The sequence below is a fragment of the Dryobates pubescens genome, chromosome 34 (genome assembly GCF_014839835.1).
Source record: "Dryobates pubescens isolate bDryPub1 chromosome 34, bDryPub1.pri, whole genome shotgun sequence".
NCBI lineage: Eukaryota > Metazoa > Chordata > Aves > Piciformes > Picidae > Dryobates > Dryobates pubescens.
The window spans coordinates 2,652,684-2,713,631 of NC_071645.1; the positions used below are offsets into that span (position 1 = coordinate 2,652,684).

The 60,948-nt window shown below is 50.4% G+C and overlaps 2 protein-coding genes across 2 annotated transcripts in view; both read left to right on the forward strand.

The window, feature by feature from the left end:
* The window catches only part of OAF (out at first homolog), a 10,074-nt gene extending 6,025 nt beyond the window's left edge, over positions 1 to 4,049 (forward strand). The window contains exons 2-4 of the mRNA XM_054176121.1: positions 1,552 to 1,686; positions 2,512 to 2,692; positions 3,127 to 4,049. Of these exons, the coding sequence (XP_054032096.1) occupies positions 1,552 to 1,686; positions 2,512 to 2,692; positions 3,127 to 3,401 (591 nt within the window). The 3' untranslated portion in view covers positions 3,402 to 4,049. The remainder of the gene's footprint in view (positions 1 to 1,551; positions 1,687 to 2,511; positions 2,693 to 3,126) is intronic.
* Positions 4,050 to 9,860: 5,811 nt separating this feature from the next.
* On the forward strand, positions 9,861 to 59,687 carry POU2F3 (POU class 2 homeobox 3). Its single transcript, XM_054176139.1, has 14 exons — positions 9,861 to 10,146; positions 15,190 to 15,243; positions 15,907 to 15,975; positions 29,568 to 29,602; positions 45,569 to 45,673; positions 46,342 to 46,444; positions 51,108 to 51,190; positions 51,345 to 51,527; positions 52,463 to 52,604; positions 53,730 to 53,866; positions 54,825 to 54,986; positions 57,681 to 57,747; positions 58,281 to 58,413; positions 59,648 to 59,687. The coding sequence occupies exons 1-14, from the start codon at positions 9,861 to 9,863 to the stop codon at positions 59,685 to 59,687; spliced, it is 1,599 nt and encodes a 532-aa protein (XP_054032114.1).
* The last annotated feature ends 1,261 nt before the right edge of the window (positions 59,688 to 60,948 follow it).

A 60,948-nucleotide genomic window follows, 5' to 3' on the forward strand; every position in this document is an offset into this window, starting at 1 on the left:
TGTACAAAGTGAACTGAAATGAAATCCACAGGCGAAGAATATGCCAGGGTCAGCTGCTGGGTTTAGCCTGCTCATCCTTGGGCATTGCACGGGGTGGGAGCTCACAGCAGGAGAGCTCAGCTAGGCTAAACGTGGGTGGGAACAAGGTTGTTCCAGTGGGACCAGGGTCTCAGTGGGAATTCTCCCCATTAAAGCTGTAAAAACCCAAGGATTCCATTGTCATCTCACAAGCATTTTTGCTCTCTTTTTCTTTCCAAACCTCCTGCATGCCTTGCTTGTGTGAATTTTCAGGCAGCAAATGCACCAAGCAAAATCCCTTCTCCTGTCCTGGGAGGGAAAGGCATGCCAGGCTGCAGCTGTTCTTTCAGCTGCCCAGATGTGCACTGAACTGCACACACCCTTCTCTGAGCGTGGAAGAGAAGGCAGGGAATAAATGGTGGGCTGCAGAAGCTAGTCTGCAGAAAACCCCAGCATGGACACTGCTTAGCTTGAGGGGAGAGAGAGAGGGGCTTCCTTCTTGGCACTGAAAGGTTTGGAAGAAGCTGAGTTTGAGCCATACAGGAGGAATAGCTCAGGAGGCCAGGAGGAGAGCGGTGATCTTAGCAGCTTGGCGTAGCTTCTGCTTGCTGGTCCCTAGCCACCGATCTGTGTCCAGTTCTCTGTGGAGATGCCTCTCTGAAGAAGGATGGCTGAGGTGGTGCCAAATGGCAGTAACTGCCCTTCAGCTGAGGAGGAGGCACCTTTCTAATCCAACTGCTTAGCCCTTGTAGCAGCATGCTCTGACACCAAGATGGGATGGCAGGCTGTCACTCGGTGTACCAGAAGCCAGCTGAATTGATACCTGCATAGAAAGCAGTGATGATTTGTGCCAGCACAGGATGTGGGGAGCTTTTGCTTTTGAACAGGATATTCTGTGGAGATGACACTGAACTCAGTTCCAAGCTGGCTTTGGAGATGTCCTACAATCCATGTCAGAAGCTCTCTAAGTAATAATGCCAAAAATACTGACCTGGGCAGAAAAGGTCAGCTGCAGCTAATCATGATAGTTCCTTCTGGCCTTAACAACTTGATTTGCCTTTCTGTCCTACAGGCCACTGGGTTCATAAATGAGTAATTTCTTCTCCAGAATGCCAGTTGCTCAGAAGTGAGGGAAAGCAGAGGCAACTTGGGGCTGCCCACCCTAAGTAAAGCCTGTGTGATGTCTGTGTAACAAACCAAAATGAGCCTTCTTGGAGGCTTGGTAAAGGACAGAAACCTCCAGCTGTTGTTTGAGGAAGCCATGGATATGGAATGTGACCTGGCAGTAACTTCTCTTTGCCCCAGTGGGATTGCAAAACCCTTCCTCCTTTACAGGCACCAGTTGGTATGCTGCAAGCTTTTGGGTGGGATTCCACCTGGGACTCCACCCCTGTGCCCAGCCAGCAGAAGTATGAGACCTTTGGCTTTGTTCTTTTGACTGCAGCCTTTCTCTTTGACCCCCAGCTTCTGGGTTCACCCTTCTGATGCCAAACATCTGTGACTCAAACTCTTGTTTATTTATCTCTTTGTCAGGAGGTGAAGATTTTCCGTGCCTTAATCCTAGGGGAGCTGGAGAGGGGCCAGAGCCAGTTCCAGGCTCTGTGCTTCGTCACGAGGCTTCACCGCAACGAGATCATCCCCAGCGAGTCCATGGCGAAGCTGCGGCAGGTGAGAGGCTCCCTGCAGCTGGCTTCAGGGCCAGCTCTGTCCTCCAGGCCATCCAGGGTTTTATACAGCTGTCTGGACACTCTTCCCAGGCAGCTGCCCAGTTGTTCAGCTGTTAGACCCTCCTTTGACCACCCCTCCTGCTCGAGAGGCTTGGTATTAAATGGAGTTCATCAATAGTGACCACAGATGGCATTGGGTTGGAAGGGACCCTCCAAGGGTGTCTTGTCCAACCCTGCTGCAGGCAGCCCCAGGGCCCCCCCCAGCGAGGGCAGGCAGCTCAGGGACACATTGAGTCTCATCTTGAATGTCTACAGGGATGGGGCCTCAACCACATCCCTGGGCAGCCTGTCCCTGTATCTCACCACTCTTCATTGTGCAGAACTTCCTCCTGAGGTCCAACCTAAATCTCCCCTGCTGCAGTTGCAAACCATTGCTCATCACTTGAAGCCTTTCTGAACAGTCCCTCTCCAGCCTTCCTGTAGGTCCCCTTCAGGTATTCTAGAAGGGGATGTGGTTTAGTTCCTCCTAGTTGTATCAAAGGGTAGTAGATGGCTGGAGCAGTCACCATGCAGCTTCCTGCCCCACAGTTCCCAGTGAGGGAACGACTGAGTTGGGGGCAAAGCACTAAGAAATGATCCCAGGCAAATCAGGACATCAGCTTTAGCATGAGGAAGTGCCTTCCAGCCTTCCATCCAGACAGGATGCAGGGGAGTTTGCAGAGGATCATCCATTTGCACATCTTATGTTGGCATGAAACCATGACATGATACAAGGGAAGATTTGTTGGAACCAGGACTGAAGCTTTCCTCATTTCATCCCCTGCAGAAAAATCCCAGGACAGTGAGGCAGGCGGAGGAGGTGCGGGGCCTGGAGCACCTCAGCATGGATGTAGCTGTCAACTTCAGCAAGGGAGCACAGCTGAGCTCTCACATCCACAACGTCTGTGCAGAGGCCAAAGAAGCAATTTATACCCGAGAGGAAGATGTCAAATTTTGGCTGGAGAAAGGTAAGTTTCTCTCAGTTTCCTTGGAACTGCTCCTGTCAGCGGGTTGGCACTGCTGGGATGGCTCCTGCCAGGTTCCTGGTGATGGCAGAGATAATTTTGGCTTCTCTTTCACTGTGCTTGCAATGGATAAGGCTGTGCATAGCTTCTTGCACCTCATCCAGCCTGGCCTTGAATGCCTTCAGGGGACATCCACAACCTCCCTGGGCAACCTGTGCCAGTGTCTCACTGTAAAGAATTTTTCCTTAATCTCCAGTCTAAATCTGCCCTCCTCAAGCTTCAGTCTATTGCCTCTCATCCTGTCATGAGACACTGCCTAACCTCACTCTCCTCAGCTGCCCTGGAGACTCTGCACTCTGCTCACTTGGGTGGCTCTCTCCTTTGGCTTTGCCTCTCGGCAGTGCCCTAAGCTACGTCTCTCTTGCTCTCCCCTGCAGGAGTGGATGGCTCCATGTTCGAGGTCCTGCCGCAGACTTCTGACCTCCCTGACCTGCAGCGCTGCAAGCTGTGCTCAGACCTCTGGAAGCCCTGCATCTGCAGCTACTCCCTGAGCATCGAGTGGTATCCCTGCATGCTGAAGTACTGCCGCAGTCGGGATGCTGGGGGCAAGGTTTCCTCTTACAAGTGCGGCATCCGCAGCTGCCAGAAGGGCTACACCTTCGATTACTACGTGCCACAGAAGCAGCTCTGTCTCTGGGATGAGGAGACCTAGCAGAGCCAGGCCAGACCTCTCCAAGGGGCAGCTCATCTGCCTCCTGCCACTGTTGGTGATGCTAAGGGCCTGCTGGAGCTGGCTGCTGCTCCAAAGAAGGAATAAGGTTCCCGGCGATGCCTTGTGCCAGGAGAGCTCTGTGTGTGTGCCTTTCCTCCTGGCCCCCTCTGTGACTCCCTCCCCACCTGACAACTGCCTCATGCTGTGACAAGTGGGCTCGGTTCACGGTGTGTTGATGCTCTCCTGCCAGCTGCCAGGAGCTGCAGCTTCCTGGGGGAAGCAGGAGGTGCAGGTTTCTGGGGTGCAGCACCGGGAGGGCTGTGTTTTGCCTGGCTCTGGAGTTGCTAGCTGTGAAGGGAGGGCAGCTCTGGTCAGTTAGCAGCCCTGGGCATCCTGGTGAATGGTTGGGGCAGGGAGAGAAATGGTCTTGATGCTCTGGGTTGTCAGACATCTCTGCCACTGAAGAAGCCACATCGCTGCCTTCACCTCCTGGTGACACAGCAGCGTTTCCCAGTGGGAAAACAGCTGACTGATGGGACCACATACCCTGAACAAGGAAGGTACAAAGCCTACCCAAAGCAAGAGCCTGCCTCTATCTTTTTCTAACTGGCTGTTACATCCTGCCTGTGGCTAGAAGATAACATGGAGGGGGGGGGGGGATGATACATCCCAGCAATAACTTCTGCCCCTAAAGGGCTGGTAATTAGGGCTCTAGTTAATCCCTGGTTAGAGTAGTGAAGGCCCAACTTTTTGTGTTGGTCCTGTGACTCTCCCACTAAGGAACAAAATAGGCAATCCAACATCTAGAGACTTGTGGCTCCCATGATAACAACATGGCTGCAAGGGGGGAGGAGGATCCCAGGTGGGTTCTCACTGTTGTTTTGAAGAAAACATTCTACATCTCTGTCCAGTTTTATGTCCTGCTCTGCCACCTATCCACAAGAAGCTCTTAGCTAGTTCTACTGCTATGCTGTGCCTTGGTTTCACCTGTCTGTAAAGCAGGGACAACCCTGAAGCTGACCTTGGCCCTGATATGTATCTAGAGGGCATCAGAGGGGGGGGGGAAAAAAAACCACTGCAGGAGGTTCTTGTGTCCTCTTCCACTCGAGTGGAAGGACAAGCAGGGAGGGGAGAGAGGTGGTTGGGGGTCACTGTGAACTCCTGTACCTCCTGGGGGGTGGGGAAAGCCTTTACAATGTGCCTTTTTTTGCCTAAAATACAGGAAATTTTTCTGACAGAATTTGGTCACAATTATTTTTGTATTGCTCACTTAAAGGGGGGGGGGGGGGGAGAAAGGAAAGGTATTTTAATACTGCAACATGAAGTAAAACACACTTGAAATGATTTTTTTTAATAAATAATAATAATTTATCATTTGTAAGGTAAAATAAACTGATTTTTGGTGGTCTTCTTTTTTTTTAAAGCAGCCCTGGCCTTTAAGCTTCTCTGTGCATGATTCACTTGTTTGGGTTCTTGGTGAAGTGGTGCTCTGCTCCTCTGTGGGTCAGCCTCCAGCCTGCACCTAGGACACTGAAGACCTATGGCTGGGGTGGGAACAGCAGCCCCACCTCCATGTTTGTTGATGGAATAGAATAGAATTCACCAGGTTGGAAGAGACCTTCAAGATCATCAAGTCCAACCTATCACCCAGCACCACCTCATCATCTAAACCATGGCACCAAGTGCCTCTTCCTAAACACCTCTAGTGATGGTGACTCCACCACCTCCCTGGGCAGCACATTCCAATGGCTAACAACTCTCTCTCTGAAGAATTTCTTCCTCACCTCAAGCCTAAACCTCCCCTGGCACAGCTTGAGACTGTGTCCTCTTGTTCTGGTGCTGCTTGCCTGGGAGAAGAGACCAACCCCCACCAGGCTACAAGCTCCCTTCAGGTAGTTGTAGAGAGCAAGAAGGTCTCCCCTGAGCCTCCTCTTCTGCAGGCTAAGCAACCCCAGCTCCCTCAGCCTCTCCTCGTGGGGCTTGTGCTCGTGGTCCTGCCTCTCAAGCACAGCATCCACCCAGCTCTCAACAGGGAGGCACTTTTGACTCATCACAGTCAACTGTGGAAGCTTCAAGCCTGAGCTCTGGTGAAGTAAAAGATGAGCAGTAGAGGCAGGTCCTGGGTGCCTGCTCTTCTCTCTGGGCAGTGGTGGGGGTCCCATGAAGGGCTATTGTGCAGAGGTGGCTGGAGGCTTGTCTGGGTCCAGCAGCCTCAATAAAGGATTCTTTGTCTATTCCTCTGCAGCTACAGCAGGGGGGAGATGAGGGTGGCAGAATTTTGGGCCAGCTCAGAGCTCTTGGCTGAGCAGCTGCTGGAGGGAGAAATGTGGAGTGCTGATTCCCCCTAGTGTGGTGAATGCAGAGATGGGACAAGGACTCTGCAGCTCCAGCAGCTTGCCCTCTTGCTGTGACTTCTAGCGAAGCTGAAACTGCTTCCTTTTCACTTCCATGGTCACCACTTACAGGGCTCTGCTCTCTGCCACTTCAGCTACTGCTGCAGCGGGACACTGGGGTTTGCCCTTGTAGGCAGAGTTAAATCCAGCTGTGAGGCAAGGTGGAGCATGGACAGAGAGGGAGAGGACTGCAGGACAGCTGTGTGCTTGCAGCTAGGAGCCCTGTGCAGCCCATTTCTGTTGTTGCCTCTTCTACAAGGCTGCTGGAACATGACTTCAGCTTGCTCTGGGAGCACTGGGTCGTACCTCAGCAAGCTTGAATGTGTTCATCTTGTAGCACTGAGGCTCTGGATCATACAGGCAGCTTAGCCCTCCCCTGGTTCAGCAGCACCAAGCTAAGGCCACCTTGGGAAAGCAGCATGGGGCACAGCAGCACCGAACCATTGTGTTGGCTCTGGGGTGACAGAGAAACCTGGTAGCAGCTGGACAGGGGTGGGAGGGCAGGATGAAGGATGTTCTGAGCTTGTGTGTGCAGCAGAGCTAGTGCTGTGTTGTGGAAGCTCCAGGAGTGGGGGATAAGTGAGGACATGGCCTCCAGTGTGAGCAGCGGACACTGAGCTCACCTTGGTGGTCATTCCTGGATTTGAGGGTGCTCTAGTGGAGCTGGGCTTTGAGGGGAGGTGAGCATCTGGGGTGTGTCATGGAATAGTTTAAGTTGGAAGAGCCCTCTTAAAGGCCATCTAGTCCAACCCCCTGCAGGCAGCAAAATCACAGAATGGGTTGGGTTGGGAGGGACCCTCGAAGGTCATCTTGTTCAGCCTCGAGAAGAGAAGGCTTAGGGGAGGCCTTGTTGCCGTGGAGGACCAGTACATAAAGGGTGGCTGTTGGGAGGATGGAGACTCCCTTTTGACAAGGTATCCCATGGAAAAGACAAGGAGTGATGGGGACAAGTTCCTGCTGGGGAGATTCTCATAGGACTCCAGAAGATGATTTTTCCCATTGAAATTGGAATCATCTCCCAAGGGAAGCAGTGGATTCCCTTGCATTGGACAGTTTCAAGGCTCAGCTTTCCTGGGTGCTGGGCCAGCCTATTTCAACTCCACTCTCACCTAGAAAGGTTGGAGCAGATGATCCTTGGGGTCCCTTCCAACCTGGCATTCTGTGATCTTGTCCCTTGGCTGTGCCGCAACCCTCCCGCTGCCCAGCGTGTGGGAGGGAGGTGGTGCCTCGGCTTTCCCGGCGCCCACTGCCCACGCCGAGGCTCCCGGGGGTCCCGTCCTGCCCGGGCAGCCCTGCAGGCACAGCTTGCGGTGCATGTTTCCAGGCCTCCACCAGTGGGTGCTGGCGGAGCGCGGCTCAGCCCCGCGCAGCCGGGAGGGTGCCCGGGCAGGGGGCCGGAGCGGGCAGGGATGCGTGCGGCCCCCGGCCCACCTCGCAGCCTCACATCTTGGTCCCTGCAGCATCTCGCTGGCTCCCCAGCCTTGCTAGAGGAGAACTGCACTGCAATGCGTTTGCCTTTCCAAAGAAAAATCCTCCTTCTCCATGCGCCTCAGCAACACCCTGCAGAAGCAGCTGTGGCAGGTGGAGACAGGAGACCTTCCTGGCACGGAGAGAAGGTGCAGCTGGCCGGGAACAGTGGTATAAATCCTTGCTGCTAGCAGTGGGGGATTTTGCAACACCTTTCTGCAGTTCATGCTTCCAGGCCCGTCCAAAGGCCATACTCCATAAATCAAGTGCTAGCTGCAGAGCTTCTCTTCCTCCGAGAAGGGAAAGAACGTTGGCAGCAGGCGGGGAGGAGCTCATGGGTACGGTGAGGATGGGAGCAGATGAATCACTCAGTGATGGCCATGGTAAAAGAAGAGCTGCACATCTGCTGGAAGCCAGGAGTGATCACCTCAGGGCAGAGCCTGGAGCGGGTGGTCTTGTTCCCCCAGCAGGAAGGAGTGATGATGCTGTGCTGCTTCCCCTCCTTTTTCTCTCTGGGCAGCAGAGCTGTTTCAGGCAGTGTAATCTTTTCTCTGCAATGCCACAACACTGATGCCAAGGGCACCCAGGTGAAGGGCTTTGCTCCCACAGTTCTCTGAGGGAGAAAAGTACCTAAATATTATTTTTTTCCCTCCTGTTCTTCTACTGACCACAAAATAATGAGCAGGAAAAAAGACCCACAAGTCCCACCAGCTGCAGCTGGGACTGCGGTGGATGCCTGGCTGTGTATGCCAGGGCCAGGAGAGGGCACTGCGGTCCTGCCCGTGGCCGGGCCAGCATCCCCGGCCACAGGATGCCCGGGATGCTGCCCGGTTCGAGGTGCCACCGGGCACGACCTGCCTCCACTGGGCTCTGGGACAGGCTACTCGGTTCTGGAGCAAGGGCAAAATACCAGGAAGCAGGGAGTAAAGATCGGCACCAAGTGAAAATGCTAACTGTGGTACAAAAGGTGCTCTGATGTTGGAGGGAGGAGAGGTCTCCTGATCTTCAGCTTTTTCAGGACCTTTCTCTCACGTCCCAAAGGCTCTTCAAGCTGGCTGGAAGCCACCGTGTTTGACTCAGTGAAGACACCTGATCCCATCAGCCTTCAAGGTGGGGAAACCCCAGACCTGGGGGTAGTGCAGGAAACACCCAGCAGCTGCCCAGGTACACCCTGAGAACTAGGGCCTGAGTGGCTGGGGTTCCACCACAGGCTTGGGATCAGTGTGGCAGGGGTCCAGCCCCTCCAGCAGCTCCAAACGCACTGCCTGTGCAAACCACCCTGGGTCACCTCTCTGCTTCCTGGAGCAGCACCAAGCACACTGCTCAGGATTCCTCCCTCGCCCCCCAGCCTGCAAAACGTTCGTCTGCCCCGGGAACTTCCCCTCCACCCTGCCTTCCCCCTTCCATCTCTCCACACCGTCCTTTGGTTCAGCACATCCCCCCTTTCCTCCCAGCGCCTTGTCCCCTCCCGAGGATGTCCTCTCTGACCACACAAGCCCGAACTGGGCTGGAGGTGAGGCTGGGGAGCCTGCTCGCCCGCCCACCCATCTCTTCCGAGAAACCTGTCTTTCCAGGGAGGGAGAGCAGCATGTGGGAAAGCCGAGAGCCCTGGAACGTGAATGAGCCAGGGAGAGATGAATGTGTGATAGCTTGTACCTGGCAGCTAACAATCGAGCCTGTTAACGCTTTCAGGAGGGGGCTGAGCAGCGCTGCAGCTCGGATGTTCTGCTGCCCTAAGCCGCGCCAGGGGTCATCAAGGTGATGCAAGGCAGGGACAGGGAACAACCCCAGTCCCTGGGTCCATCAGGGTGGCTGTTGGTCCCCATCAAAGCACAGAGCCTAGCATGTGGATCTGGACTCTGGAAGCTTCCTACCAAAACAAAAAAGCCAACATTGGGAGTTTTGCTCCCTGGCTTCTCTGCAAGTCAGTTAAACAACATGGGAAAGGAGGAAGAGCTGTCCACCACTTCTCTCCTCTTCTTGGGGGACTGATGTGCTGCAGAGAGCAAAAGTCAGGCAAAGGGAGTCTCCATGTGCTGACCCTATCCCTATCCTCTGTCTTTAGCCAAGCCAGGTTACCTTTGTGCTCTTAGCTTTCCTTTTCCTGCTGACTGTTTCACATGGCATCATCCAGGGTCTGCCCTCACCTGGGGGATGCAGGGCTCAGCCACACAGGCTGCTCTCACAGCTGGCTCTGAGCAGGCACAGGATTTATCAGAGTGGCCAGAATGGAAGTGAAAGGGCTGCTGGAAGGGCTGTTCCTGCAGCTTGGACACCTTCCCTTCTGGGCGCTAGTGGCTGCTGCCCAGCCTGGCTCGATGCCTTGGCCTCTCCTACCTGTGCACAGCAATGGGTAGAGCCAAGAGCCTACCCACGAGGGATCACCTGGGATCTGGGGGGTTAGGGGGGTTGCCACCAAAGCCCCTGCAGTCCCCCCCTCTGGCAGGCCAGCGGGCAGGTGCTGTGGGGTGTATCTGCGCAGCCGAGGGCGGGCAAACCACCTTCCTTCCTGCCTCCTTCCCACCCCACCCCACGCCCTGGTAGCGCTGCAGGGACTCATCCATTCCCGAGTTACTAATATGCAAATGGAGGCTTTTGCATGGGCCGGGCGCCAGGCTGCTGGGTGTCAGGGCACCCGAGGGAGCCGGAGGTGGGGCGAGGCGTGGCACGGCGCTGCATGCTCACCTGGCCCTGCATGGCAACAGGCAATGGAGCTCTAGGTCCCTTCGGCAGCGGACCCACGCCCGGTTCGAGAGGCAGCGGGTGGCAGAGGAGCGAGGGCAAACTGGCAGCCCCTGGCAACCTGGGGCTGGCGGCAGGAGGCTGGGCACACCGTGGATTTCCCTCCAGCAGCAGGATGGTGAACCTGGAGTCTGTGCACGCAGGTAAAGGGCATTGGAGGGAGGATCGGGTTGGAGCTCACCAGGTAGCTGGGACCGCGGGCTTGGGCAGAACCTGGGATTGCTCCGATTCCTGGGATCGCTCTGATTCCTGTAACCCTTCCTCTCTCCTTTCCCTCTGCTTCTCTCTCTCTGGAGTCAGCTATCACAGCCTGGTTAAGTGCCCACATTCCCAAGTGGGGATGGATGCTGCCCTGAGCCTATGCTGGTCACTGCCAAGCTGTGCCCATACTGTGGGTGCGCTGCACACGCCGACAGCTCTAATGTGGGTTGTGGAGCAGGGCACAGTGGTCTCTTGGGTACCTGGGAAATGGGCATTTAGTGCCAGACATGTGGGTCCAGCCATTGGGACAATGCTGGGAGGAGTGAGAGAGGATAAATTCACAGAGGGGTGCAGCAAGGGTGGAGGAGCCTGCGTGTGCACGAGCGCAGGGTGGGATGTGGGTTGGAAGGAGAAAAGTTGATAACAAAGCGGGAAATGGACAGAGAAATGAGTGAGGATGGAGCTGTAGGAGGCTGGGTTGAGCGAAGAATGAATGAACAGGGAGAATCAGAAAGAGGGAGACTCCTTCCAGGGAGCCTGGTCCAGATGTACAGCCTAGGGAGTCTCACATCCTCCCCGAGCAGAGCTCCCCTCTGCAGTCATTTGGGGAACAAGAGCAATCCCTGCCAAATCCTTTGGAGCTGTGCTGAGCTGAAGGGGGGATTCTAGCTTCTGCCCCCAGCTCAAGCCCCCATGCTCCAGGGGAAGGACTGTGTCCCTGGGCATGCTACAGCTGAGGGTGACACCGAGAGAGGAGTAGAACAGTGGCAGCAATGAAGGCCAGATCCTGACAACCCCTTCTGTGGCACTAGCAGGCAACAGGGTGCTGGGGACATGGGAACTGTGTGCCCTGCTCATAACCTGTGTCCAGTGCTTTGTGCAGCACAGAACACTGTGTTGTCCCAGGGAGGGAGTGGATACCTCCATCAAGGTGCCCCAGGCTCATTCCCTTTGCATGTCTGTTGGCACACTGCACTGAACCTCAGGGGTCTGGTGGTCCTGCTGTGTGAAGGGGACCCTGGGGTCCATGTCTGGTGCTTCTAACCCCTCTACAAGCTCACAGGCAGGCCTGCAGTCAAAGACAGATGCTGAGGCAATGCCACTGGGCCAGCAGAGATGGCCAAAGCCTCTGCTCCATGCCTGCATTGGCAGGCTCTGGGATGCCAGCAGCCCCTTCACGGCTGGTTGGCATCCCCAGAGCAGGTTGGCTCCCGTGCCAGCCACAGGGAGGGCAGCTGGGGAGCCCCCAGCATTGCGGCCAGCCGCAGGGAGAGGCTGTGGGGAGCAGGAGGCTCCTGGTCTTGGCTCAGCCTGAGCCTGACTAGTCTGAGCACCTGCACTGGGTGTGCTTCTGTGTGGTGTCTCTTGGGGACGCAGCCCCCGCAGGCTCCTATCCACCCAGCTGCTTTGCTTGTGGGCGACTCCTTCTTCATGAGAAGATTCCCCAGATCGATACTGTGCCCTGTGTCAGAGCCGGTGGCATCAGGCCCAGCCTGCAGCTGGCCAGGTGCAGGCTGAACTTCCACGCTCAGATCGTCCTTCCCTGCCGCCTCTCGAGGGGCCTGAGCTTTACACAGCTGTTTTGCAGGGAGGGAGGCCAGCCTGGCCCCCACCACTGCCACATGCCAGAGCCCAGCGCTGGAGGGAGGAGGTTTCCCCAGCCTCATTCAGTACGCTGAGCCCCGCAGAGCTGCTTGCAGAGGTGTGCTCTGTTCCTTGCCTGGCTGTGCAGGGAAGGTGCAGGGAAGATGCAGTGTGCAGGGTGAAGGTGGCTGCTCGGGCTCCTGCCTCTCTGCTGAGAGGGTTTCCCTGCAGCACCGTGTTCCCTGCCAGGTACCACTGCCTCCTCCCCAGGCATCTGGATATTTCACCTTCCTGCAGCCTCCAGAGGGGCTCTGGCACCTAAAGCACAATAAATTCAATAGGCTCCAGCTAATGGGCTCAGCCAAGCTGAGTTCCCACCACCATCACCACCACCACCTTTGAAAGTCCTCAGGGTGGTTTACCCTCGTGCCCATGTCTGAACAACTACAAGGAATAAGGGCTTGGGAAAGTTTTATTTGCTGACACCGTTTGTCTCAGCAAAACCAGAGCTGCAGATACATCCAGCAGAAGTGGAGAAATGTCTGCACTGGGCTGGGTGAACAAACCAGACTGCCCCTGCTCCAGGTATGTTTGCTAGCTGAGGTCTAGCAGCACCTTTTTAATATGGCCCAGGCCCCAGTGGCGGCTCCTAATAGGGCTGTGGTTAGGAGCTGGGTAGTCCTAAGTGCATTATTTTCCCCAGAGATTGTTTTACAACCTGCTCATCCTCCACACAGAGCTCAGCCTTGCAGAGCTGCGTGGCAGGAGCCTGCATTTAGCTGGACTCAGAAGCCTCCCAGCCTGCCTTTTCTTGAGCTGTTTTGCCCGATGGGGTGGGGTGTCAAACCCAGATGCATCACTCCAGCCTGGTTTATGGTGGAAGGCTCTTGGGTGTCTGTGTAAAGGTGTTGCCTTTATCTTGGCCACACTTATAGCACATTTAGAAGTCATTCCTCTGCATGTCTGTTCCTTGTTCTCAAGGAGTGAAGGGTGAGAGACCCTTCTGTGCTGAAGGGTCTGGAGAACAGCAGCTGAGGGAACTGAGCTTGTTTGGTCTGGAGAAGAGGCAGCTGAGGGGAGAGCTGCTTGTTCTCTACAGCTTCCTGAAAGGAGGTTGGAGTGAGGTGGGGCTCAGTCTCTTCTCCTTAGTATCAGGTGATAGGATGAGAGGAAATGGCCTAAAATTGTGCCAGGGGAGGGTTAGGTTGCAGATGAGGAAAAATTTCGTTATGGAAAGAGGGATCAGGGATTGGCACAGGCTGCCCAGGGAGGTGGTGGAGTCCCCATCCCTGCAAGGGTTCAAGAAATGTGTGGCCATGGCACTTGGGGCCATGGTTTGATGGCCATGGTGGGGTTGGGTTGATGACTCAATGACCTTACAGGGCTTTTCCAGGCAAAATGATTCTATGATTCAAAGTTTCCCTGGAAGATGACTGGTACTACACCAGGTGTGCACAGGTCTACGAAATGTGGCCAGCCCCAGACCCCTCAGAGCAGTAGATTTTGATCTAAGAGCTTCCCTTGGCTTTTATTCTGTTTTCTTTTCCCCCTCCACCAGATACTTGAGCTGTAGTAACTTGTGTACATTTCTGATGGGAATTTGAATCTTTGTGACAATAACATTGTCCTGCTGTGTGTCAGAGAGAGCCAGTGGGTGCCTCATTCTCTCCTGACTGCAGAAGGAGGGATGGAGAGCATGTGAGAGGTCATCAAGTTACAGCAGCAACCCCTCCTTTCCTCCCCACCCACCCCAGGTTAAATGGCAGAGGGGCTGAGAGCTCACTCCTGGGAGAGTGAAAGAGGCTTTTGCACCTTTCCATCTTCTGCAACCCTAAAGAGCTCCTTGGTCTCAGGGCTTAGCTAATTTTCTTCCTCCACCATGCATTTTGGGCTTGATGATCTTTGAGGTCTCTTCCAACCTCGGTGAGCCTGTGATTCATTTGTTATTTGTGTGCTCACCACGAAACCTGCATGACTTTGTTTTGCTAACCTGCAGACTTCATCATTAGGGCAAGCACCAAACTTCTGGGCACAGCTTGTGATTCCTCCCCCCCCCCTTTCCTCTATTCCATGAGAACTTTGTCATTTTTTTTATTCTTAATTTTTTTTTTTGAAAGATACTTTTTGGCAGCAAGCAAAACTTTGTGCTTTGTAGATTGCTTAAGTTAGGGTCCCTTGGCAGTATTACAAGACAAGGAGATGTTTATAGCTGATGATAATTACTCTTCCTGCAGTAGAAATGCTTAGAAGCCCCACTAAATGTTCATGTTTTAATTGCAGTGGATTGACTTGAAGGGGAAAAGAAATCCCACAACTTTCCCCCCCCCTCCCCCTTCCTCTCTCTCTTTTTTCCCCTCTCATTCCTTAATAAAACTTAAAGAAAGGAACTTTCTGAAGTCTGTGGATGCTTCTGCAACCCATCTCCAGCTAAAAACTATTAAATCTTGTCAGGTTTGGGGTCTTTTTTTTCCTTCCTTCCCCCCCCCCCCCCCCCCCGGTTTTATCTACTTATTCTTTCTTCCTTTTCTTGTTGCTGAACAAACAGCTTAATAGAATAATAGAATAAACCAGGTTGGAATAGACCTTCAAGATCATCAAGTCCAACCTATCATCCAACACCACCTAATCAACTAAACCATGGCACCAAGCACCCTCTCAAGTCTCCTCCTAAACACCTCCAATGATGGGGACTCCACCACCTCCCCGGGCAGCACATTCCAACGGGCAATCACTCTCTCTGTGTAGAACTTCTTCTTAACATCCTCCTTCGAACTTTAGCCTAAACAAAGCTATCTACTGTTGTCCAAACAGCAAATCATTTGCCATTTCCCCCCTGCAAGTTTGGAGAGGGGCAAAGAAAACCTGCACACCATAGAAGGGCTGCCTGCTTTGGTGTGAGGGAGAGGGCAGTAGGTGTAAAACCCAAACCTGTAGGCTTCCTCTCACTCTTTTGGCCGCTTGGACACAAGACAGGGCACCTATAGGAGAGAGAGGAAAAGGTTTGCATGATGCCTTCCACCTGCCTTTTCTACCCCAGCTAAAACCACAGCAAACAGTAGCCCAACTTCCATTCTGTTGTTATTAACCCATGCAAATGGGATGACTCCTGTGGCCAGGATTGGCTGCAGGGAGCTCATGCAAATCAGTTGGTTCTTTGTGGAAAAAAAACCACCCAAATAATTATTACACGCATCTAGTTATTTATTTATTTGTCCATTTCTTTCCCCAACTAGCCTGGAAAGAGTTAAAATTCCCCTGCAAAAGGTAGAAGAGGGCGAGGGGGGTGTCCGTCTGAATTTGAATAGATGTTCTTCCTCCTTTCACTGGCTCCTGCTTTGGCTCTTTGCAGGAGGAGATGAACAACCCAGAGGAAAGTTAACTGTTGCCACCTTTTCTTTCAGCTGTCCCCGAAGGAGAACGTGGCCCCGGGTGTGGTGGCAGCCATCACTTCAAGGGTAAATGGCAAGTTTATTGGCATTGCTAAGGAGAGAGGGGGAGGGGGGCCTCTTCTCGCTCCTGGGCTCGGAGCTGTTGAGAGAAACAAGTTGAGTTTGCAAGGGAGCATGAGAAGAGAGCCTCTGCTTCCCTCTCTGGAAGCATCTTGCTCTGTGGGTGGCTCGCCGAGGGCAGCTTCATACAGCACCAAGCACCAGCGTGGCTGAGCCAGCTCCAGGGACGAGGGAAGGATGTGGAAGCTTGGAGGGATCCTCTTCCTCCTCCACAGGTGTGGTGGAGGACAGCGTCAAACTGTGAGCCGCAGCAGCTTGGTCAGGAAGGCTGCATAAAGCTCAGAGGAGAGGCCACTGAGGCCGGGAGGGTTCCTGGTAAAACAACTCTTTCATCCTCTGGGCTGGAGAGGAGTGATGCAGGAGGTGAGAAGACAGCAGCAAACTGGGGAGAGGGAAAGAAATGAGGGGGATGCAAAGAGCAACAGGAGGGAAAGTGCATCCTCGGAGCTGATGAATATTCTAGTGACTGTATGTTGAGGAATCAGAAATTTGAAAGTCTGATGGTTTATTATAATTACACATTCATTTGTGCTGTTTAGTGGAAGCCACATATGCCTGTTGCCTGGGACTGTGACCTGTCATTAAAATCAGTTGTGCCTCCTCTTGCAGAGATGAAGATGAGCGGTGATGCGGCAGATTCCACAGACACCCGGCACGAACCCGACCAGGTGGAGCCAGGTAAGGAGGGTCCAGGATGTGGGGGGCAGGCAAAGGAACCTGAGGAAGGAGGCAAAAGAAAAGAAAAGGGGATGTGGGTGCTGGAAGTTTCTGTCCATGCTGTGCTTGACTCCTGTTGCTGCTACGCTGTGCTCCTCCAAGCAGCCTGGGAGTTGATCAGGAATGCGCTCTGGGCTAGGGTCGTGTTCCTGCCTTGCTCAGCGTGCAAGATCCTTCTGTACCAGCAGTGAAGCAGTCTGTGTCTCACTAATGTCCTCCGTGGCTTCAGCATGGAAATGCTCTCCCATCTTGCCAGCGGCATAATGGCCCTGGAATGGTCTCACTCAGCTCAGTTCAGCACAAACAGCTCTGCCTTTCACGCAGGGTTCCTGTCGGGAACATTTCCTCAGAGAAACCTCCCTGGGGACTAAGCCTTTTTTTGGCTTAGTAGAAAAATGGGAGGGACTTTGGGAATAGTCAAATCCAGCTAGGTAGCTCCAGCAATAATTTCTCACTGCTCATCCTGAAGCTTGATTGGTTTTCTCATCTCCACTACTCCCACCTGAGGGCTGCTCAGGCTCTCTGCCACTCCGCGGCTGGATGCCTCAGTTTTCCTGGAATGTGGAAGACTGCAGAACCCCTCTTTGATCCTTTCAAGGTGATAGGGGTGGTGTTAGCACCGATTTTTTCTTTTTTTTTTTTGCCTGGCTACCCATCAGATTCAGCAGCAAAAGATCAGGTTTGTGTCTTCTGCCATCACTCCTGATGGCCACCGCCTGCAGAGGGCTTCCAAGGCGAGGCCTGGGGTCTGCGCTTTCACCGTGGCTCATGGGCAGGTTCCCTCTTAGGCAAACAAACAACGATGAGAGATATCTTCAGTCCCCAGTGGGTATAGCAAACCAAGATTGCTAGCAACCATGAGACTCATCTGGAGGCTTGGAAATAAACACCTTTGACACCCCAGAGTGCTAGAGACAGCATAGAAGAATCATTGTTCTCCGGGTAATGAAGACCTCTAAGCTTGGAGGAGCTGGGGGGGGGTGGGGGGGGAAAAAGCAGAATAAAACTTCACATGGAATGATTTTATTATTTCTTTTCTGGGGGAACACAGTGGGAGGGGGAAGAGAGATCTTGGTAAAGCCAGAGAACTCTAGGCAGGTTTTAATGGGGCTAGAACTACCCAGTTTTAAATGCTGAGGGACTAGAAATCCTCTGTGCTTTCTTCTAGTGTGGCGGTTTGGTCCCTCTGACCCTTTTCTGTCCCTTTGGCCTGATCTGCCTTGTGGCTCAGGAGCAGGACAGAAGGGAAGAGGAATCAGTTTACATAATGCAAGATTAAATAAAATGAATAAACCCAGGAAAAAAAAAATAAACAAACCCAGGGGAAAAATAATTAAATAAACCCATTAAAAAAAAAGTTAAATAGACCCAGGAAAAAAAAAATTCAATAAACCCAAATTAATAAACCCAAATTAATGAAATAAACCCATTAAAAAAAATTAAATAACCCAGGAAAAAAATTAAATAACCTCAGGAAAAAAAAAAAAACAACCCAGAAAAAATAATAAATCCAGAAAAAAAAATAAATAAACCCAGAAGGAAAAAAAAAAAAAAAGAGAGAAAAAAATTAAATAAACCTAGGAAAAAAAATTAAATAAGCCCAGAAAAAAAAAAAAAAAAAAACCAGAGAAAAATAAATAAGCCCAGAGGGAAAAAAGAAAATAAATCCAGAAAAAAAAGACCTGGGGGAAAATAAATAAATAAATAAATAAATAAACCCAGGGGAAAAAAAAAATTGAATAAACCCAGGGAAAAAAAACCCAGAAAAATTAAATAAAACAAAAAATAAACCCAGAATAAATAAAATAAACCCAGAGGGAAAAAAAAAATTACAACAATCCAGAATAAAATAAAATAACCCCAGAAACAAGCAGGGAAATAAAAAGGAGAAAGGTTTCCTAATAGCAAAAGTGTCCTGAGCTTTCCAAGCCCTTTCAGAACAAACCGACCCTGGTAGCTGTTGCAGGGGCTGCAGTTCGGTACCAGAGCCTCCCAAAGCGCTTTGTGTGCCTTGGCACACCGAGCTGAAGGTTGGCAGCACCGACCCAAGGTGAGGGAAGGCTGCACTATGGTGAGCTGGCTGGCTGGTTTTGGGGCTGACTGTAGTGGGAGGCTCTGGCTGCTGCTGTTGTAGTCAATAGTGGCAAACATTGAGGACGCTTGAATGTGTTCAGAGAAGGGCAAGGAGGTTGGGGAGAGGCCTCGAGCACAAGCCCTACGAGGAGGGGCTGAGGGAGCTGGGGTTGTTTAGCCTGGAGAAGAGGAGGCTCAGGGGAGACCTCCTTGCTCTCTACAACTACCTGAAGGGAGGTTGTAGCAAGGAGGGGCTTGGTCTCTTCTCCCAGGCAACCAGCACCAGAACGAGAGGACACAGTCTCAAGTTGTGCTAGGGGAAGTTCTTCACTGAGAGAGTTGTTAGCCATTGGGATGTGCTGCCCAGGGAGGTGGTGGAGTCACCATCTCTGGAGGTGTTCAAGAGGGGAATGGATGTGGCACTGGGTGCCACGGTATAGTCATGGGGTCTGTGGTGACAGGTTGCACTTGATGACCTTTGAGGTCTCTTCCAACCTTGGTGATTCTGTGAAACAGGCGAGAAGCTGGCACACAGCTGATGGAATAAAACCTGGTTTTCAGCTTGAGCCTCCCAGCCAGCCATCAGTGTGAGCTGTAGCACCTCTTTCTGGTGCTAATGGAGAAAAGAAAGCAGAGAAGTGAGGTCAATTTGTTTTAAAACAACAACAAAATGTTTGCAGCAGCATTAGCCCTGCTCTAGGAGCCTTCAAATCAAGCAGGGAAATCAGGACGAGTAAATCTCCTTCATTTGCAAGAGTGACACTTCCCTGAGGACTGATAGAAGGAACCTGTTGCAATTATTCTTCTTTCTAATGCAGTCCTCGTGACTGGCTGAGCTGTTCAGGACCTTCAGAGATCACCTCCTCAGACTTTCAGCTGTGATGAGAGACACTGCAAGGGGTTAGGAGCTTCTCCAGCAAGCAACCACAACCTGATCAGCCCCTTGCAGGGCTCCCAGAGAAGAGGGTGGCCAGGGCAGGACACACATTATTGCTCAGCTGTGTATCGTAGAATGGTTTAGGTTGGAAGGGACTTTAAAGATCATTCAGTTCCAACCCCCTGCCATAGGCAGGGACACCTCCCTCTAGCCCAGGTTGCTCAAGGCCTCATCCTACCTGGACTTGAACACCTCCAGGCATCCCCAACCTCCCTGGGCATCCTGTTCCAGTCTCTCACCATCTTCACTGGAAAGATTTCTTCTCAATCTCCAGTCTCAGTCTGCCCTCCTCCAACATAAATCCATTCCCTCCTGTTCTATCACTACAAGCCCTTGTAAAAAGCCTATGTGATGGAACCTGGCACATCAGCCCCAAGCCCACAGAGGCTCTGCCTCAATGCTTTCCCTGCCTCCACATCCCTGCCAGTTCCTTGGGTTGGGTGCTATTTTTCCCCCCTCCTCTTTCCAACCATTCTGTTTACAAACAGCAAAGCTCTTTGTACTGAACTTCCCTGGAAGTTTTTATTTTCCCTTCTGCACCTTGTTAAGAGGACTATTTACTGCAGCACCTAATAATGTTTTGGTTTCTAGCTTCATGTGGGAAAAAATCTGTTTCCCAATGACTCCTTAATTGAAGACCCATTTCCTAATGAATGGAACCAACCCACCGCAGCTGCCCAGGGGATTCTTGTCACCCCCAAAGAGAAGAGGGCAGCTACCAACCACCCTGACAGTATCACAGCTTGCAAAGAATGGAAATCCTTCTGGGTGCAGATTTCCAAAAGCCTTCCATCACCCAAAGAGAGGCAGAGTGGTCTCAAAAAAGAAGAATTAAAAGGAAAGAAAACAAAATGCTGGAGGGAGCTGGGTGCCAAAATGCTTTTGTAAACCAAGCCCTTGATCTAAAACTGAGGCCTAAAGATCTGATGGGAAGTGTCAGTAGCAGGAGCCATAATCTCACCCTTTCATATCTCTGCCAGTTTTAGGCTTGGAAGGGGGAGGAAAAGGGAAAAGAAAGAAAGGGGGAGAAAAAGGTAATTTGGCTCATTGTTGCACTTTGAAAGTGTTTTAAATAATTGTGGGGCTTTTTCTTTTCTTTTAATTTCGCTCTTTTTTTTTTTTCTTCTTTCTTTTCTTCTTCTCCTTTCTCTCCCCTGCTTTCTTCTCCTTTCTCTCCCCTGATTTCCTCTCCTTTCTCTCCCCTGCTTTCTTCTCCTTTCTCTCCCCTGCTTTCTTCTCCTTTCTCTCCCCTGATTTCCTCTCCTTTCTCTCCCCTGCTTTCTTCTCCTTTCTCTCCCCTGCTTTCTTCTTTTTTTTTTTCTTGAGAAAATGCTCAAAATTGTTCAGCTCTCACTGCAGTTGAGGAAAGTTGACCTTCCCCCCCCCCTTCTTCTCTATTTGTTTGTCATCCACACCAATGTCAGAGAAAATGCTTCAAAGCTTTGTCCAACCCCCCCTTCCCCCCCCAATATTTTTTCTTTATTTATCCCACCCCTCCAAGCCCAATGGTTGTGGTGAATTTTCGCCTCCCCTTGCCCAGTCCTGCGAATCTTAAGCTCTCCTTTACTTTAGCTCTGCATTTCCACTCCCTCAGAATGTGTGTGAAGGGGAAAAGAGGGGAGGGAACAAGCACAAGTTTCTCCCATGAGGGCTGGGGGGTGGTGGGGGTGTTGAACTGCCTTCCCCCATCGCCCAGGAGCTGTGTGGGTCAGCCCTAGTCCAAGCACTGCGTCACCTCTGCACTTCGGGGGTCCTCTTCACCCTTGCTTTAACGCCTGGCATGGGGTGGCTGCGGCTGGGCTCGCAGGCAGCGCCGCTGACTCCATGGGGGGTAATGACAAGCGTGAGCTTTATGCCCTGGCTGCAAGCTCTTTTCATCTTTTTAAACTGATGAAAGCCATGCCAGCAAGTTCTGGGCTGATTTTTTTTATGGGAACTGTGGGGGCTTGGCACTGCAGAGTGTCGCCCCTGGTCTTCCAGCCGAGGGGCAGAGATCTCCCCCTTCTTGTGGTTTATCTAAGCCCTCTCTATCTGATGCAACAAAATGCTGAGGTGGGACTTGCCTCTGTCTGTCTGTTTGTTTGTGTCAGACACTTGTTCCCCGTTTATCTGTTTGATCAAAACAGGTTACACCAAGCAAAGCTACTTCCCTTTGATTTCATCTGTTGAGGCTATGGGGGGGAAGCCAAAGCTTTAACAAAAGGGCGATAGGGAAGCTCTTCAAACGCAACCATCGGTAACTGAATAGCTGCAGGCGCTCCGAACATCTTCCCTCCCCGCCCTGCAACCCGGGGAACTGGCCAGCCTGCCAGGAGCCCAGGGCGGGGTGTGCAATGGGCAGCCCAGCACCCCGGGAGAGGAGCTGGGGTGTGGATGTGTGGGTGCAATAAAGGACAGCCCCACGGCATTGCCCCTGCCCCCTGCAGCAGCTGCTCTTGCTCCCTGGGGTGACCCTGCAGCTTCACCCAGCTGTGTTTGGTTCAGTTTTGGGTCCCTCATTACAAGTAGGACATTGAAATGCTGGAGCGTGGCCAGAGAGGGGCAACAAAGCTGGGGAAGGGTCTGGAGAACAGGGCTGGGGAGGAGCAGCTGAGGGACCTGGGGGTGTTTAGTGTGGAGAAGAGGAGGCTGAGGGGAGACCTCATTGCTCTTTGCAATTCCATGAGGCAGGTTGCAGTGAGGTAGGGGCTGGTCTCTTCTCCCTAGTATCAGGTGGTAGGATGGGCAGCAATGGCCTGAAATTGTGCCAGGGGAAGTTTAGGTTGGAGATGAGGACAAATTTCATTATGAAAGAGTGATCAGGGATTGGCACAGGCTGCCCAGGGAGGTGGTGGAGTCAGCCTCACTGGAGGTGTTGAAGAAACCTGTGGATGTGGTACTTTGGGACATGGTTTAGTGGCCATGGTGGTGCTGGGCACAATCATCTTAGAGGACTTTTCCAACCCAAACAATTCTGTGATTCTCTCTGCTGGCTTCATGGGGAGGGCACACACAGCCAGAAAGCTGAGTTCTTGGCCTGCTTTTGATTCTGCTGGCCATGGTAGCTGTGATGGTAACCCTCCCAGCTTGGGTAACCTGAGTGCATTAGGAGGCGATAAAGCAGGTATCCTCTCTCTCAGGGTAAGAAAGACCCTTTCCTTTAAACCCCAAGAAAATGCAAGTGGTAAGGAGCTGTGATGCATCTGCTCCTATGGTCTTGCAGAGTGTCCCTTTTGAGGGGTTGCTCTTCTGAATGTCATTCTCCTCCCCTTCTGTCCTGAAATTCAGCCAGCTTGCACCTGTGAAAGGATGTCAGCACAAGACACTTTCCTCCACTGCTGCCACAAGACTCCTAAGGCAGAGCAGGAGAGAAAACAAAGGCAGCTCTGAAACTGGACACCAAAACTTCCACTTGAGCAAAGAAAAACCCCTCCCAGTGCCCTGGCTCCTGGATCAGTGCATTTTGCATGAAATCCATGTTGGGTAGGTGGGAAAACTGAGCCCCTGTCTCAGTCTGCCTCTCTGCCACAGGCTACCTGAGCAAGCTTAGTTAAGTCTCTCTGTGTCCCTCAGCTGTGAGTGAGGATCCTGATCTTGTCTGGAGACCTTCAAGACCCAATCTGGATGCATTCCTGTGTGATCTGCCCTAGGTGATCCTGCTTTGGCAGGGGGCTGGACTCCATCTCCAGAGGTCCCTTCCAACTCCTAACATTCTCTGACCCTACGATGCTATGATTCTGTGATCTCCTCTCCCCCTTTTTGCCAGGGTGTAAGCTCTTGGGTGCTGATGCTGCTCTCTCCAGCTCTGGGCAGAATGCAGCCCTGATCTCTGCTGGGCTCTCAGAAAGCCATTTCAATTGCAGGTGTCAGGGTAGGATCTGGCTCATGCTGGGACAGGCTCTGACCTCTGTGCACAAGCAAGGGCTGTCAGGCTGAGTAGTGCAGTGCCCGGTGCAAGGGGTGGGTGGGTGCTCAGCTCATGCAGGGGGCCCTCCTTGTTGAGCTCAGCAGGCCAGCTAGGGGCTGCCCACTCTGAACATTCCTTCTTCTGCCTCCTGTTGTCACCTTTTCACATCAAGCTGGAAACAGATTGCCAGGCCAAAGTCTTTGGAGGAAACGCCCTGGCCCCACGCTGAGCCTGGCCCTCGGCTGCGCCTTTGCTCTCCAAGGCTTAGCTGTCCCTCGTGAAACTTTCCTCAAAGCCTCCAGGATTCCTCTTGTCTCTTCCCCCCTGCAGCCATGCACAGCCCCAGGACAAGTCCCAAAGAAATGAAAGCAGCAGCAGCAGGGCTGGCAACAGCTGGTTGCTATGGCAATTGGGCCTGCTCGGGATTTGCATAAGGCTGATGATTTTCATAGCACAGCCACATTTAAGGCAAGCAGGAGAAATTTCCATATTCCCAGCTCTGAGTCAGTTGGGGCGTGGGGGAGGCCAGGAGGGGGATATTTGAAATTCAAATGAAGGTGATTAGGGTTTGAGGTTAGGTTTTTTTTTTTTTTTCTTTTCTTTATTTTTTCACTCTCTCTCTTTTTTTTTTTTTTTTTTGTTTCCCTTAAACATCCCATTATGGAAGAGGATAAAAAAGGATGGGGAGGGGGGGAAGGGGAACAAAAGGCTGGTTTGACTTGAATTAGAGGGGCAAAGGAAGAGCTGGTCTGATCTGCCTCTTGCCTCTGGTCTAAGAGAAGAGACTTGCCCTCTCCCAGCACCTGCAGGTGAAATGTTTTCCGTGGGAACAACTCTTGCCCTCGGGTTTCCTTCTGGAAGGTGCCTGAGTCTCCCACACTCGCTGTCCTGCTTTATCCCCCCTGCTCCCAGCCCCACGTGAAGGCTATATTGCACCCAGCTGCAGGACCAGAGGATGGGATTTCTTTGAGGCATTGCTGCCTAAGGAAAGGCATCTTTATAACCCAGGGATTTCCACCCAGATGAAACACTCAGGTCTTCAGTGAAAGCTTCCCCTCAAGTCTGTAGCCATCTGAGTCAGCACAGATTCACTTTTCTTGCTAACAAGCCATAACTTTCCCATGGAGATGCTCTGATGCCTCGGTGTGGTCTGTTTAGGTCTTTAGAGCAAACAGTTAGCATGAGAACTGCAGCCCTGACTTGCCCTGGCCTCCCAAATTCCTCATCCTGTTCACACTTTCCCCTGTTCCTTCTTAAAGTAAGTCTTGGGAACAACAAGCATCACAGCAGGGCATGGAAGGACCCAGGGAGCTGACTGGTGCCTGCTCAGCTTCAGTTTCTGCTCCTCAGTGCCACTGGACACAGCTGGAAGGACTCAGGTTTAGCCACGAAAGGGATAGAAGCTGCTTTGGGTGAGCTCCTACCACCCAGGGCTTTTTTCTACTGGTTCTGGAAAAGTCACTCCTCTGGCTGCTGGCACCAGCAGTGTGAGGGCTATGACTTGGTGTTTGCTTGAGTCTCCAGAATGAGTTGAAACCCTGAAGGGTGCATTTGATGCTGACAATCTTTTTTTGCTTTAATAGAACCACATCCTTCTGAGGGCAGGTGAGCGTTTTGCTTCGTTCACAGCAAGTGGGGCAGGGATTGTTTATGGTTGTAGTAATTGTTGCCACTCTTTTCTTCACCTGCTCTTGAGTAATCTCTCCTTGACTTCACACCTTGTTTGAGGTGAGAGATTTGATTCTTGTCTCGGTTAATGTGAACAAATTAATAGCTCAGCTTCTGGAAAATCCACATTGAAAGGCGCTCTGCACCTGGCCTCCTCTGTCGGTCCCTAGTGCCATTGCGCTCTATCAGCTGCAGTGCTGAAATCTTCAGGATAGGTGAGATTAATCTTCACTTTAGAGATTCAATACTTTGAGGCTGAAGCCTGACCTCTTCACCCCGGGGTCCTTGTACAGTCAATGATGACAATAGGTATCTCCAGGAGGTGATTCATCTCCCTGCTGCCTATCTTGGGGGCGAGAGGAATTGTCCTCTGGAAGCATACAGCTTCCTCTCCATGGCTGTAAAGGGAGCCTAGAGCAATTGGCTCAGAATTAGACACCTAAAAGTTAGACATCTAAGCCCAGGCAGCTGAATCCCCTGCCTGGCACTGTTCCTCCATCGCTGTTCAGCTGTTCTGAATTTCCCTCCCAAGTGCATGCGGCAGAAAACTGATTCCCTGTGGGAATTCCCCAACACCTGTTAAAGATTGAAATCACTTTCTCATTCCCTGTCCCAGATCAAACTGTGAGGTGAATTAAGTGTGTAGCTAGGTGGGAAGGGGGAGAAGGTTAACCTGGTTGCAGCCCTGTTGTCACTGGCTGGGAAGCCACAGGTGGCTGTCACCCGCCCCCCGTAGGTGGCACCTGCATGTGTCTGCCTTGTGCAGGTGCAGGCACACTGCAGGCTTGATTTCACTTCTCTCCCTTTTATCCTCAAGTGCTGGACTGGCTAGGTGACTTCTAGTGGGAATCCTGTTGGTTCTGATCAAGCATTTCTTTCTCTCTGGTTTTCACAGCAAAAGCTGCGTTGCAGGCAGGGGGAACAGCAGCGGGTGGGGGGAAGCCGTCCGGAACTGCTCTGCAGCTCCCATCCCCAGAGAAAGCTCCCCAGGCAAACTCGCACCAGATTTGATGCCAGTGCTATGCAAAACAGCTGCCAGGTGAACCAAGGAGAGCAGCACAGTCCTTGTCTGCAGCCCTGCAGGGAACCAGCTGAGCTTATCGCTGCTGCTTTCCCTCTGTCCAGAACACCCATAAAGAGAGCAAGGAAGGCTTGTTTGATGGGGAAGCTCCCCAGAACCGTAGAGCAAGGGGCTTAGAACAATCTTTCCCCATTTAAATCCCAGGGCTTTCCCAATTTGATGCAATTTAAGGAGGGGAGGGCTGCCTCTAGCAGTTGCTGGAGCCTTTGGATACCATTGTGTCTGGCTGGTGTAGCAAGAGGCAAGTTGTTGGCTGGTGTGAAGCTCCATTAAAATGAGCGGAGTCCTGGCAGCTCACAGCAGCAGAGAATCTGCTGCCACCTTTTATTTTCCCTTCTTTTTATCTCCTGCAGCTAGAAAAGATTAAATCTTAAGTGCAGCTCCCTGTTGTTTGAACTAGACCGTTCCTTTAAGGAGAGAACTGAGTGCTTTGGTGTGAATCCTGATGTTGGCAGAAACGGGGAGCAAATGAGTCCACTTCCAAAAACCAAGCTACTGATTCAACTGAGAGAGGAGAGCTGTTTATCCCTATCCCACCCAAATCTTGGCTTTGCAGCTGGAATTGGTTTGGTTTTACTCAAAAGCAAGGTTTAGCTGAAAGAGAAAAGGACAGGGTTTGTCTGCAAACCAATCAGTGCACCAAGCACTCGCTGGTCCTGCTGCAGCCTTTGGAGAGATTTGTGTATCCTGCTCCCATTTACATAACCACTGGGAGCAGAAATCACCTCACCCACTTTTAAATATCTCACTGTTGGACATCTAAGCCTGAACTAGTTGCCCCTGGGTCCCTTTGTAGTCAATACAGAGAAATAGTCATCTCCAGAGGGCCATTCATCTCCACTTAAGATAGGCATCTAAGATAGGTCAGATGAATGGCCTCTGGAGGTGCCTATTTCTTCTCACTGTCTACCAAGACAGCCTGGGGCAGTTCTGTCAGACTTAGACACCCAAGATAGACTGAGTTAATGTCAATCTCCATGCATATGTGCAGTGTGCTCCACTGTCACAAAACACCTGGCTGAGGTGCTCCCAAACACCCCTGCTGATCTGCAGCGGGATGAGCCTGGGAACAGAGTGTGTGACTTGGTGTGTGGCTGTTTGGCCTTGCAGGGGAGGAAAGGAAGAAGAAAGGCAGGAGTTTGCCAGCTGCACGTGCTTGTGAAGGGAGGAAGAAGTAAGGGATGGGAAGCTGGGAGGAGGAGGAGAGAATATGCTGCAAAACTTGAGCCTGGTGGCAGTGATGTGGATTGCAGCTCTTCCAGCTGTGTGTCTCCGGTTCCAAGTTTTTGGGGTGTAAGATGGTGACTCAGAGCCATCATCACTGGGACCTAGGGATTTCCCTCAAGGCCTTTGAATCTTGCCTCGTCAACACGCTGCATCTGAACAGGAGCAGAACTCTTGCATCCAAGAAACCAGAAATTACCTTTTCCTTCCCAGTCTGTTTCAGCAACTGGGAACTGTATTTCCTCCTCCTCTCCTCCTGGCTTTTCTTCCCTTCAGCTACTGTACCTTTAGATTGCATCAACCCCCTGTGGGTTTCAAAGGTAGGCTCTGCAGGCCTTGAAGATCCTCACCCAGTGCTGCTCAGGTGTGTGGATACTGATTGCAATCATCTATTAAGACTATCAGCATTCCCATCGTTAGATGTGCAGTTGTTGGCTCGTGGGGTGTAGAGCTGGAACGCAATGAATGAACAAATTCCTCAGGCAGGAGCAGCTGGAGCGAGGTGGTCAGGGAGCAGAGAGCTGCAGCGAGAGGCAGGGGAGCATGGAAGCACCTGGCAAGTTGGAGGTTGTAGCAGAGGAGGAATTACCTGCAGGAAGATCCAAGACCTGAGTCTGGGAAAAGAAAGAGCTTGGAGAAGCAGGTCAGGAGGAAGGGGGGAAGTGAGAGCAGGCTCTGGCACCACAGAGATGCAGACAGGCTTGGGGAGAAGGTGCAGAGCTGGATCTAGGTTGAGAGTTCACCTGGAGTAATGTGTCCCCCTACACAAGAGGGATGTGGACCTGCTGGAGCAGGCCCAGAGGAGGCCACAAAGGTGATCAAAGGGCTGGAACACCTCTCCTACAAAGACAGGCTGAAAGAACTGGGACTGCTCAGCCTGCAGAGGAGAAGGCTTCAGGGACAGCTTAGAGCTGCATTTCAATATATGAAGGGAACCTACAGGAATGCTGGGGAGGGACTCTTTAGAAGGACTTGGAGTGATAGGATGAGGAGCAATGGTTTGAAACTGGAGCAGGGGAGATTAAGGTTGGACATCAGGAGGAAGCTCTGCACAATGAGAGTGGTGATACGTTGGAACAGGTTGCCCATGGATGTGATTGAGGCTCCATCCTTGGAGACATTCAAGATCAGCCTTGATGTGGCCCTGGGCATCCTGGTCTAGCTGGAGGTGTCCCTCCTGCCTGCAGGGGGTTGGACAAGATAATCTTTGAGGGTCCCTTCCAACTCAATGCAATCTGTGAAGGCAATTTACATCTGGTGAGAAGATAGAGGAGGCTTCAGAGGGAGGGGGCCAGCAGCTTGTTCTGCAGTGGAAGATGCTCTGCTGTTGTTTGATAGTGAACACCTATAGCTCAGCCCAACAAGAGCAACACAAGCAGCTTGGTTTCCACAGTCAGTGCTGCTAACATGCCGCAGATTACATCTCCAGAGCTGTTTCTAGACAGCAGAGAACAGAGTGCCATGAAATTGTTATCATTGACTCTCTCAAGTATTTTTGCCACCTATGAATAATTGAACCAAGCACACTCCCCACTGAGGAGCTCAAAGGCCCATGCTGATTCACCTGGGAGTATCACGTGCGTGGTGCAAGCTGGAAAGCTGTGTGCTAGGTCAGGCTGGAGGCTCGCTCACTCGAAGGCAAGGACTCGGTGGGAGAGTTGGACCTGCACTCCTAGCCTGCACAGCCTCTCTTTACTGCTTTCCAACCTTCTTTTTTTGTTGTTTGCAAGAGAAACATGAAGTGCTGGAGAACTGATGTGTTGAAGCTTGATCAGATCTCAGGGCATGGTCTGTGCTTTCTGGGGAACGTTATCCTGGAAAGAAAACAGGAGGAGGAGGCCCCTGGGGGCTTGAGCCGGTGGGATGTGAACAATTTAAGGCTGTTTATCACAAACTCACTTGGACTGGAAGGGAATAACTTAGGGAATGGGTTGCAAAGGGAAGGGGTTTCTTGGGGTTGCCTTTGCAACCAAAGAGGCTTCGTGGAATCCCTTAAAGCATTCATATCTGTGGAGCACACAACCTCTCCTCTGTGATGTTCTTGATGAATTTGGCAGGTGTGATGGTAGGGGGGGGGGGGAATGTTTATCATCAAAGGGGAATGAGTGAGGGCCTGTGCAGTACCTTCAGGCTGAAACCTGTCTGATTTTTTCCCCCTGTGCCTGCCAATCTCTTTTGGAATCAAGGAGACGCCTCTTGAGCACAACCCCACGGCACCCTCCGTTCCCTTAGATATCCCATAATTACTCAGTGCCACATGGGATCCTTAAGGTCCCTGGTTAGCAGCCTTGGCCACAGCAGTGCTGGCCTCTCCCACAGTCAGTTCTTGCTTCTTATGCACAGTGCCTTGGTCCTGGGTTTCCCTGGAGATTTGTAACCTCCTCCAGCTTGCATCTGCTGGAATCTCCCTTGCACTCAATGAGCTTTCCCCCACCCTTGCTGCCTGGCCAGGTATTCCCCAGGCAGCAGCACTCCTGCTGTGCTTCAGCAAAGGCTGATACCACCAAATATTGCAAAAGCTGCTGTGTTCACATGGACTCCACCTTTCTCCTCCTCTCCTTGTTCTTACAGTAAGCTGAGCTGGGCCAGCAGTGTGTACGTGTGTGTGTGCTAGGTGATGGAAAGTTTCCATCCATGCTGACTGTCATTAACACTGAGATGTTCTTCTCTTTGTTTCATTGTAGGAAATGAACAGAATGGGCTGGACTTTAACAGGCAGGTAAGAAGCTCCCTGGGTTACCAGGTATTCTCCTGCTTCCTTGAATGATTGCTTTTTAATTGCTCACCTTGCTGAGTCTCAGGCAGCTAATTCTAAGAGATAAAAAAACTCCCAGGTCAGAAGCTACCATTAAACAGACCACAGAAGTTCTTTCCAATTCCCTTTGTGGGATAGAATGACAGATTAAAGTTCTGGTTTCCAGGCCTCCCTATTTCAGAGAAGTTCAGCTAATTATAGAGTTTCTTTAAATCATTTGCTTGAGGCTTTTTAATTTCTCTCCCCCCCCAATCATTGTCATTTAGAAACAAGAGGGACCTCAGTTACACTGGAAAATGTGCAAACCCTGCCCCAAAGCCTCATGCAGTTCTCCTGCTTGTGACACTGGTGCTGAAAGCAGTGTGGTATGCAAGCCCAAGAGCACCAGGCTGACTCACAGACATATCAGTAAGGGCTGAAGATGAGAGGTGGTTTGAGGTCTTGGAGTGCGTAGGTCAAGACCAGACCTGCCTGCAACAGCAGATTCCTCTGTGCAAGACAGCAGAGAAAGGGACAGCAGGTAAAAGCAAACCCTAACTGTGAATGGATGTGTGAGGGACTGTTGGTTTTGCTGGGTCTGCTCTCATCCTCCTGCTTCGTACAGCTAAAAGCAGCTCCTGCCTCACTGAGTGCCTGGAGATGTTCCCATCTGTCTCTGAGAAGCCCCTGAACCTCACACCAGAATTGCAAGGGGAGGAAGGGGACAGCGCTCCAGAAGCATTATGGATCTTGGGTCCGTGCAGACACACTCTCTGAGTCCAGAGCTAAGGATTCCTGTGACCATCAGTGGAGCTGGACTCTGAAAAAGAGCAGCTTTAGAAAGCTAACCCACTGCTGAGTGCAGGACTCTGGGGGCTGCCTAGGGAGCTAGGGTGGGGAAAGCAAAAGTGGCTGTAACTCCAGGGGCAGTCACCAGCATTTGGAGCTGATGCCAGCACTCCTAACAGTACAGCAACCTACCTGCTCCCAGCCATGCACCCCCTCAGTTCAAGGGTTGCAATCAGGCTTCCTGCTAGCAGCAGGTGGACAGCTGAAATGACTTTCCTGTCCTTCAAGCTGACCTTGGTGGCTCTTGTCTGACAGATGTCAGCAAGCTGCTGGTTGCTTGTTTGGTTTGGCTGCGGTGTGGGGTTTGGGTGGGTCGTAACTTCCTATCAAAGGTGTCTTAACACGCTCAGCCATCTTCCAGGTTTTTGGAATACTCAGGTGGAAACAAAAAGCCTTGTGTCTCCAGCTCTGTGCATTGCAGAGCCCAAAGCACAGGCTTTCTGCAAGCCAAGAGAAGGATCTAATCTGCTTTATAAGGAGTGATAAAAGAAAACTCCCTCAAGATAGAAATGAGCTGTGAGAGGACAAGAGCCTTACATGCTGCAAACTTTTCTGATGGCAACACCACAGAGGGGTTAGAACTAGAAGCAGGGCTGAGGTTAATCAAGGAAACATCATTGACTGTGGTGAAACTGTGCTCTCCTTTACACCCACTGAGCGTCTGACCTGACCTTTAAGGTCCCGGTGCCCTGCACATCACTGAATGGGCAGCTGCTGGTTGAGTTGTGGGGGCAGGCAGCTTTGCAGTCAGTTAAGTCTGAGCCAGAGTCTGCTTGATTAAAAACATCCTCTTCCCAAACAGAGACTGTGGGTTTGTGCCAACCTTTCCTACCAGTTGCTTCCCACTCCTGGTTTTCCCCTTCCACCAAAAGGCTACAGCAAAATCCCTCTCATTTGTACCAGCTGAGTAACTGAGTAGCAAACCAGACTGGACACTTGTCACAGAAGCATAGAATTGTTCTGTTTGGAAAAGACCTCTAAGATCATCAAATCCAACTGTCAACATTAGACCACCATGGCCATGAAACCATGTCCTGAAAAGCTTAATAAGCAAAAGCCTGTGAGCAAAGTAATCTTAGAGTGGTTTCTAGAGTCATTTTAGAGTGTTTTGGTGAAAATCATTCAATTCGGCTTGAGGAGGGGAGATTGAGACTGGAGATTAGAGAGTTGTTCTTGAGAGTGAGGGTGGGGAGACACTGGAACAGGTTTGCCCAGGGAGGTCATGGATGCCCCTTCCCTGGTGGTGTTCAAGGCCAGGCTGGATGAGGCTTTGAGTAACGTGGGCTGGTGGGAGGTGTCCCTGCCCATGGCAGGGGCGTTTGAACTGGATGATCTTTAAGGTCCCTTCCAAGCCAACCCATTCATGACTCCCCCAAACAGAGACAGTGTCTGCAGAAGGAGCTCTGCAGTGGTGCCACTTGGCATGTCCACGAGAGTGGACACAGGCATGTGCAAATGGCTCTTTGTCTCCCTCTCTTGGTCCTCCCCAGGCCCTCTGTAGGCTTCAGCCATCATCTTTATCCCAAATGAGCATGAGCCCAAACACCCACAGCTTGCACACAGCTTGCACACAGCTTGCACACAGCTTGCACACTCACATCTCAGGCTGACCTCAGCTATTGGTGACTTCACCCTCAGCTCAGCAAAGAGATTGCAAACGACCAGCCAAAGGAAGAGGGGAGATAGGGGAATATCAAAGTGTTTTCATGTAAAATCAGGTGCTGAGCTCTTTTCATTATGGATGGAGGTTGGTGGGGGTTTAATTTGGTTTTGGGGTTTGAGGTTGATTTTGGGTGGCTTTTTTTTTTTATCCTTCTTCTTCTCCTCCTCTCTCTCTCTCTCTTTTTTTTAAACCTTGCAATTCAAGTTTTCAAACTGAAGCCAGAGAAGTTTGGTTTGAAACCCAACTCCAAACCAAATGCAAGAGCTGCTGAGCTCTCTTTGACTTTATTTGGAGTGCTGGGTGCTAATCACTTTGAAGATCATAAATCTCACATCATTTAAGCCTCTCCCCCAGTCTTTGTAGATGGCCTACATTTCAGGTCTGTTTCCCTCCCATGTTATGCTCCAGGCGGGAAGAGAAGGGTGGAGTGACCTGGTTAGACCCCTTGGTTGCCTACCAATTCCCTGCTGTGGCTGCTCTCACCCTGAAAATGGGGGGGGGAGGGGAAGCTCTTGTGGAGTTTGAGGTTTTCTTGCAGTTTGTGGGTCAGCCCTGAGCTTTATGAGAAAGCTGCCTTCTGATCCCTCAACCTACTTGGCAAACATTTCTTCCCCCCTCCCCTCTTCAAACTCTCCTCCCACCTGGATGCAACAGTAATTTGTATGTGAATGAGAGGGAAAAGGGTGTGTATGGAAAAAGAAGAATCTGCTGCCTTGCCCATCTGGTTTGGCTTTTTATTTAGTGAGTCTAATGCTGGTTGTTTCCTGTTTATATCAAGGGAAATGCAAAGAGACAGTAATAAACTTTCACCTTCACTGCTGGCAGCCTGGATAGGGACATCTGCTTCTTGCTGGTTTGGGTTTGTGTCAGGGATAGAAATGAGCAGCTCAGCAAATGAGGGCTTTGGAGTCAGAGAATCAGAGAAGTGTTTGGGTTGGAAAAGCCCTCTGAGCTCATCGAGGCCAACCATCAATGTAACACCACCCTGGCCATCCAACCATGTCCCCAGGTGCCACATCCACACATTTTTGAACACCTTCAGGGGTGGTGACTCCACCATCTCCCTGGGCAGCCTGTTCCAATGCCTGACTACCCTTCATGTAAAGAAATCTTTCCTGACATCCAATCTAAGTCATGGGCATTGATCAGGACCAGGAAAAAGTCTGATTGAAAGTGTTGGAATTGAGCTTTTCCTCAGTGTAAGGTGGTGCTGAGCCTCAGCAGGTGCTGCTGCTGAGGTCTCACCAGCTCCTGTTTGATTTCCTCATTGCACAGTGCTCAGCCTTTAAGGAAATGACTGCCTTGTTTGGTTTTGTAGATGGCTCTGGAGAGAGCTGTTCTAGAGAGCCAGATAATTCACCACCCTTTGTCTGGAGTTGATCCCTGAGATAATATTGGCTTTGGGAATACGCAGCTGGAGCAAGGCTCATGGATATGGGAAATGACAGGGCTTGTGTGCTTGGCTGTGAGTGTTATAGCCCAGCACAGGGCTGTGCATCAGCCCACAGCTGGAGGAGGAATGTGCACAGAGGCTGAATCACCAATTCAGTTTCCATCAGCAAAGTGCTGTGCAGGACCATCCACTGGGCCTTGCAGCAAGGGGGGAGGAATGAAGGCTCAGATCTCCCCTCCTTCCAGAGGACTGTCTCCATGCTCTCAAGCACTGAGCTGCACTCCAATGCTGGCAGTCAATGTGTTCTTTTGAAATCCCAGAGTGCCAGGTTAAAAGGGTCCCCACAAATCATCTGGTCCAACCTTTCTAGGTTGCAAAGGGTCCCCATGGATCATCTGCTCCAACCTTTCTAGGTGAGAGTGGAGTAGAAATGAGCTGGCCCAGCACCCTGGCAAGCTGAGGCTTCAAACTGTCCACCGTAGGGGAATCCACTGCTTGCCTTGGGAAATTATTCCAATCTCTAACTGTTCTCATGGGGGAAAATTGTCTTCTGGAGTCCAAGGGGAACCTCCCAAGCAGTAACTTGTCCCCATCTCCCCTTGTCTTCTCCATCCTCCTGGTAGCCAACCTTTATCTACTGATAACCTTTATCTACTGATCTACTGATAGGTTGGACTTGATGATCTTGAAGGTCTTTTCCAACCTGGTTGATTCTGTGATTCTGATCCAATAATGTCTCCACAGAGCCTTCTCTTCTCAGGGTTGTGCAAACCCAGCTCTCAGCCTTTCCTCATACAGCAGCTCCTCCAGTCCTTCTTATCATTGAAGCAGAGCTTCTGTGTTACCAGTGCTGGAAGGGCTCAGCAGGGCTCGCAGGTGCTCCCTATCCAAATGTGTTGCGCAGTTTTATTGCAGCAAAAGGCTAACCCTGGCAGACAGGCTGTGATTTGCTTAATGCTAATAACAGCTTTGATATTTGTATCAATGGAAAGGAGATCCTGCAGTGGGACTGCACAACATTGAAGACAGCCAAGCAGGCACTCTGCTTGTTTGAGCAGCCCCAGCTTCAGCACAACCTGAATTTTCCTGTTGGTTCTTTACTCCCATTACTGTCTCTGGCTTAAACCAGCCAGGGGATTGATCTCTTTTCAACAGGCTTCCTAGAAAGAGGATCTGGGGATGGATTTACCTGGAGGGGGGGGGAGGAAAGGAGGGAATCTGGAGATGTATTTCTTCAGCACACAAAGAGAAGCATCCAGAACAGAATAAAGAAGTGAGATGTGCAGTTGAAGTGACCTCACATTTCATATGCACCTCAGCTCAGCACTTTGATTTGCACATTGCCATTCTGGACTGTTGCAGTCAGCAGGACCTGAGCAGTTTGGGGCTTTTTTTGTTGGCCAGTTGAGTGTTTCTGGTAGTATATAATAAAACTGCTGAGGGACAAGGACCAGTGAAAAATTCCTCCACTCCAAAATCTGTTTCTGGTGGGAGCTGCCCCTGCCCATGGCAGGAGGGTTGGAACTGGATGATTTTTAAGGTCCTTTCCAACCCATTCTATGAACTTTATGAATCTATGATATGAGAAATTCAAGTGGGCAAAGCACAGCTGAGATCTAAGATCACCAGTGGCTCTTCTCAGTGCCATTAGTAACACTCTGACCTTGTTTGGTGCTTTCCACCCACATGTCTGAAGGTACTTTGCTAATGAATTTAGCATCCTGATGCTTCTGGAAGGTAGGGAGGTGTTTCACCCTGTCCTACAGAGGAGGCAGAGGCAGGCTGACTACCTGGCTCTTCCCAAAGATGCTGAGCACCACGATTGCAGCTGGAATCAGTGGATGCTTTTTAGGATAGTTGCCTGTGGACATGGAGGTGCATTGTAATCCAGGGACCTGTTTTGTGCCAGAGCTGGGATATGGACTCTGATTCTCTGATTCATAGTCTTGTGCTCAACCACAGACAAGTTCTTCCTCCCCTCCATCCTTTCGAAGGTGGCAAGAAGGGCCTAACTTGCTAGGTAGTTTGTTATTAATATCTGGGATGCAAAACTCCCTGCAGATTTAATTTTGCTCAATCAGGGCTTCCCTTCCCCCAGGGATCTCTCTCATAGTTTTTCATTCCACTTTGTGTTCCCACCTCCCCCTAATCTCATGTGCTCCCTATATGCCATTTCTGTTCCTGCTTGGCTTTTCCCTGTGGGTAGCTCAGGTTTCAGTCTGCCCTCCAGATTTCCATCCCAGCCCTGTTTTACCCTCCTCTCAAGGGGAGGTTTACATCCTGCTTCCTTCTCCCCTCTGGGGATCAATTCAGATTTCACTCTCTCTTCTTCTCTGCGTTGCCCCAGGGTATCAGCCTAAGTCTTGCATCTGCTTTTCATCTCTTGAGCCTTCACTAACTGGAAATCAGGCTGGCTGTCCATATCTGCCTTGCCTGACACTGGATCTGAGCTGAAGACTACCTTGGCCTTTCCCTTTTGAAGTTTCCTTGCTCTGTCCTAGGGATAAACTGATTGCATAAATTTGTATGTGTGCTCTGGTTCTTCATTGAAATGCAGCCCTTTGGGAAAGCATCAGAGAAAGCCCTGGCTCGAGGGAAAGTCCTCTGTTTCTATATATGGCACTGTTTTGCTTAGGACAGATAATGTGGAGGAACCCCTTCTTCAGGCTAGTTCTGTCTTGGCACCTTGCAAAGGCCCTCAGATGAGATTGCTGGGAATGAACTCCCAAACAAGCCACTGAGCCTTTGGAGAAGCTTACGAGGGAAAGAAGTAGGAGGAAGGATTTGGCCTTAAAATCTTTTCTCAAGAGGCAGAATGAAACCTCTGAAGTCATTTAATGTTAGTCAGTAACAGTTGACAAACACCCAGCATCCCTTCAGAGCTGGCTGGGTTGTATCTGTTCCTTAAGATCCATCTGCAACCCATTCTCAAGCTTCTGCTTTCCTGCTCCAGGTTTCTGGAGAGCAACCTTTATTTAAAGGCTATTTCCAATGCCTGCTGCCTTGGTCCACTGTCAGTGTGTCTTGCACAACTGTTCCAAAGCTAGCTTAGAGGTCAGGGAAAGACAGATAGATCTTCTCTGCATGCAAATTCCTTGCTCCAACTGGACTTCTCCTTTGGGAAATGCTTTCTAGGCTAGCAAGGGGCAAGCCTGAATTTCATGGACTTCTAGAAAGGGACACAAACATTGTTTCCACAACAGAAACTGAGCTCAGGGCACGGTGTCACTGCCAAGCCACCGGTCAGGTTGCCCAGCACCTTTGTAAGTGATGAGTAGCACGGACTGCTGTGCCTGGCTACAGCTCTCCTGCCCACTGGAGAGTGGCTCATTTGCTAATAAGGAGAGGACTCCAGGTTCTCCAAGGCCTTTCATCTGGTGAGCTCCAAGAATTCAATCAAAAGCCTGCACCACCCAGCGAGGGTGGGGCCCTGCACCCATTTTGCAGAAGGTCAAGTCACAGCATAAGAAGGTGAAGGCAATGGGGTTTGAAGCCAGGCCTCTAATTGTGGCAGCCTGACATCAGAGTGCACTTTCTCTCCCTGCAGAGGTGCTGATCTGCTGGCGCTCCGTGTGAAACCAGTGGGCTGAGCCAGCCCCTCAGGAGTCAGCCACCGGGTTTCTCCTAGCAAGGAGCCTTCTTGCCCTGCTTCCCCAAAGTGCAGAAGTTGCCTGGGAGCAGAGAACTGGCTCTGGGCTCCTTGTTCCCCTCAATCACCAGACTTCATTCCCACCACCCCAAAATGAAAAGCTCTGTGATGCTCCCCGGTGAAGCTGATCTTTCTCACTCTCCCTTTCTTTTTTAATTAGAATACTTGTGTGTATTTAATGCAATCCCTCTAGCTGCTCTTCTTGTGTCCCAGCTCCCTGGGGCGCAGCAACTGGTGCCAAAACTACCGTGAACCAATCAGAGCAACCTAGGGAGCTGGGATGGAGCCAAGCCCAGTCACGGGAGCTGTCTGATTCCCAGTTAATTCCTTTCAAATGCAAGCTGTGGTGGAAACTGCCTTGCTACCAAGGCTACCTGTGCCACAACTGGCTGGGTGGACACTGCTCTGCCCTCCCCATGGGTGTCCTGATCCCCAGGACATCAGCACTGTACAGCTAGGGGGCAGTGCCAGGAATTTGGATGGTTTCAGACTACTTGGTAGCCAGAGGACACGGAGAAACCACAGCAGTCAGAGTTTGCTCCTCACAGATGAGAGAGCCGTGGAAAGGAGAAATTTGGCATGCTGGGAACTGGGAGAACAGTTAAGGGGCTATCTAGTTCAGGCCCCAGAAAAGCCCAATAAGGCAGCTGTGCTGCTGACTCCAACAGGAACGTGATTAGACTCCAGGGAACCTGTGTGAGCATGCAAGATGGCATGGGAGAAGCCATGAAGCCTGGTGTGTGTGTGAAATCGGATTGATAAGGAAAGGGGCAGGGAATGCAGGCCAGGGTGGGAGTAGAGAAGATAAGCACAAAGGTGTAGGCAGAGGTGGAGTTTTGGAGAGCTTTGGAGGTTGGGCAAGTGAAATTGAGAGAGATGCAGGAAGCCATGCTGCAACTCATGAGAAGGTTGGGGCAGAAGGGCAGGACCTCTGGGTAGGGAGGAAGGGGTTGGGAGAGTTCTGGAACGGAGACATGAGAGAAATCACAGCCTTAATGGTGGTAGAATTGGTTTTCCATGCTTCCATGCTTTGCTTGGAGGTTCTTACCTTTCTGGCCACGTAAATGGCACCTTTCCCTCCCCTGTTTTTGAACACATTTGGCACGTCCACAGGCTTTGGCAGAGAAGGTACCACGTGCCCGAGTACCAACAGCAAGAACCAAGATGCTGTTAAGTGCTTGCTTTTCAATGTATTTTTTTGCCAGTTCTGTGCTCCCTGAACACAGCTCCCCTTCCAACAGCACTAGGGAGCTTCTGTGCTCCTGAGGCCCCTGCAGAGGCTGCAGTCTCCAGTGTGCAGAGCAGCCTTTCATCAGGATGCACCTACCTGAGCAGGAACCGATACAGTCACGGCTGTTCTTAGCAGGTGCTCTTCCCACCTCTGGTTGTGGTTCTCCACTCCCTTGCCCAGTGCCTGCTTTTGAAGCCTGCTGTGCTGCACGTGATCATCTTGAGGTTTATAACTCAGCACAGAGGGGAGAGGTGGCTTCTTTCTTTGTCCTGTGCTCTGTCTAAAAGCTAGGGAGATGCTGCAGCTGAAAGCCCAGGAATGGGAAGCTGAGTGTGGTTGTGCTCGTTATCTTTCGTGCAGTAGGTAGCTCAGTTACTCTTCAAGTTTGTTTTCTCACCCTCACTTTTACTACAGCTAAGGCACAACTATTAACACCCTGAGCTGAGGCTCTGAGGATGTAGCATATCAGATCAGGCCTCAATTCATAAACCCAAGGGACTCATGCAGCTGTGTTGAGGTTAGGGATCACATTTTCATTTTTCAGTTGCTGAGTTTTAGGATGCAGTTTGTAATGCATTCAGCACGGGATTGATTCCCCTTTTGTCATGCTGACAGCTTCTGAAAACTCATAGAATCTTAGAATGGGTTGGGTTGGAAGGGACCTTAAAGATCATCCAGTTCCAAATACCCTGCCACAGGCAGGGACACCTTCCACCAGCCCAGGCTGCTCAAGGGCTCACCCAGCCAGCCCTTGAACACCTCCAGGGAGAGGGCATCCAGGACCTCCCTGGGCAACCTGTTCCAGTGTCCCACCTCCCTCACTGTAAAGAATTTCTTCCTAATCTCCAGTATTACTCTCCCTTCCTCAAGCTTCAATCCATTCCCTCTCATCCTATTACAACAAACCCTTGTACAAAGTCCCTTCCCACCCTTCAGGTCCCAGGGTGAGCACCGTTGCGTTGACAAAAGGGTGTTCTGCTTTCCTCCTGGGTGTCTGTTAAGCTCTGCCATATGTGCAGGATAGTACATGTGGAAATAGTTAATTGCAAGCCCATTATTATTATTGCTATAATGTTTTATTTGGGTGTATTTTATGGTGCCCACGTGTGCAGGTAATTCACCAAGAAGTGTGCTTACGCCATTGGGAGGTGGGAAGGGTTGGTTAACTGCAATTGCCTTGGATTCACACATCACATCAGGTTGCAAGGGACCCTCAAAGGGCAGCTTGTCCACCCCCCTGCAGGCAGCAGAGATGCCTCCAATTAGATCAGGCTGCCCAGGGCCATATCAAGGCTTGAATGTCTCCAGGGACTGGGTCGCAAGCACATCCCTGGGCAGCCTGTTCCAGTGTTTCACCACTCTCATTGTGCAGAACTTCCTCCTGATGTCCAACCCAAATCTCCCCTGCTCCAGTTTAACTCTGGATCTGGGTTTGATAGATGATTCTATTATGAAACTTCCTCTCTTCAGGCAAATCACTTTGGGCCAGCTGCAGACAGTCCTGGTGCATTAAAGAGCACTTTGGGAGTGCTCCAGCCCTGGTAGATCTGCGCTGTTTGCTCCCAGCGAGGGGCAGTTGGTTGAGACCCTCCCAACTCTGTGTGCACCTGACCCTCTTGCTCACTGCTCTGCAGTGGTGGGAGGGAAGGAGGGATGTGAGCAGGTTAAACTCCTAAACAGTTGGGAGTTGCTGACTGTGAGATAAGGCAGATATGAAGGCAGATAAACATCTACTTCAAAGAGGTTGCCGTCTAAATAGAAACTGCACAACAACTTTGGTTGTCTTCTATCTCACAACAACGACCACAACTCCTGCCTCATCCATGGCACTGGAGAAGGCTGACAGGGCTTCAGTGGCCTCACTCTGGCAGGCTATGAAGATCTCTTATCTACTTTTGGGGGAAAGCATTCGAGGCTTCAGGTGCTGAATCAGTTGGTGGGTTCCACCTTAGGGAGGATGATGATGATGGAACAGGGCTTACATGATGTCAGGAGTGCCCATCAAAATGAATTGGCTTGTGACTGTGTTCAGGCTGCCTGCTTTGGTGTCTAACATGTGAGGAGGACAGGGCAGATTAGCAGTGAGCAGTGACCCTGAGCTGGGTTCATATAAGGAGGGCTGCAGCCTCAGTCCCTGAATCCAATGCCTGTTGGCTGGTGTGGCAGGAGGGAATGGCCTTCCTTGCAGTGAAATGAGGAATAGTGTGGCCAGCAGGAGCAGGAAGGTCATTCTGCCCCATGCTCAGCCACACCTTGAGTCCTGTGTCCAGTTCTGGGCCCCTCAGTTTAGGAAAGAGGTTGAGATGCTGGAAGGTGTCCAGAGAAGGGCAACAAAGCTGGGGAGGGGTCTGGAGCACAGCCCTGTGAGGAGAGGCTGAGGGAGCTGGGGTTGCTTAGCCTGGAGAAGAGGAGGCTCAGGGGAGACCTCATTGCTCTCTACAACTGCCTGAAGGGAGGTTGTAGCCAGGTGGGGGTTGGTCTCTTCTCCCAGGCAACGAGCTCCAGAACAAGAGGACACAGTCTCAAGCTGTGTCAGGGGAGGTTTAGGCTGGATGTTAGGAAGTAATTCTTCAACAGAAAGAGATTGGCCATTGGGATGTGCTGCCCAGGGAGGTGGTAGAGTCCCCATCCCTGGAGGTGTTTAAGAAGAGCCTGGCTGAGGCACTTGGTGCCATGGTTTAGTTGATCAGATGGTGCTGGGTGATAGGTTGGACTCCATGTCCTCGAAGGTCTTTTCCAACCAGGCTAATTCTATTCCATTCTAAATCAGTGCCGCTGAGGTGACTCCTTCTAACCTCCTCGTGCAAGGCTGACTGCGCACAGCCCTGCGCCGTGTCTGCAGGATGTTTTCCTCAGCCGAACGCCTGCCAGGAGTTCACAGATCAGTTACAAAACAGATGTACTTCTTGGGGTGGTTTTTTTTTCTTCTTTTTCTTTTTTTTTTTCCCCCCCTCTCTCTCCCCTTCTTCCTACTGGTAAGGAAGAGTTTGTGCAGTAATTGCAGGCAGGTTGGGAGATGTTTTCTTCATAATTCTCCTTCTTATGAAATGTTTATGAAACACCTTCCACAAATCGGTTACGCAAGGGAGCTGAAGGCAGCTTTGATCATTTTCCATCGCCCTCAATATGTTTCTGAGTTTGTTTTGCTTTTTGTTTTTGTTGTGTTTTGGGGTGTTTTGTTTTGTTGGTTTTTTTCGGCCAGAGACAGGCAAGGAGCGACCCATCCTTGGCCAGGCACAGCAGAAGTGCCAGCCGGCTAAGGAAGGGACTCTCGCTCTCTCCACTCAGCCTTCCTGTGTTTTTCACCTTGATTGCTTGGGGGCAGCTGACCCTATTTTAAGGCTGTGAAAACATCCACTTGAGATTTGCAAGTGTGATTCCTTTCCTATCCCAAGGAGCCCCGAGGAGCTCCGCGTGCTGGTGCCGCCACCTGCCGTTACCTGCGCTGGAGGAGCTCAGAGCTGCTCCCAGCCCTGCCTGCAGACTCCCCTCCAACCCAGAGAGAGCTCGATCTGCAGTGCATTTCATGGCCCTGCTGATTCACAAGGTCATTTTTCCTTAAACAGTGTGATTACCCCCAATCACACTGACTGGGTAGAAGGTGGTGAGACACTGGGACAGGCTGCCCAGGGAGCTGGTGGATGCTCTCCCCCTGGGAGTGTTCAAGACCAGGTTGGATGAGCAGCCTGGTCTAGTGGAGGGTGTCCCTGCCCGTGGCAGGGGGTTTGAAACTGGAGGATCTTTAAGCTCCCTTCCAGCCCAAACCATTCTATGAATCCATGAAATTGGGATTTGTTCTCCATGGCTTCTTGTTTCCCATTCCCCACTTGACTGTCATGTGAAGCCATGGTCCTGAGGAACCCCAGTGGGATCTGGTCCTGCTTTTGACTCTATCAGTGCTGCTCTCTTGCAGCCTTTTCACAGGGTTCTTACCAAGTACCTACATGAGGTGCTTCTGTGATGATCTCAACCTCTTTTGGTTCCTTTAGGAGAACTTTTCTCCTATCTGCAAGAAAACAGCTGCAAATGAGAGCCTGGTGCACTGGGAAAGGAGAAGCCAACTCTTCCTCTCCTTTCATTACTCTGAGATTTACATTGTTTTAAGGGAGTCTCATGATTTTGAGAGGCCTCACCCACAATGTGTGTGGTTTTTTATTGGGGGGGGGGGATTGGGGTTGGTTTCATTTAATGCACAGTTGGTAACACTGCCAGTTTAGCCACGGAGGGGAGGGGGGGATAATAAAACCTATATGAAGGTGCAAGATTTGCATAAACCATCCCCAAAGTTTTGGATAAACCCTGGGCTCTTGCTAATGAATAATTAGCCAGCTGCAGGCCTGTTGGGGAGAGGGAGAGGCAAATTTGAGCTTAAACCCAATGAAAAACAATTCTCACAAATAGGTGTAGGGGAGAAGGATTTGTCAAGAGCACCCTAGGTGCCCGCCCACTGCGCAGGAGGGAGGCAGAGGATTCCAGGGCCGGGGGAAGGAGCAGCGGGGAGATGTTGTTGTTTTTGACTCGGGAACCGGTCCTTTGCCAAACCCACCTCCCGCTCTCGTCTTGTGTGATGCCGGGATGCAGCTACACACCCCTTTCACCCTGGAAGGCTTCCAAATCATTCCACTTGGCAGCTGTGAAGGTTTTCTTCCAGTTTGGAAATGGCTCGTGCTTCTCCAGCACTTCACTTCCATTGGGATCAAGTGGCTGCTCCTCCAAGACGCCGATAACTTTTTCTTTTGGGGAGGCTGTTCAGGGCTTGGATGGCTGCATTGTGTGGGGCAGACACCCATGAATTGCAAGCAGGGGTAACTTATTAGTTTGATTTTGTGGGGGGTTTGTTTTGTTTTCTTTTCTTTTTGGCTTGGATGACTTCTTTTTCATGCACTCTCAGAAAGAAAAACAAAGCATCGAACCATTCGCCTGCGATGCGTGGATGATTCAGGGCTAACGGTGTCTTCTCCTCAGCCTTTTGTCTACCATTTAGTCATTTAGACACTATCCACCTTGATAGTGATCAAGAAGATCTTTCCAGCTGATTTGGTGGTTTGGGTTTTTTTGTTGGGTTGGGTTTATTTTTGCTTTCCTGCAGCAGCCTAAGAGGATGATCATGCCAACCTGAAAGGTAGGAAAGAACTGGAATTACCTAGCATGTAAAAGCCTTGTTGCAAGGAGCTAATATTATTGCACAACTGGTTTCGGCAGTGTCCAGAGCTATGGGTTGTAATGAGAGTGGATGTTGTAATCCCCTTCCCTCTACATAGCACCTTCCAAATTGCAGAGGTTAATGCTACAAGGGCCAGCCCCTTGCACTGCAGCTGCAAGCTTCTTGTGATCACCTTTTCTTCTTTTGCTTCTGCTCTGGAACATGTTATCTCCTTTGCTTCTGCTCTGGAGGATTGGTTTGGTTTAGCCAAACGGAGATAAAACCTCCCTCAACCAAAAAAACTGTTCGCTTGGGCCACTGTTTTTAAAAGCCGAATTTCTTGTCCCCCTCTGCTGGTAGGAGGTTGTACGACCTAAGGTCCCCATCAGCACTGCAGGGGGGGAAAAATACCCTGCAAAGGAGACAATGCTTGTCTTCTGGGGCTGTTGGGTTCAGGAGTTATTTGATGGAGGTGTGTGGTGGTTTGGCTCTTGGTTTGGAGGGGGGTCGGCCTTAACCCATCACAAGGTGTTGAGGTTCAGCCCTAGTAGGAAGAGTCAAGCTGTGATGCTGAGCCCGTGGAAAAGGTTTTCATGATGTGTTCTTTCTGGTGTCCTTCTGGCTTCTAGGTGGCTTTTCCACCTCTGGAAAAGAGATGGGGGAAAATCTCTTCTAAAAAGAGGTTACCTTCTTGATTTGGGAAGGCTTGGGTGAGGAATGGAACTCGTGATGTGAGGCTTGTTTGAGGCATTCTCATGCTTAGGAAAAACTTGAGCCTAAGTTTGGGAATTGTTTGCTCTAAGAGCTCTGTATGATTTTTGTCTCCTCTTTGTGGCATCTGCCCATGGCCACCCCTCAGGCAGCTTTCTGGAATTAACAACTTCTAAAATCTCTCCAACCAGGTTCCCCTCTCTGCTGTCCCAGGCAGCCTTACCAAAGGATTTCAGCTAGCATGAAGTGATGCAACAGCTCTCCTTTGGACGTTTGTTTTCTTTCTTTCTTTGTTTGGAGGCCTTTGGGTTGCTTGCTTGTTTGTGTGTGGGGTTGGTTTGTTTGAGTTCTGCTTGGGTTTGGTTTGGTTTGGTTTAGAGGGGGTCCCTGTTGTTGGGGCTTTTGGGTTTGTTTGGTTTGTTTTAATACAGTAGCAAGGTCAGAAATTGACGTGCAGACTCTAGCCAGAAATAAGGATTCTGTTCTGGTCCCTGGGTACATTTTCTTTCCTCTTAAAAATGTAGACCCAGAAATCCTGATTTCTTGGGGTTTTCTTTGGTAGACATGAATCTTTCTTGAACATTCAAGTAGGTCAAAATGCCCACTGGACAAAGGGCTGACACCCGTGAAGCTTTCCAGTTCTTTTTCTACAGCTAAAGGAAGCAGGTTTCTCCTTGCCACAGCACGAGTTCTTCTTGTATTTGTCCAGCTTCTCCCAGAAAGCTTTTGGTGCCTGGGGTGCTGTATTTTCAAGTCTGGAAGATTACACTGCTTTTTGAGCTCCTTTACTTCGTGATCTTTCCTTTCCCATCCCCTTCTAGCATCGTTCTCTGCTGCCTGCAGAACGAAATGAGAGGTTATCCACAGCCAACCCTGCCATCGGGGTCTAAGTCATGATCTACAAAGGAGAATTGTCTCATATCTTTCTTCTAACCCCAGATGCCTCCATGTTTTGTCTGAGGAAAGCATTCACCTGCATTAAACCTTGCTAAGCCCACTGGAACTTGGACTATTCTTTAAAGTGTTTTAATGAACACATTTTAACTGAGCAAGCTGCAAGCTTCCTCTTGGCTTGGCAGAGCAGAAAAGCTGTGTCCATGTAATGGACTGGAGAGCAGAGGTTAGGAAGGACCATGCCACTCTGCAAAGCCAGGGATGGAAGCAGTGAGTCCTGACCTTTAACTTTTCTCTGAAAGGAGCAGCCCCTTCCTGATCCCTTCCAGCCTCTCTGACCCCTAGCTGCCCCTTGCACACACCCTGCAGCCCCTTGTCTCTGCTCCCTTAATGCTACACTTGCTCTGCTCTTTTTCAGATCAAAACTGAAGACCTCAGTGACTCCTTGCAATCTGCAATCCCCCCTAGGTCAGGTCACCTTGTGCAGGGGTCATCAATGATGCCTGGAAGCCAAATTGCAGGGGTAAGTGACTTGGCTGATTCAGGGATCCTGAAAACTGAAATGGCACTGGGTAGTGAAGCTCTGGGTTGGATTTGAGACACTTGTCCAATTCCATCTGCCTTTTGACAGTGGCAAAAGGAGACTTGAGGGGCTGGTGGACACTAAATTGGACAAATGAATCTGTGCTGGCAGAGGTCAGTGTCTCTCCTTCCTGCAGAAAGTGTTCCAGGGGTTCAAAGGCAGACTGGACAGGTACTTGGAAGAGATTTCCTTTGAGGCTTTCTTGAGCAGGCAAACCACACCATGCTCAGGGCATCCCTTGAGCTGAAAATAATGGGAGGCTGAGACAATGCCAAGAAACTGAGATCCAATAGCTTTCACAAACAGAGTTGGATTGCCAGTCCATCAGAAATGTTGTTTCCAAGAAGCAAATTTTTTCCTGTAAGAGGAGACAGCTCTCCGTGTGGCTGGCTGTGCACAGAGCTCTCCACACAGCTGCAAACTTCAGATCCTGGAGTACCCCTGGATCTCTAACTCTCCAGTCCATGAGTTAGACAAATCTGGTGTGTTAGCAGCTAAATGAAAAGTGTGAATGAGGTCAAGGACAGCCTAAGAGATGAGGGAAGCTCTCCTGCAGAGCTGGTGCAGACGTCTCTGAGTTGTATTGTTCCCTTTGCTTTTTCCTGTAGGATATGAGCTCTCTTCACACCCTGCAGCAGCTTGTATTGCTTCCTGGTCACATGCAGTCAGTTCCCCAGTTTCTTCTGTCTCAGTCTCAGGCTGGGCAACAAGGTAAGAGCAAAGAAGAGCTGAAAGGGGAAGTCATAGATTCATAGAATGGTTTGGGTTGGAAGGGATCTTAAAGATCATCCAGTTCCAACCCCCTGCCATGGGCAGGGACACCTCCCACCAGCCCAGGTTGCTCAAGGCTTGATCCAACCTGGCCTTGAACACCTCCAGGGAAGGGACATCACAACCTCCCTGGGCAATCTGTTCCAGTGTCTCCCCTACCCTCACTGGAAAGAATTTCTTCCTAATCTCCAGTCTAAATCTGCCCTCCTTGATCTTCAATCCATTCCCTCTCATCCTTTCTCTCCAACCCCTTGTCAAAAGCCCCTCCCCAGCTCTCCTGCAGCCCCTTCAGGTACTGGAAGGCTGCTCTAAGGTCTCCCTGGAGCCTTCTCTTCTCCAGGCTGAACAGCCCCAACTCTCTCAGCCTAGAATTATTAGAAGCAGACATGTATCTAGGAAAATGTCCCTTCTCATAGCTGTATCCTTTCATTTGATCCCAGCACGATGGTGTCTGCTCTGCTGCAACCTTAGCAGATGCATTCCCTGCTCTGCTCGTTCCCACCCCCGGGATTATCCCATACATTCCGGGAAGGGTCCGGTTTGGGAGATGCTCCTGGCACCTGTGGCTTGTGTGCGCCAAGAGTGCCACCTTGGGGCCAGGCTTGGCAGCCTGGGGATGGATCCCACCTCCGAAGAGCAGGACAGCATCTGACTGGCTTTCAGTAAACCAGCAGGGAGCCTGCTCCCTGGCGAGCAGCTGCAGCCTGCCCGAGCTCCCAGCCTCTCTGGTTTAGCACTCTTCATTTCTTCCAGAAAACGGAGGAGAGCTGGAGTTGATCCCTCAGAATACCTTAGAGGGAGAGCAAATCCAGGGAAGGAGATGAGCTGCTCTGGTGGAAGAGCAATTCTGGCACTACAACAAACAGTTCTAACCTAGCCAGGAGCAACCTGGGGGTGAGAGCTAAGAGGTCTGGAGTTGCCTGGGGTGTTCCCAAATCTTGCTTCAAACCATGGGGCAGGAGAGGACAGGAGGTCCAACTACTTCTGAAAGCTCCATGAAAGGCAGGAAGGTTTTGCTCAGTGCTTGAGAAAGTCTCTGGCTTTCTGCTTTCACTGCTGGGTTTTTTCAATGTCATTTCAACAACGAGGATGAAGCCAATGACAAGCACAGGCTTTGATCCATAGCCTGGCAGGTGCACAGGGTCCTGTTGCTTACAGTCTGGATTTATTCCAGCACTGAGGTCCCTCTGTATCAACCAAAAATTCAAAACTAAGACCTGAAAAAACCTCTGCAGCTTGAATTCACTGATGTGTACACTCCAAAAGAAAACCTGTGTTGTAGGCAAGGGGAAAAATCCATTTCTCACTGATGGTTTCTAAACTCTGAACTCAGCCAAATGATGCTGAGTGAAGTATAAAGAAACTGTTTGATGTCTATCTGATGTCTATCTAGAATTGAGTTTGAAATAGCAGGGCCAGGCTAATCTATTGCTTGCTGCCTGCTTTTATTGATGCATAATGAGAAACACATCCTGCTGCCAAGCAGAACTTGCTTCCTTTTATAGAGTTAGAGTTTCTTCTATTAATTTACTGCCTTTGGCAGCTATAACCCCTCCAACAGATGGCCACTTATTTGGCTGTGACCATTTCTGGTTCCAGACCTGATCAAGGTTGGATGTTCTGGCCAGTAGCTGGCTTTTTGTGCAAGAACACTTCCATTTGAATAGATGATTGCCAAGCTTTAATGATCCTTTGCCATGTGCATGCACAGCCACTGAGGAGTGAAAGTGAAGGCACAGATTGGTTTTGTGGAATTAGTTGTTTGGTACAGACTCAGGTGGAGCACTCTGCAATGAATACAAACTAGAGCCCAGGAAGTTCCACCTCAACAGGAGGAGAAACTTCTTCACTGGGAGGGTGCTGGAGCAGGCTGCCCACAGAGATTGTGGAGTCTTCTTCTCTGGAGACTTTCAAGACCCAGCTGGATGCTTTCCTGTGTTATTTGCCCTAGGGGATCCTGCTTTGGCATGGGGGCTGGACTCAATGATCTTCAGAGATCCCTTCCAATCCCTACCATGTTATGATTCTCTGATACCAAAGGGATACACAAAATACTCCTGGAGCTGTCACTTGGGCTGTCATGGGAGCACTCTCAGTGTTTCCTGCTGGGGACATCAGTTCATGGATATGGTGGCCAAAAGGACTTGGCTGTGGACTCAACCTTTCCCAGAGGACACAGGGTTTGGGTTGCTTTCAGTGTTTTAAAGCTGCTTTTAAACTAGATATGTTCTCAGGTCTGATTGACTAACCCCTGATGTGCCTCACTGTGCTGCCTTTTGATCAGCTAATGCTGGCACACCTGAATGAGGAGGTGAGAGCTTTGTGCCTTAGAATTGGAAACACACAGCCAGGTAGATGCTGGGAATACTGTCAGCCAAAATCATAGAATCAATAAGGTTGGAAAAGACCTCAGAGATCATCAAGTCCAACCTATCACCCAACACCTCCTGACTAACCAAACCATGGCTTCAAGTGCCATGTCCAATCCTTTTTTGAACACCTCCAGGGACAGGGACTCCACCACCTCCCTGGGCAGCCCATCCCAATGGCAAATTACTCTTGCTGGGAAGAACTTTCTCCTCACCTCCAGCCTAAACTTCCCCTGGCACAGCTTGAGACTGTGTCCTCTTGTTCTGGCGCTGGTTGCCTTGGAGAAGAGACCAACCCCCACCTGGCTACAACCTCCCTTCAGGTAGTTGTAGAGAGCAATAAGGTCTCCCCTGAGCCTCCTCTTCTCCAGGCTAAACACCCCCAGCTCCCTCAGCCTCTCCTCATATTGCTGTTGAAGTCTTCATCTCCCCAAGACACAGCCTCAGTGCCATCAGCTGTCAAACCGGTGATTCCCTGCTCCAGTCCATAATTTCCCTTTGAGCTGGAGCTCAGCTTTCACAAAGGTGTTCAATCACGCTTTTAAAGACTCCAAATGACAGAGCATCCACCATGTCCCTAGGCAAGTCATTCCAGTGATTAATTACCTTCACTCTTCAAAATGTGCACCTCATTACCTGCCTGCATTTGAAATTCAAAGTTGTTCCAGCATTAGGGGAGGCTTATTGAAACATCAATCTAAATAAATAAATGTGATCCTGCACATTCAGAGATCAATTTTAAAAGAGGGAGAGACAGGAAAGAGAAAGAAAGGGGGAGTGATTGATTCTGGAGATGAGATTTTTGGTGGGTTTTTTTTTACCTTTTCTGTGTTGTTTTTTTTTTTCCCCCAGCAGAAGTCCATAAATTTCTATGGTTTTCCCTATAAATGTCAGTTCCAATCAATAGAATATATTGACTGCTTCAAGAAAGGTTATAAATCCTCACTGCATTCCAGAGGCTTCACCCACAGCAGGCTTGGAGAACCTGCCTAAACTCCTCGGGAGCTGCACTGCTTCACTTGCTGCTTAATCCTTTAGGACATTCCTTGTAAGAGATATAGGCTGCTGCTTGAACATTTGTCAGCCAAACAATTACACAGCCTCCATAAATACCCAGGGTTTGTTAGTTTTTATAGATGGCCTTCCCTTCTTTCTCTCTTGTTCCTTTCATCACTTTGTCTTGGTTTATACATTCCACCAGAAATTCCATTTATTTGAAATACAGTAGAGTTGGGAAAGAAAGGGGCAGCCAGCTTCAAAATGACACTCCCAAGTGAAATGTAGAAAGCAGAGGGTGCAGGCTCAGGAGATTAACTGTGGGACCAGGATCGTTTCCTTTTTGTTCTGTTTTAAAGAGATGGAGTGGCTAAAAGTTGGAGTCAGAACAGCTGCTACTGGAAAGAAGATGCACATTGTTTTAATAGCTCCAAAGGTGAAGCACTGGGAGGGATCACCACTAAGATGTTGCAAAGTCTGTGCTGCTCAGCAGCTGAAATCAAAGTTTGGGGCCTGTGGAATGTGCTGGAAGGTGTCCAGAGAAGGGCCACGAGGATGAGCAGAGGGCTGGAGCTGCTCTGCTATGAGGACAGACTGAGGGAGTTGGGGCTGTTCGGTCTGGAGAAGAGAAGGCTCCAAGGAGACCTAATTGTGGCCTTCCAGTGTCTGAAGGGGGCTACAAGAATGCTGGGGAGGGACTTTTTAGGATGTCAGGGAGGGATAGGACTGGGGGGGATGGAGCAAAACTAGAAGTGGGGAGATTGAGATTGGATGTTAGGAAGAAGTTGTTCCCCATGAGGATGGTGAGAGACTGGCACAGGTTGCCCAGGGAGGTGGTGGAAGCCTCATCCCTGGAGGTGTTTGCAGCCAGGCTGGATGTGGCTGTGAGCAACCTGCTGTAGTGTGAGGTGTCCCTGCCCATGGCAGGGGGGTTGGAGGTGGCTGATCCTTGAGGTCCCTTCTAACACTGAACTAAGGCACAGATACAGAATTGTTAATGAGCTACAGGCAGGGATCAGTGGGTGAACTATTTTGCTTTTTGTCATTTTTCAGGCTTAAAAAAAGTCATGAGAAGAACTCTTCTCATAATCCATGTTTGTTCTAATGGCTGAAATCCTTCTGTTTTGACCTAACATTTTCCAGTCAGAGCTTCCTGAGCCCTTCCTGTGCAGTGACATTCAGCCACTGATGAAGGAGCTGATCAGATGTCTCTCTCTTGTTTTTTTTTCTCTCCTCAGCTTTGCAGCCCAACATTCTCTCCTTCCCTCAGCAACAAGGCAGCCTTCTTCTCTCCCAGCCAGGACCCAGCCTTGCATCACAGGTAACTTGCCTCAGCACATGATCCAACAGAGAGTCCTGCCCTGAGAAACACCCATCTGCAGGACGTGCTGCTTCACTAAGGGAAGGTGGCAGGGAAAATGGTGTCATTTTCTCTTGCTGTGGCTCTGTGCATCCTTTCTGTTGTTTCCTAACAGGCTGTGGGCCGTTCTGGACTCCCTGGCTCATCAGTTGAACCCCACCTGGATGTACCCCAACATTTGCAAGTGGCAAAGCACCTCACTCCATCAGGAGCATCTGAGGAGCCCAGCGATCTGGAGGAGCTGGAAAAGTTTGCTAAGACTTTCAAACAAAGGAGAATCAAATTGGGGTTCACACAGGTGAGCAGCCTCGTCAGTGGGAAGGGTGGTGTCACTTCTGGGCATGATCACAGCTCACAGGATGTCAGGGGTTGGAAGGGACCCAAAGAGATCATCCAGTCCAACTCCCCTGCCAGAGCAGGACCATGCAATCCAGCTCAGGTCACAGAGGAACACATCCAGACAGGCCTTGAGAGTCTCCAGAGAAGGAGACTCCACAACCTCTCTGGGCAGCCTGCTCCAGCGCTCTGTGACACTTACTGTAAAGAGGTTCCCCCTTGTGTTCAGGTGGAACCTCCTGTGCTGCAGCTTACATTCATTGCTCCTTGTCCTATCCTAAGGAGCAAGTGAGCAGAGCCTGTCCCTGTCCCCTGCTTCCTGGCCCCGTCCCCTGCCTCCTGACCCCCAGCCGTCAGATATTTATAAGCATTTATTAAATCCCCTCTAAGTCTTCTCTTTTCCAGACTAAAGAGCCCCAGGTCCCTCAGCCTCTCCTCACCAGACAGTGCTCAGTCCCCTACTCATCCTCATAGCCCTCTGCTGGACCCTCCCCAGCAGATCCCTGTCCCTCTTGAACTGGGGAGCCCAGAACTGAAGGCAGTACTCAAGATGAGGTCTCCGCAGGGCTGGGGGAGTTTGTGGCAGAGGTGTGGATGGAGGAAGGGCTGGATTACATACAGTTTGGTGCTCTTTAGAGGAAACCCTTCCAAAGATATGAAGGGATAAACCCTTCCTAATAAGTCATTACTGTGACCTCATCTGCACCTTCTCCAGTACACAAAGACTCAGGGCTGTGGGCCAGGTTCCTGTGGGAAAAGAAGCCACTTTCTCTGGAAGGCAGGTCGTGGAAACAGGGCTGAACTTATGCTGGAAGCAACCTGAGAGAGGTGGTTTGGCAGCAGGAAGCTGTGAGGGCTTCTTCTGAGCTTGTGTTGTGATTTGGAACTCCCCTGCAGGGTGATGTCGGACTGGCCATGGGGAAGCTCTATGGCAACGATTTCAGCCAGACCACCATTTCCCGCTTTGAGGCTCTCAACCTGAGCTTTAAGAACATGTGCAAGCTCAAACCACTGCTGGAGAAGTGGCTGAGTGATGCAGGTATGTGACACAGCGTGCAGAAACATCTGGGACAAGGGCATCCTTCCAGGAACCTCCAGTGAAAGCCAGGAAGGACAGAGCTGTAGCTGAGACCTCTCAGATGTGAGGCTGGGCTGGCAACCAGGCTGCATTCCTCACACAGCAGAGGCCCAGATATCAAACCACATCTGTCCTTTCTCTCTGGCAGCGTGGGATTCGTGTTGCAATTTGGTGTCTGGGGCAGCTCTTTCCTGCATTGCCTCCTGCTCTGTTGCATGGCCTGGGGCAAACCACTGGGCTGATCCATCCAGTCCCTCCTTGTGTAAGCTAGAAAGAATAGGAAGGGACTCCAAGTGCTGAGAGATCAGCCCAGGAGCGGTAATTAGGAAAGGAAGATAGCACTGCAAGGGGAATCCCCAGCAGCAGCAGAACTGGGCTGTCCTCTGCTGTCTGAGAACCACTATAGGAAGAAATTAGTCTCCTGTGCTTCACCCAGCCCTTCAGGAGTTGCATGTTTGGCCAATTTATCATGTGAGAAGATGTCTCAGCTACACAAGGCCTGATCCCAGTGATGCAAGTCAGCATCTTTAACTGTATGAAATTAAACAGTTGGAAAATATGTGGTCCCCAGGCTGGAAATCAAGCTGGGGGAAAGGAGAAATGATGCATTGAGTAATATTGTAGCACTCTGTAATTCTCTTCTGATTTGGAAAAGATCAGTGATGGATTTGGGACTGCTGGAGCAATTTTAATCATAACTAGGGGATGACAGGACTAGGGGGAATGGAGCAAAACTAGAAGTGGAGAGATTCAGATTGGATGTTAGGAAGAAGTTCTTCCCCATGAGGGTGGTGAGAGCCTGGCACAGGTTGCCCAGGGAGGTGATGGAAGCTTCATCCATGGAGGTTTTAAGGCCAGGCTGGATGTGGCTGTGAGAAACCTGCTGTGGTGTGAGGTGTCCCTGTCCATGGCAGGGGGGCTGGAACTGGCTGAGCCTTGAGGTCCCTTCCAGCCCTGACAATTCTGTGATTCACAATGTTGGAACTTTTAACTTTAAGAGGTACCACGGTTCCCAGAAAAGATCTAGGAATAAAAAAAACCCAACCTGCTCATTATCTTCTTAAATCTCTCTTTTCCTCTCCCCAGAATCTGCTCCTTTGGATTCTTCCATGAGCACTCCTAATTCCTACCCCTCAGTGAACGAGATGTTTGGACGGAAAAGAAAGAAGAGGACCAGCATTGAGACCAACATTCGCTCCACGCTGGAGAAGAGATTTCAAGATGTGAGGGGGAAAGAAAATCTTTCCATCTGTAGTGAACTGAATTTGATGTTTGCTAGGGCAGAGGAACAGTGAATCCTCAAAAAAAATAGGAGAAGTCTTCTTCTTTGCTTGTTTTGAGAGCAGGTTAGAAAATGCTGGAAGAAGTTAAGCAGAAAATGAGCCCCCTTGGTAAATTTGGGTTTAGAGAGTTGCAGTTTTGTTGCCACATCTCCCCACCATCAGCCACTGATTTCCCCTTTACTCTGCTCTGCTGAGCCCCCACCTTGAATACTGCATCCAGCTCTGATGTCCCCAGCATAAGAAGGATCCAGAGCTGTTGGAGTGAGTCCAGAGACTGCTTACAAAGGCCTGTAGTGATGGGACAAGAGGCAATGGCTTCAAACTAGAGAAGAGCAGATTTAGACTGGATGTTAGGAACAAGTTCTGCATCCTGAGGGTAGTGGAACACTGGAACAGGTGTTGCAACCCCCTGGTGATTGTTGTGACTCAGAAGAAAGGATAGATGCCATTATTTCCCCTTACAAATAAGGGAGAGGGAAAGAAAGGGAAGGAATGGCTGTTCTGGGATGGTGCAGGCAGGTGCACAAGCAGCACTCACAGCTAGGATGTTCTGTGTAGTGATAAGAAGAGCATCAGCCACTCACTTTCCCCCGAGCAATGATTTAGGGTTAAGATCAAAGAGCGTGGTGCTTTGTGCAATAACAGGGACAGGTGCTGTGACTCACTGCCCACTGAATCCCTGAGCCTTGGTGTTGAATCAGAGGCACTTTCTGGTTCACAGAGCACAATCTCTCAGCCAAATATTTACCCTTTCTCTTAGAAGCACATTTCCTCCCCTCCCCAGTTTACAGCCAACCCCACCCTTGTTCTCCACCTTTCCAGCAGCAGAAGCATTACATTGCCACTGTCAATTACAGCTCCTTGGGGCTTTCTTTAACCTCCTGTCTTTTCTCAGCAGAACCCCAAGCCCAGTTCAGAGGAGATATCCTTGATAGCAGAGCAGCTTTCCATGGAAAAGGAGGTGGTTCGGGTCTGGTTCTGCAACCGGCGCCAGAAGGAGAAGCGGATCAGCTGCCCAATGCCATCCCCCATCAAATCACCTATCTACAACTCCAGACTGGTGAGAGACTTTGGATGAAGGAGTTCTGCATGCCATCCCAGACAAGGAGGGGAAAGGGTGGAAATGGAAACAGGACAATACATTTCCTTGTCCACTCAAGCTCTTGAGTTGCTGGCAAGCTCACTCGTGTCCAGTGGGTGACTACACCTGCAGGAGTATGTGGAGAGGCAGCTGGGCAAACCCTCCACATCCCACCTTGAAAGGAATCTTGTGCCTGCACCTCCAGAACATTTATTTTTGCTCTGCCAATGAAAGCAACAGAAAGAACAGAAAGGTTTCCTAGAAGGCACAGATCAGTTGCAGGAAAAAGTATTCAAATACAGAGGTTAGCTCAAAACTTTTCACCCTGAGATTAGTATATAAAAGCTTTCCAAAGTGTGATGGGGGAGGAATGAGGATTACACCCACTGGTGTCAATGTCCTTGGTGACTCTAAAAACCTAGTGGTAACCATTTCCATGTCAGCTTGTGGACAGAAATGCAGGATACACTTTTGGTAGTGCCAACTGTGTTCTAGCCAGTGTGTGTATCCAAAGCACATCTGATATCAGAGCACATAGGCAACTATTAATTTTATGACTACAAAATCAATTATAAAGCAGTGACAGCAAGATCACAATAGATTGTGATGAAGGCAGCCTTGCATGCACACCCAGACCCCACCATCCCAAACAGCTGGAGGGTGCAGATCATGGGCATCACGCTGTCCCACCCCTGGGCTGCTCCAGTATGGTTCAATCAACCAGCACAGGAGGAGGCTCTGAGAACCAGCTGGAGGTTCTCAGAGCACAAGGGACAGACTGAAGCTTGGCAAGAGTAAATTTAGACTGGATATTAGGAAAAAATTCTTAACAGTGAGGGTGGTGAGACACTGGAACAGGTTGCCCAGGGAGGTTGTGGATGCCTTCTCCCTGGAAGTGTTCAAGGCCAGGTTGGATGTGGCCTTGAGCAACCTGGGCTGGTGGGAGGTGTCTCTGCCCATGGCAGGGGGTTGGAAAGATAGGATAGGATAGGATAGGATAGGATAGGATAGGATAGGATAGGATAGGATAGGATAGGATAGAATAGAATAGAATAGAATAGAATAGAATAGAATAGAATAGAATAGAATAGAATAGACCAGGTTGGAAGAGACTTTCGAGATCATCGTGTCCAACCTAAATGATCTTCAAGGTCCCTTCCAACACAAATCATTCTATGAATCTATGAAACTGTGCTTCTCATGGTGTCCATCCACAAGTGGGCAAGCATATATTCATTGCCAGAAAGGATGAGGAACACTTCTCACCTGTTGTGAGAAGCTGGTGAAAGCATGTCCTTGGCATGTGCTGTCAGTGGCTGCTGTGGATTACAAGCTACTGCTGCTTTTCTACTAGTCATAGAATCAGATTTGTCAGGGTTGGAAGGGACCTCAAGGATCATCTAGTTCCAACCCTGCTGCCACAGCCCTCGCACTAGATCAGGTTGCCCAGAGCCACATCCAGCCTGGCCTCAAAAACCTCTGGGGATGAGGCTTCTACAACCTCCCTGGGCAAATCAGTAGTGACTTAGTTGCCTCCACTTATAAAAGTGGCAAGGAACCTCCCTTCAGTGCTGGAGCACATGTGAGTGGAAGGGAAAGTGTGTACTCACAAGCAATAGTTTATCTGGAAGTCTCCTGGGGTTTGGAATTATCCATCAGAAGGCAGGCAAACATCACAAGAGCTTTGCTCACTCGTTGCACAGCGCCTCCAGTCTACAGTCACAAGCACGAAATGCTGCTTGCAAGCCATGAATCCTTCAAGCAGCAACTCTGGTGAATAATTTCCCTGTGAGCACGTTGTACAGCACTGTGCCTTTGCTCATCAGTCACTCTGAACAGCACCTTGCCTTCAGTTAAAGTGTCGTGGTTGAACAGCAAATGCTCCAGGCTTGCTTTGATTGCAGCCACCAAATTACTAATTGTCACCTGAGGAGTCTCACCCACCAAGAACTCCCTGTGGGAAAAGGGATTAGTTGTGCCCAAGATCAGAGTGAGCTGGGAAGTTTTAAACTGAGAGTATCTTAAGGGAGGCTACAAGAAATCTGGGAAGGGACTTTTGAGGGTGTCAGGTAATGACAGGACTAGGGAGAATGGGGGAAAAAGAAATGGGTAGATTCAGATTGGATGTTAGGAAGAAGTTCTTCCCCATGAGGGTGGTGAGAGACTGGCACAGGTTGCACAGGGAAGTGGTGGAAGCCTCATCCCTGGAGGTTTTAAGGCCATGCTGAATGTGGCTGTGAGCAACCTGCTGTAGTGTGAGGTGTCCCTGCCCATGGCAGGAGGGTTGGAACTGGCTGAGCCTTGAAGTCCCTTCCAACCCTGACAATTCTGTGATTCTACCCAAAGGCCAGCAGCTGAATCTCAAGACTTCCACAATTCTGGCTTGAGTTTGATCATTTCAGGGTTTTGCAGTGTTGATCCATAAATTTAGAGCTAGAGAGAGTGTGTCAGGTGCTTGTAATATTCATCCTGGTTTCCCTCTATGGCTGTGGATATGGGCATGGTGCTTCTGCACTAGTGTATCAATAGCAATATCTCTGGGAGCCTCAGATGTAGATTAAATAATCTGCCTGGGAGCCATCATGCTCTAAAAGGAGTGTGCAAGGATTGGCCTTTTGTGATCTATACCCTCGCAGTACCAGGTGCTTATTCTTTGTTTCTGTTTCTCTCTAGGTCTCTACCTCAGGGTCCTTGGGGCCCCTCTCAGTCAATCCGGTGCACAGCACCATGCCTGGGACTGGTAAGCCTCGAGAAACCTTCCTCACCATTCCTTCTCTTCTTCCTCTGCTCTTGCTCTCTGTCTACTTGGTGTCTAGGTGACATTTGCAGATCAGTCCTCATAAGACCCTTGGATTTGGCCCAGGAAAGCATCCCCACATAACTAGTGTACAAGGGCTGAGAGCAGCTGAGTCTTTCTCTTGGCAGCAGCAAAGACACAGCGAGCTCCCTGAGCATGGGAACATTCCCAGGATAATCCTGATTGGAGTGTTTAGGTTTGGGAGCCAGGCACACCTAGAAGCTAAGCAAGAGGAGTGTTTGAGGGTAGGTTACTGTGCTTCTTCAGCAGGATCTGCTTTAAGAAGTGCAAGCCACACAGAAACCAAGTGCTGGAGAGAGAGAGCGCGAGAGCAGTCCTGGCTCTCCGTGGCTGGGGCACAGACTGTGCCTTGCTGCTGCAGGGCAGACAGGGAGTCAGATGGCAGCAAAATAAGGTGGATGTCTTTGGGCTCGGGCTGGATTCCCCACTCTTATTCTGCTTTCTCTGCTACACAGTAACATCATCGTGTTCCCCAGGAAACTCCAGCAGGCCCTCCTCCCCTGGCAGTGCCCTCCATGCCAGCAGCCCCGGCACAGCCCAGAGCAACTCCAAAGCTGCAATGAACTCGTCCGGTTTCAACTCTTCAGGGTAAGGCAGCAGGGGCCCCACAGCTTGCTCCTTGGTGAGGGGGTTGAAGGACTTGGGAGAAAAGCAATGAGACCTTAGAGAAGAACGTGTAGGCCCTTAGAGGCTCCAGCAATAGGGAGCTACGTGGTTCTTACATGAAGGGCTTGGAATGATGGGATGAGAGGAGTTGGATTGAAGCTAGAGGAGGGGAGATCTAGACTGGAGATTAGGAAGAAATTCTTGACAGTGAGGGTGGGGAGACACTGCAACAGGTTGCCCAGGAAGGTTGTGGATGTTCCCTCCCTGGAGGTGTCCAAAGCCAGGTTGATGAAGCCTTGAGCAACCTGGGCTGGTGGGAGGTGTCCCTGCCCATGGCAGGGGGTTGGAACTAAAGGATGTTTAAGGTCCCTTCCAACCCAAATCATTCTATGAATATGTGACTCCAACCTGAAGCTTCTTAGGATATGGCTGTTTTTCTGCTTGAAGACAAATAGTAAATCAAGTTTTGCCAGAAAAACTCTACTGGCTCAAAGGGGGAAAAAAGGTGGGGGGGAACAAACACACACACACACTGGTAGAAATGTTTGCCATTAGGATTGTCCTAAACTAACTCCTTGTGTGGAGGAAGCAGCAGCAGAGCTTGGATAACTCCCTCCACAGCCAGTTTGCTCTCCTGCAGTGCCACCCAGAGAGCTCTTCTGCAGAGTAATGCTTCCACAGTGGCAGATGAAACAACACCACAGATTTTCCCCTGCCCTGCCTTTAGGTGTTGTAAAGGATTAAGGGTTTGTGGGCTTAGAGCTGGGTTCTGTGGGCTTCACATGGGCTCAGAGCTCTTCTGGTTATTTCACTGAACATGTCCCTGCCCCAGTTTGTGCTGCTCCAGCGTCACTGCTCTTGTAGTTTCTACATTGCATCAAGGATGCTGTGTTAGAAGGAAGGCAACAGAGAGCAGAGGGCATTACTCACAGCTGCTGGGCTTCCTGAGTCATGGATCACCCTGTCCCATGAATCAGACCTCCTCTGGCATGGAGGAAGTCCACCAGCCAGGTAATGTGTGTGACAAGAGCAGCTCAATGGAAGATGTTGCTTAGAAAGTCATGAGGTCTCTATGAGCTTCCTGTAGGAGTGAAGGATCATTTGCTGGCTGCCAAGCTGAAGTAAGGTTGGAAATGGAATAATAAGGGTTTTTATTTCAGGAGGAAACTGTTAACAACACAGCAATTGTAGCTCTTCTTTTCTGTGTTACAAACAGATCTTGGTACCGATGGAATCAACCTACCTACCTCCACTGAGCTGACTCTTCCATCACGTGTCAAAGGAGCTCTGACTTCTAGCTATGGACCAACTTCTCTAGGAGCAATGCTTGGGGCAACACCTGGTGTTCCAGTGCCTTCAAAATGCTGCCAAAATGAAGGTCTTGTTTTAAGGGAACCCATAGCAACGGAACTCTCCAGGGACTGAAAACTGCAGCTGCCCTTCCCTGAGGATTCTCAACACCACCAGTGACACGGCCATGCTCTGCCAGGCACTCCCTCCAGGAACCAGCCCTTGCTTAGCACTATTCGCATGACACACTGCCCTCTGCTTGCCAGTCTCTGCATCCCCACTGGCTTGCCTGCCCACCTCTAATCTGGAAGGATTTCTCTCTCAGCACCCTCTTTCCTCCCTCCCCCCCCTCCCCCTGCCCCGTTTCAGAGCTTGCCCCAAGGAGGGTCTATCACTGCTGTTACTGTCACGCACACATCCCACGGACCCCCAAACTGAGCCAAGGTTACCCAATTCATTTCACCAGAGACCTGTGTCCAGATGTGAGCCTTGGTTTGCAACAGACTTCCAAGGTCAATGGCACTGTGCTTTCTCCACCACCAAACCTGCTTTGCTTTGAGCCATTCTGCTCTCTTAACCTGTTTTTTCCCCCCTTTCTTTCCTTCTTTTTTCCTCATTTTTTTTTTAATTAAGTATTTTAGAGCATTCTTATTATTTTTTTTTTTCCCCTTTTAAAAAAGTTGTTGTCTTTTGCAAAATTTGTGTCCAGGTCTTGTTATTGCTCCCAGATGGCCTCTCTGCCCTGCTGGAGGATGTCACTGTTTGAAAGCCATGGGGGGAACTTTTGATGCTGTTGAACACAAAAGCAGTTTATGCTGATTTGATGGGAGGAGGATTTGTCTTGGCCTTCCCTTCTTTCTTTCATTCATCCTTTTGGGATCTCTCTAATACCAAATGCAAACAACTGCTCTGGAGCAGAGGTGTGCTTATGTTCTGGCCTTTCCTGAGCTGGAAGTCACGTAGCTTGCCTGCTCTTCTGTCCCTGGGAGGACAAAGTCGTCTTGCTCAGGTGTGAACCTTGAGGGTCCTGTGTGCAAAGTGTTTCTTAATTTCCACAAGATGCCAAAGCATAGGAAACTTCAGCTTTCACAGCATATCACCAGGGGAAATCGTTGTCCCTTTGAAAAGAGGCAGATGGCTGCATTTTGTTAAAGCAGAGTTGAGCAACACAAACCCTTGGCTCTGGGTACAAGTGATGAATTCAGTGGAACCAGAGTGAATTAGCAT

What these genes read in the sequence shown, in the direction of transcription:
- POU2F3 (XM_054176139.1), top strand. Translation starts at nt 9,861, where the DNA reads ATGGGCCGGGCGCCAGGCTGCTGGGTGTCAGGGCACCCGAGGGAGCCG. An exon ending in TGGCAGCCATCACTTCAAGG is followed by an intron (nt 15,244 to 15,906) that starts GTAAATGGCAAG and finishes CTCCTCTTGCAG; the next exon opens with AGATGAAGATGAGCGGTGAT. An exon ending in TCAAATTGGGGTTCACACAG is followed by an intron (nt 51,528 to 52,462) that starts GTGAGCAGCCTC and finishes ACTCCCCTGCAG; the next exon opens with GGTGATGTCGGACTGGCCAT.